Source organism: Alligator mississippiensis, chromosome 13 (genome assembly GCF_030867095.1).
Source record: "Alligator mississippiensis isolate rAllMis1 chromosome 13, rAllMis1, whole genome shotgun sequence".
Taxonomy (NCBI): domain Eukaryota; kingdom Metazoa; phylum Chordata; order Crocodylia; family Alligatoridae; genus Alligator; species Alligator mississippiensis.
Genome location: NC_081836.1, coordinates 31357609 through 31429697, shown reverse-complemented (window position 1 = coordinate 31429697; position 72089 = coordinate 31357609). Strand labels below are relative to the sequence as shown.

General features: G+C 42.3%; 1 long non-coding RNA gene and 1 other non-coding gene across 2 annotated transcripts; both read right to left on the bottom strand.

Annotated features, from left to right (window-relative positions):
* Positions 1 to 24923: 24923 nt before the first annotated feature.
* On the bottom strand, positions 24924 to 70544 carry LOC132244635 (uncharacterized). Its single transcript, XR_009456315.1, has 4 exons — positions 70418 to 70544; positions 34218 to 34281; positions 32259 to 32320; positions 24924 to 26649 (listed from the first exon to the last, which is right to left on the bottom strand). It is a non-coding gene; the product is annotated as an uncharacterized LOC132244635 (long non-coding RNA).
* LOC132244700 (U6 spliceosomal RNA) lies at positions 42503 to 42604 on the bottom strand. Its single transcript, XR_009456438.1, has one exon. It is a non-coding gene; the product is annotated as a U6 spliceosomal RNA (small nuclear RNA).
* Positions 70545 to 72089: the final 1545 nt, after the last annotated feature.

The following is a 72089-nucleotide window of genomic DNA, read 5'->3' as shown; positions in this document are numbered from 1 at the left end:
TCAGTCCCTGCTACCCTCACCCCCACCCCCCGCCAAAAAAAAAAAAAAGGTTACCCATTAGGCTGATATAACACACTTTATTCCTTTCCTTACACAAAAACATGCTTCATTCCTATGCCTTTTCAGAATTTTCATGGAATAACTATTTAAAAAAAAAAAACTTTAAAAAAATAAATCCTTAAAGACAAACACTGAATTCTGAAGAACTTGTCCTGAAAACCAGGTATGTTAAGCATAAGCAAAGAGATAATGATGTTTCCTGCACAAAAAGAGGGGTGCACTTTGAATAAAACATTTTAAGGACTGATGCAGAAAACAGAGATAAGCGCCTTCAGTGACCTTGGCTGGGGAAAGAGATTTTTAAATGTTTACAGAGCCCATCTCTTGGCAGAGCATCTTTCTGGTGGCAGCTACTAGAAGACTGCAGTGTAAACTCTTCAGACTTACAAATTATCATACAGTTAGTAGGTAAGTATTAGGAGAGGACCTTTCCCCAAGTGAAGTTTTGAAAATGAAGGCTAGGCTAGGTTCTTGGATGATATAAATAAGTATAGCTCCTATGCAATCAATGGCAACATACATTGTGCACCACTTGAGGAACAGACCAATAAACTAGTACCTTTATTTTGGAAAGAGGGGCATTTATAGACATGTTCCAGAAGGGGGGGATAGGTGCTTTAATTACTGCAACTCCAAGAGGCACACTAATTAAAAGTGCCTGAAGCATTACGTGTATCAGCATCCCCTGAAAAATGGCAATGGGGGGCTTTGAACGAAGGCTCATCAAACAAGCTTTAGTTTAAAGTACCCTGCCACCATTTTTCAGTGTGGGGATGCTGATACACGTGACGTTGGAGTCTGCTGGAGCACAGTAATTACCATGTTCCAGCAGATGCGATTAATAAAGTCTGCTCCAATGCGCTGTAATTACAATGCATCAGAGCAGCTTCACTGCACATGTATAGGAGCCCAGGGTGAGCTAAATTATGCCTATAAGTATGCATCTAGATGGAGTTAATCCCCATTTAGGCTAATGGAAAAGAGAGTTGGAGGTTTTTCAATACCATTCAACAGCATATAAACATTCACCATGAACTTGGGTAGGAAACAGGTAAAGCTTGCTACCTAGGCTTCAGGCTGGAATGCATTAAAAGAAAAGGTGACATTCAGAACTGCAAAGTGATTCAATACACTGCTTATGCACCATTAAAATCCTTGAAAATACAGCCCATTTTTGTTGCTGTTCCTTGATTAGAAGACTGAAATAGTTTACACGTGAACATGACGACTAAATGACTAATGCATTTTCCAGTACAAACTTCTGAATGAATAAAAGTACATGTAAACATTTGTTAAAAACTTTAGAGTTCTCAGACTTTTTCAAAAGTATCCACTACCCACTTGACTAGTCATGAAAAAGAAAATAAGCAGATGCCATGAAACACTAAACTAAAAAATTATTCTATTTGTGCAACTTGGTGGACTGGCTTTTAACAATATTTTCTTAACTGTCTGACAAACTCAGCTTCATAGAGCTTTCATCAGGATGGGGGGTATGTCTCAAATGCCTTTTTTCTCTGGGGCCCAAGAACCATCTACAATCTGTCACCTCCTTCATTCTTGCACAGTAGATTTATGCAAACCACAGGTTTCCATTGTAAGTATTCTCCCTGTAACTTAGGTTTACCTAAGTATCCAAGGCCTCCACTACTTTTTAGCTTTACCAAATCCTTAGTACAAGCACCAGTTTTCTTCAGACAGCTACTGAAGGGTAGCAAATCAGCTGATTGCTTCTATTTACTTATTATAGTTATTAGTAGCATTATTTATTCAACATATATTCTTATTTTTTTATCTTTTGTGAATCAATTTTTTCCCTTGCACAATTGCACAAGATGCTACTGCACAGTCATTACTACTGATTTATTTAGTACTTGTAAAAACAAGTACTAAATAAGTGCACAGTAACCGGAGGTACTGTGCAGTAGCACCAGCAAATGCCTTCTTTGTGAAGCTACTGAGCAGTAGCCTAATACTACTATGCAGTAGCATCACATCATGGTTTTTGCCATGCAACACTACAGTGCAGTAGGGCTGTGCAAAATTTCACCGGCAGTTTCATTTTGATGCTGCTTCAACTCGTTTTGAGCTTGGAACAGCAAAATCGAAATGAAACAGGGAGTTTTGAAGCAGCCTCAAAACAAAACGAGGCAAGTCAAAATGTTTCCAACGTTTTTAAACGTTTCAAGTTTTGAAGCTCAAGCTGGACTTGCCTGCAGGGAATCAGACACTAAACTAAGGAGAGGGAGGGGAAAGAGGGGGGAAGAAGTGCTCTCATTATTGACTGTGTAGCTGGCCAGTGACTATCATCCTTCCCTGAGGTCCCTTCCAATCCCAGTGCTCTGGGGGAGGGATGGAAAAACTGCATAAAAGGCAGCATTGTTTGAACTGGCCTGCTTTCTGCCTTGGTGTCAGTTGAGTGAGGGCTCATCTTAAGACACACACACACACACACACACACACACACACACACACACACACACACACACACACACACACACCACGAGTTTTGCCTGTCAGCAGCCAGAGGTGCAGGGCCCCAAAACCCAGAAGCACCTGCACCTATCTCCTTGAAAGCTGACAGGCTTTGTGGCCTCAGCAGGGGCTAGCATGCCTGCAGCTTTCACCCAGCTGCACCTTGACACACATACAGCGTCACCCATGTCACAAGTTTTGCTTATTCGCAGCTTGCGGTGCAGGTTCCCCCAAACCCCTGCACCTATCTCCTTGAAACTTGGCAAGTTTCATGGCCTCAGCAGGGGCTAGCAAGCCTGCAGTTTTGACCCTGCTGTGGCTTAACACATACACGTGACATGAGTTTTTTGCTTTCAAGACTTTGAGGTGCAGTTTCCCTGAAACCCCTGCACCCATCTCCTTGAAACTTGGCAGGCATCATGAACCCAGAAGGGGCTACCATTTCTGAAAGTTTCAGCCAAATCAGGCCAGAAATGACAAAGTTACAGGCTGTTTCAAGCTTCCCCATTATAGCCTCTGGGTGAAGCATCAAAACTGTTTCAGCAAAACAAAATGGATCAGCAGTTTCAAATTGAAATAAAATTCAAAATGAAACACTGTTCCATCAAAACACAAGTCAAAATGGAACGGTGCCATTTCGCACAGCCCTACTGTGCAGTAGTATCGGACTACCACACAGTCAGCATCTTGTGTAGGCATGCCCAATGTCAATAATCTTCATTTTAAGGGATTTTGATTATTTCATTCCCCTCTAATCTGAATATTTATTCTGTTCGTGTGATTTCTTTTTATTAGCGTGTCCAATAAGACATACTGACTCAAGCTGCCAAATTCAACCAACTAGAATACATCAAGATCCCATACATGCATATTGACTTACATCATAACTTATTTGGAATATTCAGCTGAAAACTGTATTTAGTTTCAAATAGGGAATTATGTAAGATAAAAATATAATCTTACATAAAACTTCTTCAAAATACTGATAATATTTTTCAGCATCAATGAGTAAAAGTTCACAGTTGGGGGCTTCAGTCTCAGTAAAAAGTGGTATTTCCAAAGTAGAAAATTCAGGATTCTTGAGAAAAGGGCTTGGGGAGGGTACCTTTCAAAAATACCAAATCTTATTGTTCCCTCATGTCTGCACCAGTACAAAATCTTGCTCATCTTCACTGTGAGCCAAGGCACACCAATTAAAATGAAATGCAGCTTATTCTTAAAAGAAGTTGTGTTCCTGGATAAACAACAAATTATCTTTGGACTCACTGGAAATTATTCTTCTACAAATGCAGCCAAAATAAGGCAACTGACAAAAAAATTCAGTGGTTTTTGGGCACTTAAATCTTTTAAGCTACATAAACACATTCAAATAACCCAAGACAATTCTCCCAGGTTTGTTTTCCTGAGAAAAAACTGAGCTGCAGAGACATCAAGACAGAGAAGCAAAGAGCCTGCAGTGTGAACAGTAGGCCACCATGCATCCTGAGAGTGTGCAGTCCAGGGAGCTTTGCATGTTTTTTGTGGGTTTTTTTTGTTAAGTGAATTTAGGCAGAAATCATAAGGGTCATGGGAGGTGGGAGAGGGATGCAGTGCATAGAAGAGTCGTCCAGCCTTTACCCTCCTGCAAGCTGTGTTGGAGCCCAGGTAAAGTTGGACTGGGCATATGCTTGTATACCTCCCTGCACCCAAGCGGTGCAGTGAGATTCAGGCAGAAAACAAACCAGGAACAGAGCACACCCCCTAACTGCTTCAGCACTGGGCTTTTCCAGCCCAAAGCACTCAGGGGACATGTTCTGCTCCTTGAGGACTATCCCTAGCTCCCTCCTCCTGTGGGAAGGAGGAAAGACAAGAAGCAAAGCACACTGGGATTGTGGAGGTCAGCTCTATGTCGGTTGTCTGTACAGAAGTTCTGTCTCCTGAGAGATATTCTCTGAGGAGCTGCTTCACTCAGGGTGTTCCCAAGTTATTTTTCTCCCCGAGTAGCCACTTTTACTCTGGGAGAAAAATGACAACCTGTACACTTGTGGTTTCTTCAGAGAGAGCAGGGACTCTCCCTGGAGGAACTGAATATCTGTCCAAGCTCCTAGTCCACCTTGGAAATCTCAGGTTCAGTGTACACTGATTCCATTTAGTAATCCGATTTTACAATGAGAAAAAAAGAGAATAGAAAAAATATACAATGAAAAGATGAAGAATGGAAAGAGTCTACAGAATGAAAGGGGCCGCCAATCCAAAATGATCCCATCTATTCAGATTACATACATTTTTGTTGAAGATGCTGACTAGCAACAAGGTACATTTCCTGGTTCCCCACAGCAAGGAAGGCCGCATCCTGGAAAAATGTATCTGCATGGTTAACTTTAAACATGAGTAATATTGACTTGAGTCCTAAAGTCCTTATGCATGTGAGCAAATGTTTTGAAGACTGTGCATAGGTGAAATTTATTCCTTTGCAGAGTGCAGAGGATAAAGAGATGCAAGGTCTTCAGGCATCTTAAGTACCAGCTGAAGTAGGTAAAGGGTTGAAGACAGTTTTCAGTAGCAAACCTTGTGCTAGTTATTTGCAAAGGAGTAATTTTCTCCCTAGTGGACAACCCTGTTCCCACAGAAGTCAATGGCAATTTTGCCATTGCCTTCAATGCAACTGAGCCTTAAATGCATGTTGTTTTTTTCAAAACACCATAAGATTAACCAAACAAAGCAAATTTTACCTCAGGTATTATTTCTAATAAAATATAGAATGTGGGAGAAAAATAGGAAAGTATTGCCTTGTGATTTTATATCCATGAAAACCTGCATTGCACAAGTACCCTGGGAACATTCAAAACTTTAGTAAAATGAGAATTTCATTACTTCAGGTGAAATCCAAAACAGTGATTCGAAAGAGGAGCATAAAGGCATTTCAGAGAAAAGAGCTTTGTGAAATTGGATTTCACAAGATTGGGGAATATTGTAGTGTGATGAATTGTGTTTACCTATATATGAGGAGTCACCTGTTTGGAAAGACAAGAGGCTTCCTCCCATCATGTTATTGAAAAACAAAAACAAAAAACTTAAAAAATGGCTTAGATATCTGCTTAGACTCTCTTTAATGGAATATAATGTTGATAATGTATTCTGCCTTCCAAGAGAACTCACAAGTTCAATTTATTCGGAAAATCCAGAAGAGAAAAAGAAAATAGTTATTTTTCTCTGCCCGTATCAAGAAAAATTGGATTACTGAGAGAATAAAAAAAAGCATTGGTTAATTTTGTACTTTATTTCAGTAATTATCATATCCAAATGATGACAATTTGAGTTTAAAAGACTCTAATCTTTTTCAAGTTCTAGGAAGAAATTAATTCCCATAGTAGTGTGTGTGTGTGTGTGTGTGTGTGCGCGCACACACACACACACACACACACACACACACACACACACACACACACAATTACTTTTTGAAGACGGCTAAAAGCTTCCGCAGGTCCTCTTTTCCTAGGAAATATTACTTTGTCTTTACTGACTCACGTAGGATGATAATAGTTTCTTCTTACTAGTTAATCCTTTTCTATTTCAGCCACTGAATATTACACATAAGAGAAAACTGATAGTTACTTTGATTTCTATAAAATGGCCAAGAGAGTAAGTATTTATTATTCTTAAGATAGCTTCACATCTTTTATTCATGGATACAGAACTTAAAAACCATCCTCTATTCATTAGGACTACATTACTGGAGGGGATACATTTTAGTTCCACTAAATTTTTTTAAGGCCACTGTTAATGTTCTATATAGGACCAATGCTGGAGGGATAGTGCAGGGGGAAAGTACAATTCAGCTTTAAAATTCAAAAATTATCAAATATAACTATGGAAGGCTCCTTACTTCCTCCATAGCATCTCCCTTTCCCCATTCTAAAAGTGTTACATTCACTAATGAATCAAGACTGAAAATACCATGAAATTGCTCAATGTTGTTACCAGCCATATTTAAAGATGGGTAATCTGAGCCCTGGAGAGGTTCTGAGTTGCAACCTAAGCTAGTGCAAATTGGTATAACTAAATGAAGTCAATGGAACAACACAGAGTGACCTCAGAGGAGGTTCTGGTCCTAAACATTTCATCTAAGGGGAGACTATAATCACCAATAACCAGGAAAAGAACTCAGATCTCCTTATTCTTACCTATATTCTTTCATCACCAGCCCAGTTTCACACATTTCTAAAGCCAATTCTAGTTATCATGGGCAGCCCAGCAGCTAGAAGTGATTATTTGTACCTTTGCTACTTGGAAGTTGGATGATCTTTTTTCCTATAACAGCCTTAAATCATTATGCTTTTCTTCAGGTGTCAGGTCATAAATGTTATTGATATTAATAACCACATACATTTTTGTGTACCTTTCATAGGTGTTGTCTAAATATGGAAGTTAGAAATATATTTCAAGTCGATGAAGAAAACTAAAACATATTCATTTTATTACAGCCAATATTTGAGTCACCTGTCTTAGCTTTAACCCCTTGCTCCTCTCTTCCATTGTGTCCCCTATTCAGGTCAGACAGAGCAGGCAGCACTGAAACTATATTTTTTCCAATACACCAGGTTTGTGTTGCTGCTTGAGCCTACCTGTTATGAATGAACAAATTAACATCCCTCAAGCAGATGACTCCCTGGAATTTTTTCCTGAAATCTCATGGGCTCTCCTCCTCCAAATACTTTCACCTGCTGATTTCAAGCACTGAAACTGGATCTTGACATTTTGCACTTGAGAGATCACTTGAAACAAGAGATATGTTGTTTTTCACTGAAAAATGCTATTAATATGACTAAGCATATAATTATAGATGGAAATCCTCATTTAAATGATAATGAACAGAGCTCTTATGTGCTCTTATCAAAGCTGCAGTAATCTACTGTACGTTAGCTCCATAACAACAAAACACACAATTTTTGGTATAGAGAAGAGCTTCACCAAATTAAATCTCTCACCTCAAAGTTTCTACTTTTCACACGGGATGATGGTACCTTCAAAACAACAATGTGCTAAGTTAGAATATGGAAAGAAATCCTTTCCAATACTAGGATATTCAACAGACATTAGTCTGTTACTAGGTAGGCATTCATAGGTACTAAGATGTCCATTATTGAAATAGTCTGCCAAAGGATTAGCCATTCTTTCTTGAAGAATTTATGAGGTGTGAATTGAAAGAAAATCCTAAAATACAGCTTAGACTTCTGAAGCAACACTAATTTTAAGAACCACATAATATCATATGCACAATTATTTACGTGTGGACAAAATTGAAATGCAAGATAATGCTGAAATATTGACCTTGAAACTTTGATAGCAATCGTAATTCTCAGTGCTGTTGTTTATTCTTATTAGGCCATAGCCAAAACTTTAATATCCCTGTACTAACTGAGATGGGAAGGAACAAAAAAAGTTTCAATTCTTTTGCATGGTCTTACTGGAATTTTTAAATACTTTTCTCATGCCCTTCCTCTGGCAGGGCAGTGTATTCTGCTCTTTTGATCCTGAAGACCCTGGGTATCTGTAACATGATTTCATATGTTCATAAATATTCCAATAGCAGAGCATTCTGTTTAGTCATACTGCTTCCCCAGTGTAATACTTGCAGGGAGCTAGATTCTGCCATTACACACAGTCCAGGATGGGGAGGTAGCCCTTGGGGCATCCTCTCTCAGGCACATCTCAAGCACAATTTCTCCCAAGCTACCTGGAGTTAGTAATTTACTGCTGGCCTCTAACAGCATCCAGTCCTGATTAAGAAATGGAAATTTATAGAGTGAAACAGCTCCTACAGTCATTTCATTCTAGTCAATTTTAAATTCTCACCAAGTGATAATAGATTATAACCTTCAATAATCTTGCCAGATTACTTTATTACATTATTTAGAGGACTTATTGCTCCAGGACTTGATAATGGAAGGTGTCACCTGACTCCTTTCCACACAGCCACTCCTTAGATCTATTATTCATGTTAAGAAGAACCAACTCTCAATTCACACATCAGTACTTAACTCTGCCTCCAGGCAGCTGTCCATCTCCACAGAGCCAGCCTAGGTGTGCAGTATTTTATGGCCATGGCCAGCTATAGAACTCCCTCCAATCTGGGCTCAGGCACCTTTTTCGCTTACACATAAAACAGCCTTCTTGTGACCCCAACACAGATCTCAGCAGTCCTCACTTCTCATCTGGTTCTCTCTAATCTTGTGACCACATTTTGGGGGATCAAGTAATTCAGCAGGGAGCCAAAGCACATTTTTCCAAGTGGAAGTAGTGCTACAGAATTCTAGTTTTTGGCAGGAGCTGCCTGCACTGAGATCAGGTAAGGGCATCTGGCTAAAAAATAGCCACACAAGTCAAAGATCATCCCCTCTTGGTGTAGGTAACAGCACAATACAGGAAAGAAATAGAATTGCCCATTTCAAGGCAATGGAAGGTAAGAAAAAGATATATGTTTGTCTTCTGCACGTTTGCCTTGGCTGTAAACCAGCAGCCCCCCCTTTGCAGTAGACTTTGAGAGTGATTAAACAACTCAGCTCCACTTTGGCATCCAATAAATCTCATCAGCAGTTTGCTGCTCCCCTACCACAAAGCAATAGATGTCAAACCTTAATTATGTGTGATTACATTTTCCTCTTCTAAGGCCTTACTTGTTATTTAGTAATTTATGTCACAGCAGCACCTAAAGGACCCAATCAGCATCAGAGCCCCATTGTTTTAGGCACTGCGCAGACACATCTGAAGACATGATTTCCCCACCAAAGAGCTGTTGCTTGCTACAGATTAAAGCTCAAGTATAAGGAAAAGATTGGTATAGAAAATAGATCTTTCTGCCTTGAACCACAGATATTACTGTATTTAGTTGAATATAAGACAACCCTGAATATAAGATCCCCAATAATTAGATTCTATGTATGGAAAAATTTTAACATGGAGGAACGGCCAGAGGCTGGGGTTCTGGCTGCCTGTCCCCTAGGCACCCTCACCTCATGGCCCCCCACTCTGGGACTCCACAAAAAACACACCTTTTACATGGTTTCCATGGGGAAGAGGGTTTATTATTGTTGATGGCTAGGGAGGGTGGTCTGGTTCATGTGAGGGAAATAAAGACTTATTCTTCTGACACGTGTCTGCAGTGAGCATGGTGCAGGGGGTGGGTGGGTCTGTGGGCAGCCGTGCAGGTCAGCTACAGCGGATAGTGCAGGAGGAGGTGGTCAGCCAGGGCCTCCCACACCCGGTACCCTGGCCCCCACTGGTGGGTACATGGCTGTCCTGGGGCCTGGGTGGGGGGTGCCTGCTGGAGCCATCATGGCCAGCAGGACCATGGGGCACTGGTCATTGCTGCCAGGGGCAGGGGCTGGAGCAGCCATGGTTCAGGGAGGAAGAGTGGGCAAGCAGGGAGCTGCTATGTGCTGCCTCTGCATGGGCACACAAGGGGCTGCCCAGAGAGCAGAGAGCAGGGCTGGCTTCTAAAGATGATTGCCAGGTGCTGGCAAAGGCAGCCAGAGCCTGGAGCTGCCCTCAGTGGTCACAGGGATGTATTGCAGGGCTGCAGGGATCTGGCAGCAAATCTGCTCCTTATTTCTTGCATGTGTAGATACATACCCAAAAACCCTTAGCTTACTGCACAGTAAATCTAGGCTGGAGTAAATGCATGTGTAGACATACCCAGTAAAATGTAAAATGAACAGATCTTGGGTAACAGTGAGAAAAGGTAGCAGAGCCGTTGTGAAAGGGATTTGGCCTGTTATTTTCAATACAAAAATGGTTTATGTACATGGAGATACCGCACTGTCAAAGAGAAAGATCAGTCACTGGGATGACAACAACATATACCAGTGGTAGAAATCCCTTCACATCCTTCTCCACATCCTAACCAAGCAAACAGGAATAAAAGTTAAGTAACTCTACTTATTACTATTATATTCCTCAGAGTTCAAATACCCTCAGATAAGGGATTACTACTAAATCCACTGATCTGCTTTCTCCCCAAAATTGACCAATATTTAGATCATTTGAATAGAATCAGAGATATTTAGCATATTGACTTCACTGCCTCCAAAATGCCAGTTATTTTGCTTTTCTCCTCCCTGCATTCAGTATCTTTGTGTTACATTACATAGTAGCCTTACTAAACAGATTGAAAAAGAGCAAGCATGCACTGTTATTAATGTTACTGTAGTGCCAACAGGCCCCAGATGAGACAATAATGTCACTATGCCAGGCACTTATCAGTTGCATAGTAGGAGAGAGTCGCTGCCCTAAAGAGGTTGCGTCTCTCCCGTCTAGTCTAAGACATGGAGAACTGATTTACCAAAGCATGCAACAGACTTACAGCAGAATAGCAAACAGAATCCAGGTTTCCTGACTCCTAGCTCCCATTGTCTCCAGCACTAACAAGTATTATGAATTAAGAGCTTATAATGACTCCCTTCCCATATGATCAAAGCTTTCCTTAAGCTAATTAATTATAAAGCAGAATTACCTCCCTCCTCCGCAAAGATGTGTTCTGACCAGAGACTAAAAAAGAGATCTCAGAACAAACAAAAGCCTTTTAGTTTTTAGAGTTGAGGGGAAAAACTACATTCACTACTTTACTTGGATACATTTGAACAGCATGAAAAATATTACCTTTTTCAACTTCTAACAAGTGCTCCATTATTTTCATGAATTTTTTATACAGTATGTACAAGCTGAACATAATTACTATATATAATTACTATTGATTGCTGATGCCAGTATTTGTTGCTATTTTAATGGATATAAAGCTTTTAAGTTTCTCATTTTAAGCAAGTATGATATATGCCTATTATTAAAATACTTAACCTGCTCTTAAAACTCAACTCTCCTGTAGTTGGCAAGGTGTTTAGCTCTCTTCTGAAAAGAAGAGGCCGGAGGAAGAAATGAAATTCATCTGAACCAAAATAGGCCCATGCATTCTCTTCTGTAACTGCCCTTATTATAAGATGGTTTGCAATACATATTTCTGATTATCTGATTCCTCTTTCTCTTTTAAAGGATGAAGCTTGGTTCCAGGGTTGATTAATTAACTGTGTTAGAATCACAGAATCATAGAAAATTAGGGCTGGAAGGGACCTCAGGAGGTCATCTAGTCCAACCTCCTGCTCAAAGCAGGACCATCCCCAACTAGATCATTCCAGACAGGGCTTTGTCACCTGGGCCTTAAAAACCTCCAAGGATGGAGATTGTACCACCTCTCTAGGTGTCCTGTTCCAGTGCTTTACCACCCTCCTAGTGTAAAAGTTTTTCCCAATATCTAATCTAAACTTCCCGTGCTGCAACTTGAACCCCTTGCTCCTTGTTCTGCTATCTGCCGCCACTGAGAACCATCCAGCTCCATCCTCTTTGTAATCACAATTCAGGTAGTGAAAGGCTGCTATCAAATCCCACCTCAGTCTTCTCTTCTGCAGACAAAATAAGCCTGGCTCCCTCAGCCTCTCCAGAGAAGTCATGTGAACCCGTCCCTGAACCATTTTTGTTGCTCTCCACTGGCTTCTCTCCAACTTATCCACACCTTGATCTGCTTGCAATGCTCCTACTAATATAGCCCAGTATGCTGTTAGCCTTCTTGGCAACAAGGGCGCACTGCTGACTCATATCCATTTTATTGTCCACTGTAGCTCCCAGGTCCTTTTTTAAGAGCTGCTGTATAGCCAGTTAGTCCCAAGCCTGTAGAACTATGGACTTGCTCTTGTAAACCTCATAAGATTTATTTTGCTCTAATCCTCCAATTTGTCTAGGTCTTTTTGAATCCCAGTTCATAGACATTAGGGCCGGAAGGGACCTCGGAAGATCATCGAGTCCAGCCCCCTACCCAAAGGCAGGAAGTCAGCTGGGGTCATAGGATCCCAGCAAGATAAGCATCCAATTTTTTCTTGAAGGTGTTCAATGTAGGTGCTTGAACCACCTGTGATGGCAGGCTATTCCAGACCTTGGGGGCTTGGACAGTAAAGAAATTCTTCCTTATGTCCAGCCTGAAACGGTCTTGCAGTAGTTTATAACCGTTTGACCTCATCATCCCTTGGGGCAATCTGGTGAACAAACGTTCCCCCAGATACTGGTGGTCACCCCTGATAAACTTATAGGTGGCCATCAGATCACCCCTGAGCCTGCGCTTTTCCAGGCTAAAGGGTCCCATAGCTCTCAGCCTGTTGTCATAAGGTCTGCTTTCCTGACCTCTGATCATGTGCGTGGCTCTTCTCTGGACTCTCTCAAGCTTCTCCACATCCTTTTTGAATTGAGGTCCCAAAACTGGAAGCAGTACTCCAGCTGCGGCCTCATCAAGGCCAAGTACAAGGGGAGAATGATGTCCCAGGATTTGCTTGAGAAGCATCTATGGATGCAAGCCAGCGTTTTGGTCACTTTACTAGCTGCAGCACCACATTGAATGCTCATGTTCATCTTGTGGTCAATGATGACCCCCAAGTCTCTTTCTTCCGTAGTGTTAGCCAGCGTAGTCCTACCCTCCAGTATATCTACGGCACCCCACAGCTTGGTGTCATCTACGAACTTGCTTAGGGTACAATCCATCCCATCTTCCAGATCATTAATGAAGATATTGAACAAAATCTGAGTCAGGACAAACCCCTGGATCATTCCACTTGATACTGGCTGCCAAGTAGACATTGGACTATTGATTGCTCCCCATTGAGCCCGATAATCCAGCCAGCTTTCTATCCACCTTACAGTCCATTCATCCAACCCATATTTTCTCAGCTTGCTTAAAAGAATTCTGTGAGAGATCATATCAAAAGGCTGTCAATGAATCACAGTTAACATGTGTGATTAACAGATTAATTGGTTCTTGCATTCATTTTTTTAACGTGTTAATTGTGTACATGATTTTGGAGTCTGCACCCAGGCTCTGCTCTGCTGCCATCACCACCACCTCTGGGCTGCTCAGCGGGGCAGTGGTGGCAGCACAGAGGACTGCAGGGCAGCCCAGTGTGGGCTCCAAGTGACTGCAGCAGGGGAGGAGGGAAGGGAGGTGGCATGGGCGCAGAGGCTCAGGCGCTGACACAGGTACAGGCACAGAGCAGCTGCCATAGCCTGCACACAGCCAGGAATGCAGCCCAGCCGCATGTAGAGCAGTGCCCTGAAGGTAAGTCTGTTGGGGGGGGAAAGAGGTGTAGAGAGGGGGAAGAGGTGGGTGGGAAGATCAAGGCCCCCACGGTGCAGGAGGGGCAGGGGCAGGGGCAGGAGCTGGGGTGAATGGGGATCCGGGGTGGATCATGAGCCGCAGGCGGCTTGTGCAGCCGGCATGGCTCCCTACTGCTACACACACCCCAAGGCGAGGCATGGGGAGCAGGTGCCCCCCAGATTTGTACTCATGGTGAAGACAGGATGCTTGCTGCAGACTCAGGCTCTGTGCCCTGCTGCTTTTTCCCCAGGAGCTGCACACTCGCTGCACCACATGTCCCATGCTCACCCAGCAGCAGGAAGCACAACATGGCATTATGTGGTTCCCAGGGCAAAGGCAGCAGAGTGCAGAGCCACAGCCTACAGTGGGCAGCCCGCCTGTGCCCATGTACAAATCCAGGGGGCACATGCCCCCCATGTCTGTCCCAGGGGTGCGTGCAGCAGTGGGGAGCCATGCCCACTGGATGAGCCACCCACAACCCCATCCCATGATCCACCCCAGGGCCCCGTTCAACCCAGCCCCTGTCCCTGCCTTTTTCCCCTCCCTCACCATGGGTACTCCTTCCCTCTCTCACCTGACCTCTTCCCTCCAAAAACTTACCTGCTGGGCAGTGTGTGTGTGTGTGTGTGTGTGTGTGTTCCTCACTCCCAAGCCACAGCCCCATCAGCCCTGCTGCTGCCCCTCACTCCTGACCCACAGTACCCCATATCCTGCCAGGGTGTGTGGGGACCCTCCTTCCCCAGACTCCAAACCCCACACACATACCCACAGCCCCCCACACTTTCACAAATGCCCCCACACTCACACACACCCCCCCCATATCCCATATCCACCCCCAATAATACAAAGTACCTGCATAATTTTGAGTTTTTCACTGTGCAATTAAAATTGCGATTAATTATTACTTTTTTTAATCACGCAACTATCACGGTCAATTTTTTAAATCATTTGACAGCCCTAAGATTCAAAAGCCTTGCTAAAGTCAAGGTATATCACATCCACTGCTTTTCCCACATTCACAAAGTCACATCTCATCACAGAAGGTAAATCAGGTTGATCAGGCATGACTTGCCCTTGGTGAATCCATGCGGACTGTTCCTGATCACTTTCTTCTCCTCTAAATGCTTAGAAATGGATTCTTTAAGAACCTGCTCCATTATTTTTCCAGAGACTGAGGTAAGGCTGACTGGTCTGTAGTCCCCTGGATCCTCCTCCTCTTCTGTCTTAAAGATGGGCGTTATCTTTGCCCTTTTCCAATCATCCAGGTCCTCCCCTGATCACCATGAGTTTTCAAAGATAATGGTCAGTCGCTCTGCAGTCATATCAGCCAACTCCCTAGGCACCCTTAGATGCATTGCATCTGGCCCAATGGATTTGTACATGTCCAGCTTTCCTAAATAGTCCCTAACCTGTTCTTTCACCTTCTCCCCAGACTGTGCTGCCCACTGCAGTATTTTGGGAGCTGACCTTGCCTGTGAAGACTGAAGTAACAAAGGCATCAAGGACTTGTCTTTTCCCCATCCTCTGTCACTAGGTTGCCTCCCCCTTTCAGTAAGGGACCCACACTTCCAGTGACTTCTTGTTGCTAACATACTTGTAGAAGCCCCTTTTTACCCTTCACATCCCTTGCTGGCTGCAACTCCGGTTGTGCTGTGGTCTTCCTGGTTTCATCCCTGCATGCCCAAGCAATATTCTTGTACTCCTCCCTAGTCATCTGTCCAAGCTTCCACTTCTTATAAGCTTCCTTTTTGTGTTTGAGTTCACTGAAGAGTTTCTCTGCTAAGCCAAGCTGGTCACCTGCCATATTTGCTATTCTTCCTGCATTCTGAGGTAAAAAATATTATTTGTCCCATTTGATAAAGACATCTCTATTGTTACTATTTCTAAATTGATCTTTTATAAGTCTTTGACCTAGTAAGTGGCAGATACCTTCTCTAACAGGTAGTGTCCAGATTAACAGCTGTATTTCATCAGGACCCTACTGTGGTGGGCACAGTGCAAGCATTTAAGAACAAGATAGATATTGCCCCATGTAAACCACATGAATTTAAAAAATTAAACTATAATGCTTATGGACTTAGTCCAGACAGAAGATTAAAATCCCTTCTGCATAAATAAAATACCTTTAGCATGAAAGAACATGGAAAGTTTCTGTTGCTGCTTGCACAACTTTGTTCATGATAAACCATTTCTAACCTGAAAGGTTCACACAGCCTGTGGGTGTATCTACATGTGAATATTAATGTGATGCGATAAACTCTGGTGCATATCAGCCTGGAGTTTATTGCTCCTAGGCGCAGCATTTACAGATGCACGCAGCACATTGCACACAGGGCAACACAGCCGCAGCTGGCACAAGGTCCAGGGGCTGCTCTTGCCTGGCTCAGCATGCAGCAGAGGGGCTGGATGGGGCAGGAGGGTGCTACAATACAGGACTAGCCAACCGGCAGCCCTGCATTGTAGCACCCACGTGCCCCAGCCAGCCCAGGTCACCATCTACAAGTGCGTTGCAGCAGACTAAATAACTCTGCCATAGAATACTTGTGTTGGGCAGTTTACTCTGGCCTAATAGCACTGCTCATGTAGACCAGTGATGCTTTACTGGGAAGCTAATGAGGCAACTCTGCAGTAAGCATCTCGTTAAGATGCACCCTGTTTGTCTGTTTAGTCCTTGCTCTTTCACTAATACAGCCAGCAAGAGGGTTTTCCCACTGCCAGTTCTCATGAGGCAACACAATTGCAATGGGATTTCACTCATTCTAATTTGTTAATATTAAATTCCACACCAGCATGTGCAAAATTCAAATACAGGTAGAGAAGATTGTCACCTGTGCTCTGCATAAAAGAGTTTAATTCTACATGCATTGGGAATGATCATTGAAGTAGTTGTGTGTTTATTCATCTGGATATTTAAAACAAAGAAATATACTGAAGGGCTCAATTCTGCTTTTCCATTACACTAATTTGCTTTCTGAATAACTTGCTTGAGAGCAGCGGGGTTCCTGATGATGTACCAGATCTCAAGGATTCCAATAACGAAAATTTAGTACCTCTTCCTTACTCCAAGTTTTGAATAGATTTCTCTCATAGAAAATGTAGTCAATCCTACCCTGATAAAACAAAGCATACATTTAATCCCCACTGAATTTGATTTAAACCTTCTTAACTGCTCTTCTCTTGGGGTGGCAGATTAGGAACATAGCAAGAGTCCTCCTGGGACACTGAGTCCATCCCTCCTCCTTTGTGAAGAGTCTCTCCTCCTTTATGAGGAGAGACTGAGGGACCTGGACCTCTTCAGCTTCTGCAGGAGAAGGCTGAGAGCTGATCTTGTGACTGCCTACAAATTCATTAGGGGGACACAGCAAGGGATCGGAGATGCTCTGTTCACCAGGGTGCCTCAAGAGGTAACAAAGAACAATGGTCACAAAATGACAGATAGCAGATTTAAGCTAGATATCAGGAAAAAACTTCTTCATGGTAAAGGTGGCCAAAATTTGGAATGGACTTCCAAGGGAGGTGATGCTCTCCCCTACCCTGGGGGTCTTTGAGAGAAGGCTGGACAGGCATCTGGCTGGGGTCATCTGACCACAGCACTCTTTCCTGCCTAGGCAGGGGGTCGGACTCAATGCTGAGGTCCCTTCCAAGCCTAGCATCTATTTCAAAATATTTATTTAAATCCCCTGTTTCCAGAGCAACCATTTACTCAAGGATTCCCCAAATAACCACTCAAGCCCTCTCACCCAACTACAAGATACAAAACCACAAAATACTGGAACATATCATAGGGGGAGATGGGAACAATGCCAATTCCATGGCATGGCAGTGACAGAAGTAATTGGTTCATATATGCTCAGATGATCATTGAAGGATCCCCGCGTTCTACACTACATGGAAGGCAAACCTCCCTGTAAGTCCTTGCCAACCTGACCTAGGCAAAAATCCTCTCTGAGTCCTACATGGGCAACCAGTATGAGCCTTAGCTGATGAGCAAGATGCTTTGGCCAGGAGCCACTGAACTTTCTAAATACTTTCAGATTGCAGCAACATAACCTAGCCATCACTATTATTAGTGTCCCAATTATTCAAAGGAAGGTGACACAGTCCCCAGAAGCCAACAGTATTTATGAGAGGAATGCTCTTTAGCCCTTGCAGGCTACCAGAAAAAACCCTGCAGCATAAGACTGCCAGGCAGTTACCATAATGAAAGGGTTCCTGCGTATCCCAACTGCAAAATCTTATAAATTCCATAAATTTACCAAATTCATTCTAAAGTGAGCATTTGCTTTCCTTACTAGCCAAACCAGAGCATGAAACATCTCTTTGATTCTATAAAATATTATGCTCCAGGGTTTCATTAAGAGATTTTTGTGATTTCTCACTTGTGTGATTTTATTGATATAAATGTTATTCTGTGGGTGTGTGTGGGTGTGTTCTCCATTAATCTCTGACAACAATCCAGGCAATGCATTAATATACCTGCTTACATATCTTGGACTGGATAAGATATAACTTTGAGAGGCATTACACATCATCAGCAAAATCAATGTAATTATTAAAAACACCTTTTCCTTGTTATAACAATAAAGATTCCTCAAATTAAATGCCCATTTTACTACTATCCCCATCAAAGCGTGAAAACCTCTGATTGTTGTAAAGGGTGCTTTAGTCTCAAAATGGTGTTCTTTGATTGTTTAAAAGCAATTTAGCACACAGGCAAGAATGTTTCATGTTAAATATCAGCCTAGAGAAATCAAGTGGAAATGCTGCAGGCTGACCAAATTAAACCAGTAAACACATTCCTTTTCTGGTTAACAATATACCTTTAGACAGAAAAGAATCATGCAGCAATTAGTACAAGAACTTAGTTATTTATAATGCCTGGGGGGGAGAGAGTGCGAATGCAAGTGTGAATGCACACTCATGCACTTGTGTATATATGCACATGCATTCATACACAGACACACACAAGGTGGAGGGAGAGGGATGCAGGAGAGAACAGGAGAACAATAAATAACCTACACTCACCCCCTGCCCCCCAGTGATCTTACTTTGCTGTCAAAAGGTGACTAGCTGGGGTAAAATGAACTGGAATGGATCAGAATGTTGGAAACATACATCTGACCCATACCCTGAAAACCTTCTTAACAAATACTGAAGCAAAGTGATATTCCTATAACCGGGATTCATTATAAAGCTGGACACAGCTAAGGGTTTTTTTCAAACCTACCTGTGATTGTGGGTTCCTTTATGAGTTAGCATGACAATGGATGAAGATCTTGACTTAGAAAAATAGTAGGCAAAACATATTTCTTTCTTTTAAATTTTTACTTTGAGTTGTTGGGCTTATTTTAATCCAGAATTCAAAGCACAACTGGGGTACAAGAGTCTGAAAAGCCAAAACAGATATCCTTAATTCTTAGCAAATGAAAACGCACCAAAGTGAAATTCGTAGTTTATGTGGGGCTTGAGTAAAAATCAATCTAATGTGCTAAAAGAAAGACTGATTCAAACCAAAGGAGAGGACAATTGATGGGAGATAATAGTGATAACAAACAAGACAATCAGCCTCAGCATTGGTCAGCTCCCAGGAGTGCTACTAGGGAAGATTAACTGCTGCATAAAATAAGATATTCAAATAAATGCTGACCCTACATTTTGCTGTCACTCCCATTGATCTCATTCTGCCATCATTACATTACAAACAGGGGTGCAGTGGCAGAGTGGTTAAAGCATCTTGCTATGGCTTTAGAGGTGCTCTACTATGGATCCATGCCAAAGGCTGCCCCCAGTTGACCCAGTTGTAAATGAGTACCTGGTCCTTTGGGCTCAGGAATCAAAGGCATCCAGCCAGACTGCATTATTACCCCCTACACCACTGACTGCAGAAATTGGTGTGCCTTAACTACAACAGAGGCAAGGATTTCTTAGGAACCTACACTTAAATACTCTAGCTTATTTGGCTTAGATGGGCCTTTGACTTTGATACCATTGTAATATTTTAACAGTTCCTTTCAAAGCAGAGAGACACACCTGACCATAAAGAGCTTACAGTCTGAACAGGCAAGGAAGACAAATGACAAGAGGAAAGGTTGCAACAACAGCCTTACAGAAGATTGGGTATAGAGGCACAGGGAAAAGGTTAATTGACTTGATTAAGGTCAAGCAGATTTTCCATAAAAGAACAGAGAACAAAGTTTCCTCCTTACCAGAAGTTCATGAAGGAGAAATTTGGGATTGTATTACTGTGTATTTCTTCAGATACCAATGCAACTTTTAAAAAGGCATTGTTTATAGCAGTTCTTGGGAATTTTCCAGTTAAATGTTTTTCCATCAGAAAATGTCAGTAAACTAAAGCTAATACAGGAATTGCAGGAAAGGATCATTTTCAAAGGAATTTGCTACTTCAAATAAGTTGAAAAAATTGAAATGTTTTCAAATTCTATTATGTTTGATATTTTTTCAAAACAGAAACAAAATACTATTATGGGGGATAAAATGATGTTGGGATAGTTTATAATAAAAATATAATTATTTTTAAAATGTTGCAGTTGAAGTGAAATAGTTCAAAACCGAAAAAATCTTTACATTAACCTGACTTTTAATCTAAAAAATCCTCACTTAATGGGAAAACTGTTTGCTGTCTGGACTCTAATTATTTATCATAATCTGCCCTCAAATCTTTTTCTCAGAATTTCTGTTCTTTCAATTGCACTCAACCACAATCGCTTAAGATAAGATCTGGCCTCTGGGTTACTATGAAAGATATGAAAGTCTTGTGAGAGAGGCAATGGGATCCAGTGATGGAAAGACTTGGGTTCTGCTATTGACCCTTTGTGTGATCCTGTGCCAATCAAAAAACTTTACATGCCTCAGTCTTCCCATCTCTAAAAAGAGAATGCTGCCCACCACCATAAACCAACTGAGAGATAAAGGTAAAAAATAGAAACTGTTGTTCAAATGAAGATTTAGTCAGTTCATATTTGCCTCCAGTAAAAAACTTCATGGAGAAATATAATTGTCTGTATTGGAACAAGCAGAGGAAGTTAAAACACAGCAGGACATCTTTCATAACCAAATGCAGCACTTAGTTGCAAATCACATGGATCAGTTACAGCATGTATTTACAGACAAAATCTCTCATCCACTATTCCAGAAATATGCCCTATGTATACTTTAAAATCGATCTAACAGATGTAGGCATACACACTTGCAGCCTCAGTGGGTGTAAATTGGCACAGGCTCATTTATGTAAATGGGGCTATGCTAGTCTACATCAGCAAAGGATGTGGCCCTTTGAATTCAATTTTGTCTTTATTTATTCCCAGAATCCTCCTGAGTTCAACATAAGAACCCAATTCTCCATTTTTTGTAGGCAAGTTATCTAATTAGCACTTTGTTAACTATATACCTGTAATACATTTATTCTGCTGAGCTACAGCTCTAAACACATTAAATGCACCTGAAACAGTTTAGGAATTATCAAATCCTATTAAAGGCAAGTGAAAATACCTCTACTTGCCCTCCCCTCAAAGACTTTTGGGTAAAACAGTGTTTGAAATACTATGGGGAGAAACCAAACATAAGTTTAATAATTTTTTGTTCGTTGTCTTAACAAAAACATCACTACTGTGCACATTGTCATTGCCAATTGGTATTTTCTAGTTGTTTAATTTAATGATAAATGAGTAGGAAATATCAAAACCTAAGCTCAGCCCTGATATAGATAGGCACAAAGGTAATAAAGTTAGTAGAGCTGTATATGGGATCAATTTAGTCCTAGATGTTATATAGTCTGGAATGTAACTGCACTGACAGTGATACGAATAAGCTGCACACTCATTTCAAGACTGATTGCGGTCCTGGGGCACATACTGTCCTCTGTAAATACTGTCTGCACTACTCTAACCCTTAGTACAACATGTTAATTACATCCTGTTATGAAATGATGGTGCAATTAACTGGGGGTCACCAATTTGCTATTCTGAATGACCCTCAGCTGACCTAAGAGGAACTAATTTATGATACATTTTAGCTTCTTAAATTTCCAGTCATGCACTACAAAGGTTGTTCCCTGCATTGCCGTGGTTTACGGCTTTTTCTTATATCTCAGAACCTGCAACCCCTGTAAATTACAAAACTTAAGGTTAGGTAAACTAGGGATCTTGCACTATTCTTGGGATCTTTTTCTTAAAATCAAAAGGTCACATAATTTGGGGACCATTTTGCACTTCTGCAGATTTAATTTCTGGTGCATTTTCCTAGCCCTTCATCTGATATAAATGACATTACCCTTCTTTGCTTTCAGTGAGTTTAGACCAGTGTATCTGGCCCTAATTTGCAGCCACACAGCCATTCATGACACTGAAGCTAATTCATTTGAAACTTAGCTTGCTTGCATTAAGGTGAATTTTGTGTTAAGTCTCTGACTCTGAGACCCTTAGTAAAATGCAGCCAACACCACACAGAAAAAAAAAAAATCAAGGAATCAAACAAACAGCACAATGCATCACTCTTCAACTTGGTACAAGAAGAGTGGTTATAAGGTAACTGTCACTTTGATTTTACAACATATGGGGAATTTCCTGTTGTTCAATAATGCATTGCACTTCTCTGTTGCTTTGCAGTCATTGAGCCTGATTTTGCCAGCCTTCAACACCCAGAATTCGAACTGACTTCATGTCTTATGGGAGGCTTTAAGCCCCAAACAGTGTGTTCCTACAGCTGAAAATTTCAAACCACATTAAAAATAACCTTGGTACCTCTCAACTCACTGACCTTCTAAAGCGTACATAAGGTAGAAAAGAAATTGAGTCATGAAGAGAACTCCTCATGGGAGGGGAGAAAAAGAATGGAAAAAACAGAACAGCATAAATTAGTATGTCTTCCATGACTGTTATGTTAGATCGGCAACTAGCAATTCCAGTCAAGAATCAGGGCCCCGCTGCAATACAAATATAATAGACAAATGGTCCAGCCCCAAAGTTCTTGGGCCCAGAGCAACAAAACTATTAGGCACTTAACTTTTTTGAGGCCTTACTGACCTTGACATCTTAAGCAGAGGTTAAGTAAGTGTCCAAATAACTGTGTGGATCTGGCTCTCAGGGTGTGTCCAGACAAGCGCATTTCCCCAGGGATAAACAGCAGTGGCTCATAGTTGGGCCGCTGCTACTTGTCCCCAGGGAATGTTCATGCACACGTGGTCTGGTGTGCGGCAAGTTACCCCGAGAGGGGTAGGGGAAGCTGCAGCCAGGGCTTGGGCTGGCCCCAGCAGCCTTACCTGGGATTCCTGGGGGCTTCCTGAGGCTCCAGTGTGTGGAGCCTGACCAACAGCCAAAGCGTGGTTCTGGTCAGCCGTGCTCTGGTTTTGGCAGCACACAGTGCCACTATGTGCACTGCCCTGCTTTTTTCAGATGCGTTTTTTTGACACTGAGATCTGCCAATGTGAAAGAAACCCCCACTGCACTGCAAATCAGCATGTGCAGCATTCCCCACATCACACGCTGCACATGTACACTCATCTGGATGCGCTCTCAGAGTCCAAGGGGCTCTTCATCCTGGAAAAAGAAACTGCTACAGCTATTCAGTTGTACTTATATCAAGGTGATTTAGATAAGCTATTCCCTTATGGGTAGTGGAATAACTATGCCAAGCAAAAATCATCTTTCCAAGGATATAACTGAATATACAAGAGGGCCTTTCCTGGTGTACTTGTTTTGGTAAAAAAAAAGAAAAAAAAATGAACGAAAGACTCAAACTCCTAAGCAAAATAGTTATACATCTTTTGGGTGTGGAGCTGAAAAGTTAGTCCTATTAAGGTCAATAGGAGTTACTGCCACCAGCAAAATGGGGATAATATTTGTCCATAAATATATATCCCCTCCGCGTTCATTTCTGTTCCACCTCTGAATTGCTCCTTCCCCAATTTTCTCCCGAATGGGTATTCTGCCTAGAGTGTTAAAAGCAAATGAGCTAACATATTTTAGTGTAATTTCTCTGATATTTCAGCACATACTGTTGGGGCCCAGGGAGTCCTCTCTAGCCTAGCTGCAGACAACACATTAGTCACAATTTTCTCACTAATACACCAACTCATTAGGGACATATTTCAGTTTGAATGGCTACCAGGCACAGTACATTCAAAGACGCAGAACAAAAATATGGAAACTTAAGTGACTGTTAGTTATTATAGAGCATTTTGGTAAACATTCATACAGCAGAGCACATTTCATTCTCTATTGTCTTCTGGCTGTCCCTTTAAATGAGGTATCATATGAAGATGTTACAGATCTGCCTTTGTGCTTCCAGTAGCATAAAGCACAAAAATGATATTCCCTGCACTGGTAGTCACTCAGAATGGCTCAATTCTGGATAATGTATTATGCACACAGCCAATAGAGCTTTGTGGCTTTCCACATCATGAGGTTTTTCTTTAATATTCAGAAGTGAATTATTCCTCAGTACTAACATCTCATTGCTGCAGCCTAACACATTCAAAACTCCATTGCCCTTAATAGAGATTTTCTATATTTTACCATGGGCAGATCGAGGATTTTTTTAAATGGGGGTGCAGGAACAATGACTGGGACTGCAGAGGTTTCTGCAACCCCACTCCCAGATTCCTGCCCCCACTGGAGTGGACAGACCATACCACTGGAGCAGCTGTTGGGGACTTAAATTCCCAAATCAGGTAAAAAAATCTCATCCTCTCCCCTACTTTTCCTCTCCTTGCTCAGCAGTTTGTCCCCTCCTGTTTCCCAAATCCCTGTCTACTGTTGCCACTGTCCCCAGCTGATACAGGGACAGAAAGAGCTCCAGATCTGTTTCTGCCCCACTCCAACCATATTTCATGGGAAGCCAGGATCAGCCAAAGACAGCAGCAGTGGTGGCAGGTAGGTTCCCTATCACCTAGCCTGCTTTCTGGGCTGGTGGGGACCAGTTGGAGCAGGACAGGAATAGACCAACCAGCGGCAGCAGCAGAGGGCAGCAGCAGTAACAGGCACAGGAGGGAGGAATGGGAAAGGTGCAAATTTTTATCTGCTTTGGAGATCGAAAAAAAAATCCCAGGCAGCCACATCTGCAACATGGTCCAAAAGGAGGGCATGACTGCACCAGTGCACCCCCTCACCCCCAGGTCTGCCCATTTATTTTACAGGTTGTGGATCAGGCCCTAAATGTGAAGAAGTGAGTATTTTCTGCAAATACTTTTGCCACCAACCCAATTTATTTCAGTGATAACAGTGCAGGACTAATGCACAAAAACATGCAGTTAAGTCCTACCAGCTGAAATAAACATAAAAACAGAGGAAATGAGAAAAAATAATGTTTGTGTGAATTGAAGGTTTCTTTTGTTTTCACTGGTTTTGCTACAGGCCAGTTTTTCATTTTACTATTTCCCCCGGATTTTTTTTTAATTCAATATTGTGACTTGGTTTCTAATAGAATTTTAGAAACTGATAGAAATTTCTTTTTTTTCATTAAAACTCCCAACCCCTGATTACCATGTACATAGGCCTTCCAACTAGGAACAAATCCAGCTACATAACTGCAAGGAAATGATAAACAAAAGGAAAAGAAACAGTAATCACCAGCAGCTAAAAAATAATTCTTTGCAAAATAGCTGTGTGGGATGAAAAAAAATCTCAAAAGATTTCATTTGGAAAAATGACAGCACTCATTACTAAATAGCAGGGACTGTCTTTACTGGATATAGTTAGAATTTTGGCCTCAAGAGTCATGAAATAAGTCATCCACTGGGGGCAGATCCAAGCAGACTTCTCTTAGTAAGGAGTCAATTGGAAGGCATAGCTGGAACAAATCAAATTTGCAAGAAGCAGCTGGATTTGAAAAACGGCTAGTGGATGTATTCACTCCCCTCTCAAACATATAAACATATTTGGCTGCATTTATGTGTGCCATTAATGCACACCAATAAACTCTGGAGCAGTTAGAGCCAGAGTCAACTGCTCCCAAGCACAGTGTCTACTAGGAATGTGAGAAGCTTCGGTCCCTAATTTGATTGGTTAGAGATTTGGCCCAATTTGGTGGCTGAGTCTCCAAATCCGAATTGAATCAGAAGGCCATTTAATCTCTCCAAATCAAATTGGAACCCTCCAAATCAATTCAGAGAGATTCGGAGAGATTTGGAGATTCAGACATAGAGACAGCTTTACATTTTTTTTCTACTTACCTCTAGGTAGCAGGGGCTCATGAGTGCTGCGATGCTGGGGCACATGGAATGTCCCACAGAAGCATGGGGGGCTCCCCAGTGCACTCAGCTGCAGGCCCATAAGTGGACCAGAAGCACTTCTGGTCCACTTCCGGGTCTGCTGGGGAGTGTACTACCCCCACCCCCACACCCTCTCGGCTTGGCGACTGGTGCCTCCTGGGTCTGGCGGGGGTTGGGGGGGCACCCAGGGTCGCCCTGCAGCTGATCGCCAAGCCAGGGGGGCACAGGGAGGGCTCCCCTGCATGCTCCCCAGCAAACCTGTAAATGGACCGGAAGTACTTCACCACCAAGCACATGGAGGGCCTCCCCCTGCCTGGACCCCTGGAAGGACTCCAGCACAGACCCGGCAGCCCTCTTGGGGGTGCGCATGAGCCCCCGATCTGCCTGCCAGCTGACAGGAGCTGGGTGCTGCCGGCTGGAACCAGCACTGAAGCCAGTAAGCCTGGCTTTGAAACTTGAAACATTTTGAATGGTTTGAAATGTTTCAAGCTCCCTTGTTTTGTTTTGAAGCTGTTTTGAAGGCTTTTGTTTTATTTTGATTTCATTGTTTCAAGCTTGAGACACTTCGAAACAGCTTTGAAATGAAACACCGGGCAAACTTTCACACAGCCCTAATATGCTTGTAGAAGATAGGGTTCTGAATGACGGCCAGCACAGCTTCATTGCAGGTAGGTCTCGTCTTACCAATCTCGTCTCCTTCTATGACCAGATAACTTGCCACCTGGATAAGAGAGAGAAGATCAACATTGTATACCTAGACTTCCAAAAGGCCTTTGATCTGGTATCCCATGATGTTCTCACAGGAAAATTGGAGGATTGTGGACTTAACTGCTCAACAGTTAAGTAGGTAGGAAACTGGCTGTGGGGTAGGACCCAGAGACTTCTAATGAATGGATCTGTGTCATCCTGGTGAGGAGTGGCCAGTATAAGACTAACCTCAGATCTACTAGGGCAAGGCCTTTTGGGAGAGGAATAGGGTCACGTGGTCCAATGTTCCAGAGTTCCTTATGTTGTCAGTCAGTCCCTACAAATGTAGGGAATATACTAAAACTACAGAAACTGTTCTATAAAGTAGTCTCAGAGCCCAGTGTCCTTGGAGGAAGAAGTTTTTCTTGTCTTCCCCAGACCTTTTCAGCATGAATTTTACTACCACACTGAAGCTGCTCTTCATCAAGATGGCAGGGTTAAATTTGGCACATAGTACATGAATGCATAGTGATCACTTCCAATAATCTGCTTTCTAGCCAACTAGTCCTGTGTCAATACATTTTGCACAACTAATGCTCTATTATTTGTTCTGAATGACATACCGAAGGCAGTTATGAAAATGGGCATCATCTTCTGCGATCAGCTATAGTATATCTAGAAAATGGCCTTGATTTCAGGCAAACTATGCAGACTTATCATGCCCCCTAAGTGCTGATTCTTGTCTGGCATAGACAAGGATTGCTTTTGCAATCATTCTCACATAAAAATGATTTTCTTCATGCCCTGTTTGTCTAGAGCTGTCAGTTATATCATTGACACCTAAAGCTACTTTGCATATTTAATCTACATGTACTACATGTTTGAGATGTAGCAGGAGGGGACTTGTTAAATCATGCAAAACAACTAATTAAGTCCATATTTTTAAACTGTATTATGCTGCCAGTCAGAATCTAAATGCTTGTATAAAGAAATCAAGCATAATGGCCTTTATAAGGCATAACAAATCACAATGCCCTTATAAAGTAAACAATCAATAGTTTAATCTGCTACCTAATTAAAAAGCAGAACTTGCATCACCTACACTAATTACTAGGACATAGAATTTTTTTCTGCTCTAATTTGAGGGTTTGCATTTAAGATAAAGCTCCCAGCACTCTGAGGCTATTATCAAGAATTGTTCAAATATCTGTCCCTGCTTTCTAATGTGTCAGATAATTTTACATTTATATGGTATGGAAACTGATAACTAGAACTTTTAAAGGAGACCAAGGGAGTTTAATGTCTAACCTTCCTTTGAACTGCCAGGTTAGTTGGAGGTCTGATCTACTTGGGTTTCTCTGAATATCTTACATATGGGCTTGATCCTGCACAAAGGAAATTAATGTTAGTCTTGTTACTGACTTCTGCCTGCCTCCCAGTGAGAGTCCCCTTAAAGGCATGCATTTTTCAAAGACTGAAAGCTTAGCATTGTATGGATATCTGCTCCCTTAAAAGTGTCTCAAGTTGAGCAACCAAAACTGATACACCTATATTCTCAGGCAAAGTAAAGTGCTATCTCAGTACATCCGGTAACCAGTTCTGATCACAGCATGCATTCTGAACTGTGGTCATCTCTATAACTGCTTCTATGAAAGGATTCATATGGAAAGTACTTGCAGACATTGCCAAAAACCTCTCTTTCCTATACAATACTCAAACTGAAAGATGTAAGAATGTTTATGGTTTGCTCAGGGGAAATTAGTCCTCAGAAAGCCTGCAGGTTTCAAATATCATAGTGAAGCATTATGCTCATGGGCCAAATCCTATTAAAGTCAATAAAAGTCTTTCTATTGACTTCAGTGGGCTCTAAGTTCAGTGGGGTCAGGAACTGTGCAAGCTTTCCTTGAGAGTCAGTCCTCTTCTGCAATACCTCAGCACTTTGTTTTTCAGGTTTTTGTATAAGAGGGACAGCCCTTTGGGTCAGTGGAATAAGGAACAGGATGAGACCACCAGATTGTTCTGGATGATTTAAGGTCTCTGGAAATGAAAAGATATAGCCACAACCAGTTATGACATGGATATAGTAAACTAATGTCACTTGCCACTGGGAAGTTCTAAATTATGCAAACAAGCTTAAAAAACTCATTGAATAAGGAAGTGGATCATTAAAACTGCCCAGGGAATACTAAGGCATCTTTGACATTTTATGGGTTTCCTAATTACTAGCCCTTGTTAGAGAGCATGCAGTCTGGCAAATTGCCTGGATTTTTGCCTGGTGAGGCAAAACTTATTAATTATGCTTAGCCAGGCAAAAATGCAGACCATTTACCAAACAGGTGAAGAGACCTATGTGGAAATCTGCACCTGCGGGGACACTGAAAGAAGGATGTGTCTGTGCTTATATTGAGAAAAGACTGACTAGGGAAGATGTATCTTAGATGGGGTGAATGCACCCCACCTTACTGAGGAGATGCATTCATTCTGGCCTGAGCTTATAGCAGAGCATCCTGCCTGTGATCTAGCCAGTTTTTAATAGGAAATGGAGGCTGCTTGATATGGAGTTACTAAGATTCAATAAAGAATATCATGCACTAACTGTAACAGCCACTGAGGGATTCAGCATGGGCCATACATCTAAAAATGTGAAGCACAAACTCTGAGCATGAATCCCATTATACATTATGAAATGGCCTTTAAGATAAGAAGACATGGTCTGGAACATTGGTGCAAACCAGAAAGTAATGGGCCCCACCCAAGCTCAGTCAAAGCTCTGGAAAGATTTGGCTCATAAGCTAAATGGAGTTTCAATTAATATTTTACCTTTAAGAGAAGTTGAGATTTTGTGAATAGCTGCTAAGCTGCAGTGTGTTAGGAGTGTCTGGTGCAGAATTTCCTGTTCAACAAGGTATTTGAGCATCTCAATAGTCCCATTGAATTCAAAGAGTCATATTCACAGGCTTAAAGTTAGGCAAGTGCTCAAGTACCTTGACACATCAAGTCAGAAAACACTGAGTCAGCGTGACAGACTAAGAATATCAGGATACCAGTTAATACAGATATTATCTGAAGCTACAACATTTTGTTTATTTCTTTATAGACCAGTTGTTCATATCTTTTAGTTTCTCTCTCTTATTTAGGATCTAATGTAAAATTCACTGAAATTAAGTATTTTCCACTGGCTCCAGTAGCTATGAATCAAACTCTACATATGTGTTTAAAAACTAAAATATCCAAAAAAAATTCTCAAAAAGAGTTGGAAAAAACTTTAACAGGAAAATGAAGCTATTTGATGTGAAGTTATTAAGACATGCTAAAGATGAAACCCCGCGGTGTTGTATTTTCATGAGTAACCATTTCAGAGTGGAACCAAACTTCAGAAGAGGGGGGAAGAAGCATAATAATTAAGGGCCCAAGCTGGAGAGCTGTGAAAAAAAATTGTAACTTCCAAGTTAATGATTTCAGAGTTCAGTGCAAGTTGTGGGTGTGCCACACATCTTTGAGAAACAGAAGCATGATATAAATCAGCACCACGGACAGTGCACACATGCAGAGCAGGAACGACTGGTGTATGTGTAACAGAGCACTGTCTCCAGAGATGCCCATAAAGCCCCTGGAGTCACCTTTTTTTTATCCTGTTCCATGGGCAGTCAGCCCATTTTTTCATGTGCCACACTTGATTTAACTGTTATTTAAATATGGGAAGCCGCCCTGGTCTTACTGTAATGACCCCAGGCATCAAGGGGGTAATGCCTTATGGGCTAATTGCATGGCTCTGTTTTGCCCCTACACCGTGCCCCAAGCATTGCAGGTATCATCACTCTCAGATGTACATTCTTTCATCCCCTTCTCTGGGCTTTCAGACCCCTTGATCTCTCAGTCAGCCTTTCTCTAGTCTTCTGGACCCTTTGGTTGCACCCTCGGCTCTCTCTAGGCCCCTGGGCCCTTTGGTCCCACCCTTGGTCTCTCTCTACGCTATTGGGTACTCTCTGGTCCCATTCTCACTCTCAGCCTCCTCTGGGCCATGGACCCTCTTGGCATCCTCCCTTTGTTCCCACTCTTCCCGAGTCCTTGGATCCCCTGATCCCACTCCCAGTCCCTCTCTGGACTCTGGGCTCATGGATCCTCTGATCCCTTTTCCTCTCTGGACCCTCGCAAGTGCTTCAGTGTTGGGGTGTGCTCCCCTAGTCTTCCTCCTCCCCAGGGTAACTCACAAGGCAGTAGGAACTGGAGTTTTAGGGTGTACCATACTCACCCTTCCCTGGAGTTTGGCACCAGTGGCACTTTGTAGGGGCTGCCCCACCCCAAATTGTCTCACCACTGTGACCCCAAGCCCCAGTACGGTACAATTTTCAATCCTAGCCAGGACCATCCCTTAGACCCTGGCCTGAGTCCCTATGGCCTAGCTGTCCTACCCAGGCACTTAATTTCCCTCCCACCCACCTTGGGTGCTCCTCGGTGTCATGGCCTTTGCCCCTAGGGACTATCTGTCCTGCCTAGGCACTTTGTCTCTCCTGGCTACTCCTAGGTGTCATAATCTCAGGCTCTGATGTCACATGGCCCTCCAGGGCCATGGGCTTCCAGCTCCATTCCTTGTCCCTCTTGGGCAGTAGACCTCTGGGCCCCTTGACCCTGACTTTCTTTCACTTGTTGGCCCCTCATCCTGGCTCATTCCAGTATCCTCTGGGCCCCCTGGCTCTGATCCTGCTTCAGGCCAGTGAGCTCCCCCCACCCCACCCCCCACCCTCAGTACCATCAGCCTTCTTTGACCTTTGGCCCCCTTTGGCTCTGGCCCCACTTTAGGCTGGTGAGATCCCTGGTCTCAGAAGTGGTCCTCTTGGATGTTTGTCCCCCACTTCATCCCTGGCCCTGCTTTAGGCCAGTGAGACATCCAGTCTCAACAGTGATCCTCTCAGACCTTTGGTTTCCTTTGGCCCTGGCGCCACTCACTGTAGCCTCACTGAGACCCCACAAAAGGTCCCCAAACTTAGCCCCACTCTCTGGGCCCCTCCCCTAGTCCCCCATACTCAGCCTCTCTTGGCCCAGTCTCACGCTCAGCCCTTCCCTGGGCTCTGGACCCTTCACTCATTGGGTCCTGAGAACTTCCTTCAGCCCTTCAGTTCCTTCCCAAACCTCCAAACTGCTGCAGGCTGTCCTGTCCTTGCCAGCATGCCAGAGATGCATTCATCCTGATCTGTAGATGCTTCCTTAGCCACCTCCAAGATGTTACTGCTGGTTCAACTCAGGGCCTGGGTTTATACCCCCACCCTCCTCCTGAGTCAAATGACTCCACAGTCAGTCCTGGCTACACCGTCAGGCTACTTCTGAGGCACAATCCTTAATTGCTATCCTGCTGCACCTGCAGCCTGCCTCAGCCAGAGGCCACCTGTTTTTAAAGTAGCAGGAGCTCCAAAACTCTTGCTACAGTATATAACCATAACAGTGTACATACACATTCCTCCCAAGTTTAACTGTTGTTATCAATGAAATTGTGCCTAGGACATTTTACTTGAGTTCAGTCAATGCAAAGCTGAGGACAAACCCATTGATCACAATTATTATTTGGTCATATTGTCAGCAGGAGTGTAGAGTATAGAATGCAGCTCAGATCTAGGAATGCCAATTTACACAGGGTGACAATCTTACCTCAATCCTCCAAAAGTTTTGCCTAAGGAGGCAGCAGCATTTTCTTCCAGTTCCACTTATTCCTAAATATAAAACTTATGTTTAAAATTTTTCCTACACTTAATCTTTGAAACAACAAACAAGGGAGTGAGAATAGCTACTGAGATGGAATCTCAAAATTTTCAGCAGGAGACCTAGACCCAATTGACCCAGTCTGTTTCTTTTTGCTTTGTTTCAAGCTATGAGGGAGACCTTTTTATGATGAGAGTAGCTGTGGGCAATCTGTATTCTTATTTTTATTTACCAGTAGAAAACAAACTAAAAGAGCCTAAAACATCACCAAAGGGCTCAGTTAATTGAATAAGTTGTGCAAGCACATTACACACAAGCAAGGAGAGCTTCAGGCAGGATACAAAAAGGTGATGAACAAAAATAGGTAGGTTGCTTTAAAATATGTTATGGAATCATAGCATGCCTGTCCTTTCTGTACAGGTCTTGCATGCTGCCATTCTTGTCAGCTGCATTAGGGCTTGGTCTGAAGCCTGTAGAGAGGGAATCTTTTCATTTGGATCAAGACCTAAACTTTTATAGCAAAGGCCCTTCCTAAAAGCAGATCTCAATAGAATATCTAGGGTTGGATGAGTAGGGCACCAAGGCTGAACTCTGATTTAGAGAGGCTGCTGGACTGGTGGCCTCTGAGCAGCCTGTGCTGTGGGGCTGCTGCAGCCAGTGTATGACAGACCTCTCTCCCATCTGCAGCAACCTGAGCTTGCACTGCTACAGGAGTAGCAGCTGCTGGTAGAGTCTGGAAACCCCTGGCCATGACAGATAAGGCTACACCCATCCTCCATCCCTTTGCCCTCTTGCCCCACTCTGCCTAGGGTGCTGAAGGAGCTTGCTACACCTCTGGTTGGTACAATTCTTAATTAGTCCAGTTCAATCTCTACCTGTTTTTCTGCTCAATACAAACAAATCTATGTTCTGCATCTTGATTCTAGAAAAGGACTTGAAAAGTGGAGCCAGGGTACGTGAAGGTGGGATTTTATGGTCATTAAGTTAAAGGCACCTCACAGTGCAAGACTTTTAAAGTATATTTATTTCCTTCATTTAATATGAAAAAATAATCAATTTATATGAAGTGTACATGTTTCATCATTGTTTTCCTGTACAAGCCATCAGTATTAGGTTTTGACATACAACATGTGGTGTCACCATACAACACATTTATTCCATCGTGATTAGTCTTTACACTGATATAAAACAAGCAGCAGGCAAATGCCATAAATCCTATACTGGGCTAACTTCACCCAATATGGCACAGAGTGGATCCTAAAAGAATCAGGAGTAAAACCCCAGCAAAATAAGAAACACCAGTGGAGATGCCAAAGTGCCCAGAGCTAAGCACAAGGAAGCTGTTTGCTACCAACTATTACCAATTCTGTACCCCCTAGTGATAAAACACAGTAATAGCAGACTACCAATTGCTATCCTGGGATAAACTGCTCATTTTTCAGCTCCAGATCTGGTGTAATTTAGACCAGTATAAAAAATTGATGTAGCTCACGTAAGGGCAAATGTGTCATGTGTCTAGTCCTTAAGTTATATTCTAGAAGTGTGAGGGGAAAAAAACTGATTCCACTGAATCTTCAGATGAAATGTATTAATTTAGCAGTATGATAATGAATTCCTTATTGACCTAAACTTGCACTCCCTAAAGTCAGTAGAAATTGACCTAGCATATAGCCAGCCAGACACAAAGCAAGGCTGTGTATTGCTGGCCAAGGAGCAGGTAGAACCAAGACAGCCATGGGGTGCCATGGTAGTAGGAATCATATGGAGCCTTCACCCCATGTTAAAACTGCATTCTTTAGGTGAAGTCCTAAGGCGAGGGCAATGGCACTCCCAACCCTATTCATGGGTTCAGTTCAGTATGTGTTACTCCATTCTATTCTACTCTGGTTCTTATACTGTGCTCATTACCTATGAATGATGTTTAATTAGCATGGCCTCTTCTATGTTCCACTGTGTCCACTTAAGATGAGACCTGCAAAAGAACAAAATTATAAAGAACCCTGCTTGCAGTCACAAGTAACAAAGATTTTCCTGCACTGGGTGCTCTGGAAAATACCATTCTGAATTTATTTTCTGAATTATCAGTAAGAAAACTAGATTGATCTATGTAAAGGGAATTTTCCTATTTCCTAGGTAATGACCCACGTATATGGTACTGCTAATAATATCAAATATTTCTCTCTCCAACAATATGTTAATATGACTGGGATAAAAACTGTATCCCAAAAAGAAGAAAGAAATCAACTGTAATTGGATTAGTCAAAACAAAGCAGCGTTAGGCTTCTTGCCTTTGAGTTTTTTGTTAATAGAAACCATTGTCCCTCTTTGCCTTGGGAGGTGTACCAGTTATACTATTTGTCATTTGCTGACATGTTATTGGGCATTACAAGGTTACCTTTTTATTTTATATATTTATTTATGTACAGGAAAGTGAATGAATCCAATAAATCAAACTAGGCAAAGTCATTATTTTAAATGCCTTCAATTTGAAGGACCAGTCATCGCTAGATTGTATTAAAGGCATATCAAAGCACTGAAGTCCAAAAAATATTCTCTAAATTACAAAGGAATACAGCAGCCAATACTGTAAGGGCAGTAATGTTTAGTACTTTAAGCAAAGGACATGGAGACAAAAGAGTTAAATTCAATACTTGTCTTTTGTCAGTTACCTCTAATACTAATGTGGCCCACATTAGTGTAAATTTATAATCTCAGAGTCATTAAAGTATTTATCTCAATGACATCCCAGGGAAGATCTATTAGCTCTAGTTCAGAGCCATACTGCTAAGGCACAGAGACACAGGCCCAGACACTTCAAGTTACATAGGTGCCTAACTCCTATCAGAATCAATTATACAAATGGAAATTAAGCATCTCCATACTTTTAATAATCTAGACATAAGAGAAGTGGGGAACCAAATCTAAGTTTCCAAGCTCCATGCTATCACTCTAATCACTGCACAATCCCTCCTCTAGTTGCCTATCTTGGATCCAAGTCATCTCATCTCTTAGGCTACAGTTTTCCTATGGGAAAACACTTTAACTCCTATGGAGTCTGCATGAGTTGGTATTTGTCACTACTTTACAAAATAGAAAAATGTCAAATATAGTTATTATTTAAAGAGCATTTCATATGGGCAAGGGATTTTATGCACAAATAGGCAGATCAGATCCCTGCTCCCATAAGCATACCTTCTGAACCAGTGATGAACAGGCTGCAGAGAAGTAAGTTGTGATTTAACAGTCTCAATAATTCTACCATTTTCATGTAGCAGTTCATTGTATTATTTGTATCATGGCCACACCTAAAAGCCATCACTTATAATAGAGCCCTGTTGGGCTGGGAGTGATAGCTTATCTGAACAGACAAGACAGGAAAAGATGAGAGGAATAGAGTATTATCATCTCTATTTCAAAAGCAGGCAACTATGGCACAGGGAAACAAAGTGACTTTTCCTGCAGACCTAAGAATTATGTGGAGCGCTTCTGAGTCTTGGACCTGGAACCTAAATCACAAGACAGACTATCTTTCCTCCTAACACAGGTGCCAATTCATTTATAAATGCTTATTTGAGGAGAACACTAGATTTCATAAAACTCTTTACATAGTTTTCTAATAATCCCTGTGCCCACCGCTGGCAGAATTATAGACTGACACTTACATGGATCTAGATTAAAAGGAGCAATGCACAGAGAAAGGAAGAAGTCTGGAGAGAGGAAAGACTTCTGGAGGGTGTCTTCCTGCCACTCCCTATGGTAAAATGTTCAGGTAAAATACTGGCAGTTAAAGCTTCATCAAAAACAAGGACAGTGGGTTGAAAGCAAGATGTTTCAGATTAAAGAGAGACTGCACAGAGTACACAAAAAAGGGAGAGAAGGCCGAGGACTACTAGGAAACAGTTAAACAGATATGGAGGCTAGATGGTAAGAAAAAAAAGCAGAAGTTTGCTCAAGCCCTAAATAAATATGCTACCATAGGACTGAGGATCTTAAGCAACTGTTTTTAGTACTTACTTGCTGCTTAAAATTGTATTGAGTGGTAGTTCTGTCCTATCGTGCTCATCCCAGAACAATAAGTTGTACAACTTGTCTTGTATTTGCAAAGGGAACTTCAGTTAAAGCCCACAGGACCCTTTATGGTACTAGTTCTACACCATGAACTAAAAAAAATCATTGGGGTTACTTGCAGTGTGTGGTGCTGTTATAGCTATTATTTAATGCCAGTGCAAGTGATCGAATCAGAATGAAATTGGTATTTAATTCTGAAGCTGAAAATGGCATCACAATAAAAAATGTTAATTTTGCAAGTTCTCCTTTCAGATGGCATCAGAGGGTATAAATCAATAAAACATTTTCGATGATCAAACTTATTAAGAGTCCTAATCATGTGTAGTGAGGATGTATCCCCTGACACAGTAAAGCATTTAAGGTGAAATTTTCCAAAGTGCCTCCGTGAGCAAGGAACCCCTGTCCCTTCACACGCATTGTTGTAATGCATGGGAGACTGGGTTATAGACAAGGACCCTGTACAACAAAACACAGTCACTGCAATGTGCTTGGAGTTAAGCATATCAGAGCCAAGGAGTTTCTTAGGGAACAGTAAAACTATGATCTGTGCCAGGTTCTTGTGATATTAAACATCAGTTCTGGAAAAATACCATCCCAAAAGATGTTTTTATTTATCAAAATTGGTTGCAGGTTATTAAGGGGTAACAATTTACTCGTCTAATAATTTCAATTGAAGGAATAACGATGTGTCTTTTGGGTTTTGTCTCTCTTAGGATTTAAAGGTGTGGTAGTAGAATGTATTATCTTGGTAATATTAATTAATGCATTATTAAAACTTCAGCACTGATGAGGCACGTTCTTACCTCATATGCTATGGTAACTGGGTTGAAGCCCAGGGGTGAGTGTAAGCCTATAGCTCTGGACCTTATAACTCTTCCTCATGTGAGTAGTCCCAAGGGAATTACTCATTGGGATTTTGAGTAGGATTTACAGGATTAGATTTCAGCAATCAAACATAAAAGGTTTGCATGGATGGTTTGGATTTGCAAACCAATGTAAACTTCCTGAATTCACAAAGTTGATCTGGAAAAGAATTGAAGTCAGACATATTGCAAGACAATATCTCCCCATATATTCAGAAATGTTAGAGACTATAAGCATGAAATATCCTTTGGAAAGAAAACAGCCAAAATATTCTCTCTCCACAAAGTTCTGTTTCCTGTTGTGGCTGATGATTTTGATTGTTTTTCAGGTATCAGAGGCTCAACCTCAGTGTAAATTTGAGTCAGACACAGCAAATTCCTCCATTTTTATAAATAAAGTTAATTAAAAAATCTCTTAATTTTCAAGAGCAGGCAATTCCCTACGTTACAGCTAGACAGTAACCCTGCTGTCAGCACTACTGCTTGGAAATCTGAGCAGCACACCAGTCATGTGCTTCTTTCTAAAGGACACTTGCAAAGAGGTTTTGGTTTGTTTGTTTGTTTTAATAGAATTTCCTCTGGTCTGGAGTATTTCTACCATTAGCTTCATAATTTAATAGGCACCAATGTTCTCTTTTGCTTTATTTCTTTAGTAGCCCCCATGGATTAGGATTGTAATGTTCTTGGAGGGGAAAAAATCAATATAATGTTATAAAGTAGCACAAATGTAATAACATTATGGGATGAACAATGAGCTTTATCCTACCCAAAACTGCTGCAGAACTTTTTTTTTTAATATCTCCCTACCCATCCCAATAATATGTTTTTCTAACTCTACAATGGTCTGTCTATGTAACAAAAGTACAGCACTGGAGCGGTAATTGACCCATTAGCTGGCTACCCTAAGAAAACTACCAAAAACTGATGTTAGCTCCCACCATGAAAAAAAAAATCAATCTTCTAATGTGATTTTTTATAGTCAATTATCACTAAAATATATTTTTCAGTGCTCCCATCTAATGTATATTACTGGCTACATTCAGGGGGGAAAAGCCAACACAGAGAAATTACATCATTCACTGCTGTTGCCCTGACTTATTGCCATCATTTGTATTGAAGTCTCATCTAATAGATCCGAAAGGAAACATGACCCTGTAGTGTTAGGCACTGTACAAAGAGATCTTCGGATATAGTTTACTCCCAGAATAGACCAAACAGACAAGGAAAGGGGGTGGAAACAAAGGCACAAAAAGCAAAAAGGAATTTCCGAAGAGTCATATCAACAGGAGCACTACAAACAGAAGCCAGAAGCCTTATTTCCAGCGTCTTGTGCCCTATCCATTGCACCCTACTAACTTTCCTAAATTGGTTGTCAGTTCTCATATGCATAAATAAAAACTCCCATATTTCAGTTTTATGATCCCAAATCTTTATCACCTTGCAACTAGCATAGCTATTGTTCTGGGGGTAAATACATTCCTGATTATATGCAGCATATATGGGGTGATATTTCAGATAGCTTTAATAAACCAGTAAGTTATTTTCAAAACCAGGCATCTGAAACAATAGAGGCCACCACTCCAAACACAGGCATGTGTCACCTTTCAGAGCAAAGGCACATGTAATTTGTGTGTCAGCCCCAAAATCTGTTTATCCCTTGTCTAATCTAGGTGCTGTTGGAATGAGAATAACTAGTTGCAATTAAGCAGGGCTGAATCAAGAGAAACAACTGATCCACATCATCAATTCTCCTAAAGAAACAGTTCTCAGCGTCCCAAATTTAGCTAACTGCTTGGGTTGAAAAGGAGTCTTAGCTCCCCTAATGATTTGCCACCTTGGTATTCTCTCACATGGTGGAATATTCCTCTCATGTGTAGTCAATACTTTGGTGGGGAACACTTTCTCAGGACATGGCAAAAAAGATTAGTCAAAGACAGCTACTGATAGAGAGTTTCTCATATCTCTTTTATATTAATTTTTAAATGACAATACAGTGATTTGATATTAGGGCATCCAAGGATCCTTTGAAATCTACACGTTTATATTAGTGTTTATAATAAAATAGTCTCAGCTTCCTTTTAAAATGCTTCTGAAATGACTAAGTTCCGTGTTTCTGCACACTCATCCCTGAGTAATACTAAGACTTCTTTTAAGATGTAGTATTTTAAAAAGGAAAGATAAAAATCCAACCTTCACCCAGAACATATATGATATTCAGGCCTCTAGCAACAGTGATATTAATGTTCAGACTATATACCTACCCATGAAAAAGTGATTTTAATGAAATGTTGGACATAATTATATGAACAGAATTCCTATAAGAATATGGTTTCTGGATTTAATTCCAAAAAGTTGCTGGGATTAATATTTTCTGTATTAAATGTAAAAAGAAATCAAGCCAAAACTGGCCATAGTTTCAATTCCTTACTATACACTATAGATGGAATTTACAAAGAGTCATAGATTCAATTGACTTTAATAGGTTTTGGATTAAGTCCTTTTTCATTATTCGCGAAAGCCACAGAGGAATTTAGACATCCAGTTCCCATCAATTTACATGAGAACTGAGCATCAAGTCCGTTAAAAAAACTTTGAAAATCCTAACAGCCAGCCACAGGCAGCATAGATTCACACACAGGCAAGTGAGGCCCAGGCCCAAGGACTCCTGCCAAACAAGGGCCCCCAGATGCCTAGCCCTTTTTGTTGTTGTTGTTGTTTTTGGGTTTTTTTTAAACTTGTAGCCAAGGCCAAACTAGCCAAAACTAATTCCATATCCAAGAGTCCACAACCATAAGTGGTCCTACTACAGGCAAACATCTTCCACCCACCTCTGGGGCCTCAGATGTTTCCAAAACCTTTGACAGGCATCCTACGTGCAGGCCCAAGCCCAGAAGCTTGGGTTCAAATGCCCCCGAGTTTTGCTTTTCCTTAGCCATAAGGCCCTCAGAGCAAGCAAAAGATTTTTTTTTTCTTTTGGTAAAAATATACATCTATATACAGTAAAAGCTCTGTCATCTGCCATTCCCCAGGAATGGGGGATGCTGGTTAATTGAGCAGCTCGAACAGGCATCCTTGCCTGTTCAGGCCGCCACTTCTCCTGCCGCGTCTGGGGCATCGCCACCCCTCCCGCAGCATCACCACCCCTCCCGCGGGCCCTGTGGGCCTTGCACAGCCTGTCATGCCCCCAGGCCGTGGGGGCTTGGCAGCACAGGCTGCTTTGCCCCGGGCCATGGGGCATTGGCAAAACCTTTGCCTTACAAGCCAGCATGCCGGTTAATAGAGTATGCCAGCCTGTAAGGTGCTGGTTAATGGAACTTCTACTGTATATATATCTACACTCCTAGTATCACACAACATATTGTAATGAACCCGTTACAACATCCGTATCATGCACAACACACACTAAACAAATAAGGAACTCCTGGCCCCTCAGACCAGGCAACCCTTCCTTTCCATCCCACCTAGCTTGTGGGGTCACATACTCAGCTCAAGTGTCCTCTCCATCATTGTTGCTCCAGCTCCTGCTGGAAGGCCCACTACTGTTGTCACTGTCACTATCCTCAGTTCCACTTGTCCCTTCCTCTTCTTCGCTGCCAACGCCCCCCTCTCCACTCAGGGAACATTGGATGATTCTGTGCCACATGTCTTTGTGCCAAAGCAAGCAAGGAAGATTTTCCCTCTGGATGCCCAAGTTCAACATTAGCAAGTATATAATAATTAGTCTTCAATTTTGACCCAGTTCTTATTCACTCACTGGCCAGTTATGGTCAGCAATATAAAGCAAATAAGATGTCTTATTTGCATATTTATTGGCATACTGCATAACAGAAAATACACAAAAAAAGTATGCAAATAAGCCCTCTTCTTCTTTACTTTATATTGCTTACCATATCTTGCCAATGAGTGAGGAAGAACTGGATCTCACACTTCCCCAGCAGCAGCATAGAAAGAGATTAATAGGCTCTTTTCCCTGCTAGATCCCAACGCCTGTGGGTTGAATTCCTTGTATCTCCACATACTCACTGGGAGAACTTGGCATAATATCAACCACCTCAAGTCCTTATGATACTTGCAGAGGTCCTTGTGGAAAATCTGGTTCCAAATGACTTGGCAGTCCTTAATGAGGAGTGTCTTCATGGTTGATAGCCTGTTTCTGTCTCTGACTGCCTTCTGCATCTTTTTGTGGTTGGACATAGTCACCGATCTTTCCTTCCATAGCACATACTTGCTCTGGAACTTGTTCAGGACCCTGTACAACCACGGTTGCTCCATGGTCTACAGTCTCCCATTGGTTGGTGGATACACCCACCCACTGTCTCAGGAGGCGACTTGCAAAAATTTTTGCTAAGCAGGCTGTTTTGGTCTCTGGTCTGGCCACCAGCTTGCAAATCTGGCTGATGTACCATGCCCACAAGAACAGTTAGATGTCTGGCATCTCCCTGCCCGCACCCCATTTCTTTTTGTATAGGTTCTTGCTTGCCACCTTCTCCATTTGGGATCCCCAGAAGGAGAGACTCACAGCTCTCTGGATTCTGTGGATGATACAATTTGTGGGAGGGAAGACCAGTGCAGTGTTCAGAAGCACTGGTAGCAACACCGCTTTTATGAGTGCCATTTGCCCACCCATGGAGACGTGATGCCTGTGCCACATACCCAACCTCTGCTTCACCTTGGCCTCCTTCTCCCAAGCCCTCCTTCCACTCCGCTCCAGGTCAAATTCCACCCCAAGGATCTTGACCCCCTTATGGGGGACCAATACCCCTGGGGACTCCAGGACCCTGAGCTTGCCGACAGCTAGGCAGGTGCTTTTGCTTACATTGAGCTTGGCCCCCATGGCCACATCGTAAATCCATGTGTGCCACAGGACATTTTCTACTGCACACTTATTCCTGCACAGGATGTTCAAATCTTCTGTGTAGACCAGGACCATGGCTTGCTCCTTACTTCTCCTGGGGATCTGGACTCCATGGATCTCAGGGTCCTGCCTGATATGCTGAGCCAGGGGTTCAGTCGCACAGATGAAGAGGATCAGGGAGAGTGGGCAGCCCTGGCGGACCCCCCACTCTATTGCAATCCGCTCATTCAGGAAACCGTTTACCAGCACATCACTACATACATCCATGAACAGTGCCCTTATCTAGCTGGTGAAAGTTTGAGGGATGCCCATCCACTGCAGGGTCTTGAAGAGGAACCGGTGTGACACTGTCGTAGGTTTTTTCCAGGTTCAGGTTCAGCACTTCCATCTTCTGTCTGCTGTCTTGTAAAAATACAGAACGCTTCATGAATTTGCATGTTACCCTTGCACAGGGGCCATGCTAATCTTCTCTGTATCGTTCTAATTTTAGTATATGTGCCCAATTGCCCTAGGGAAACCTGTCAAGAAGAAGCAGAGATTATTGACTACCTCCTATGGCACTGCCCATATGACAAGGGTGTGTGGGAAAAGGTAAGCCGGCTCCTTGAAAGAGTGACAGGAGTCAAGTTGATGACAAGGAAAGTGGAGATGTACAGACACCTGACTGAGCAGGAGGGGTCCCAGACAATGTGTTTTGACCAGTTTGTGTCCTGTATCAGGAATGAAGAGGACAGAAATGCAATTGGACCTGGAGTCGGCAAAAAGGACTACAATAGAATCAGCAACAGAAGTGACAGAGACAGACATTGACACCAACAAGGACAGTGAATGAACTGAGAGTGTAAACCCCAAATCAGGGCTTGGGACTAAAGGACTGCAATTGGGGTAGGTGAGGGTGGAGGATGGGTATGCAGGGGAGTGGGTGCATTTATTTTAATGGGAAGCATGAGCTTCTTAATGTGGTTTTAAGGTATGTGATGGAAAGTTTATGCTACAGGACGTATATATATATATATATATATATATATATATATATATATATATATAAAACTCTCTCTCTCTCTCTCTATATATATATATTTTAATAATAATTTTAAAAAACAGCTCAACTCCTGTGGGAAGGAACCACCCCCCTCACCCCCCTTATGTGATGGAAAGTTTATGCTACAGGATGTATATTATATAGATATAGATATATAAAACTCTCTCTCTCTCTCTCTCTATATATATATATATATATATATATATTTTAATAATAATTTTAAAAAACAGCTCAACTCCTGTGGGAAGGAACTCACCCCCACCAAGAGGGCCCCCAACAGCATTAATCTGCCTCTGATAGGCAACCTTTCTATACCAAAAAAAAGCAAACGGTAGTCAATAAGGTGCTGACACTATTGCTATATGAAAGTTAATTAGTAGTGCAAAAAAGCTAGTTTTAAGGAAAAACAACTTCCTTTCAGTTTTGCTACTGTTCTGAATACTATCCCAATCTATGGATAATTTGCTTGACAAGACTTTCTTTTCAACCTGAAGATTGACAATTCTATTAGCCTTTTGTGCATGTATGTGTGCTTGCAAAGGGAAGGAAGCGCACTTAAGAAACAAAGCACTGAATAAGCATCTTTGTGCTTAACTAGCAGAAGAAGAATGGGAGAAAAAAATACTACAAGAAAAAGCAGGGGAAGGACAGACATAGGGCTTCCATAACAGCAAAACGGTTATTTACTCAATAATGGTTTTGCAGTTCTTAAGGGAACTGTTTGAAGAATAGAAACCTTGACTTAGTGCGTTGTTGTAAATCACATAATTGGCAAAACATTCCATTAAGTGGTGTGAATTATACTGTAACTGCCTGGTAACCAAGCATTCATTCCCTCTTTACAGCACGTGGACTGGCACAGCATCTTCAGTGCTTTTGTGAGAGTGACTATAATTATATATTTGTCCTTGACTCTGGTGCAGATATGAATTTGCAGTTACATAATTCTCAAACAATTACACTGAAGTTACACAAATATCATGAACCAAACACTCCTCCCAGTTTCACCACAGTAAATCTGATATAACTCTGAGGAAGTCTTTGGAATAGCTCTGGACAAAAAGGCTGCATCCAAACAAGCGTAGCCATGCAGTATGCGGTGCCATAGACATGCCTGCAGCGCCACATACCACACATTCAGCTGTTCTCCGCAGTGACCCCTGCATATCCAGGGGTCAAAAAAACCTGCGCAAAAAAAAAGTGAAGTGGTTCACACTGGAGCAGCACACATCACTCAAAATTGGAGCCTGTCTACCCAGAGCCACGCTCTGTCTGCCAGCCAGACTCTGAGCAATAGGATTGCCACTGCTGCCATCCCAGGAAGCACCTAGGACTCCAGGTAAAGCTGCTAGGGCTACCCCAGTGCTGGCCCCGGCCTCCCCTACCCCATCCAGGGTAACCTGCTGCACACCAGAGGGCACGTGGTACAGGCATTGACCAGGCACAACTAGTAGCAGCACAAGGTATGCCACTGCTAGTTGTCCCCAGGGAACTAAAGGTCCACATTCATGTGGATGCAGCCAAAGTCTTCAGAAAGCAGAAGCTGGTCCAGGTCTGTAATAAAAAATCTCTTTTAGTTCCCTTTCCACAGAGAGCAGTGACAAAGTAATTAGTGTCACTTAATGCAAAACATCACTAGTCAGTAAATTACTTCACAGAAACCATTGTCCTTAATTGTTCAGCTTTATCAAATGAACCATCTTTAGTAGTCAAAATATGTCCTTGAAGTTGCGTTCGAAATTTCTCTTTAATTCATGATTCAGGAAAGTTTTCTCTCCTACACCCCCACTCTTACCCAGTCCCTGCCCTCTGCCTGGGCTTGTTGCATTTAAAAACAGATCTGTCAAGGAACCTCATAGAAATAAGTTACATAGAATGAAGTTTTCCCACTCCAATATCCCCTTTTTTGCGTGGCTTCTTTCCCCAAGACCTAGAGGAATTGTGGAAAAATATACTGATGAACATGTTCACTAAATCTTATACCTTAGACCTATTATATTCCTGTTGATTTTTAATCTGTTTGTAGTGAACATTTATGAAGCTGCTCATCTATGTCAGGTAGTCTTGAATTGTGAAAACCCAGATTCAAGACCTTGTCTTGTAATCCTCTCATATCCCAGGCAAGTGCCCTAACCACTAAACTGCACAAATAGTTTTGCTTTCCCTTAGGCTCTTCAGCCTAATTGAAGTACTTACAGAAAAAGGAGCAATTCCAAAAGGAGAGACAGGGGATGCATACAGAGGGTGCATACAAGTGTTACATTTACATCCCCCTAACCAAGCTTATTGTGATCTAAGTGGCTGGGTGAGCAAGCATTTGCTGGGCTTAGGCTGCTCTAAAAATGGTGCACCATAGATGAGAACTAATTTTAGACTGGCATGGGTTAACACAACCTAAAATGGGTTAACCTGACCTACCCAATGCTTGCACACATTCCCAGCACAACCCCGGGGCTAGGAAAGCCCAGCCACTCTCCACATCCCTGGAAAAGTGTTGTATTTGCTCCCTGACTCTGACCACGCAATCTTTACCATCTCCTCCGAAAAAAATTCTCTCCCCCTTTCCCCCTCCCCAAACAGGCAGCCCCCTCCCTCCCCCTCCCCCACGGACCTGCCAAGCCCTGTGTGGACCCACCAAAGCCCCGCTCTCCAACTTACTTGCCTCCAGTTGCCTGTGCCTCCCCCTGGCAAGCAGCAACCTGCCTAAAGCCACCTGAACCTGAGTCAGGTCATGTAAAAAGTTGTTCACACCCTGAGGGACTCATCCTAAAATGACCTGGTAGCTGGAGCACTCTCCAGAAGTGGAAAATCCAAGTTCTAGTCTCTGGTCTGAATTGTACAGAATAGAGATTTCCATGAGTGCCTTAATCAATGGATTATTCTTGGATGGGTATCTCTGGGTTTTTTGGAGGGGGCTGTTTGTTTTTGTCAAGAATTTCTACATTTCTCAATTTTGTCTCAATGCAGAATGGAATGTTTGGGAAATTTTAACAGAGTGGGGCAAGATTTTCCTTCCCAGTTCCAATATACAGTAATAAAGTATACACAAATACCCTTAATCTGTAAAGGAGGCCTGATTATGGATATTTTGTAAAAATTAATTGACCCAAACATGTGAAGAAAAATGTTTCATTAATCAATTCAGACTAATGAACCACAGCCTGATCCAAAACTCAATGAGGTCAACGGAAGTCCAGCTCCAAATTTGTAGAAATATTGTCAGTTGGCAGCCAAGTTATAAAAAGCAGAAAAAAGGGCAAAAAATCCAATAATGAAAGAGTTTGAAACCAATAGATCGACCAGCCACCCCAACTGAATATCAAACACCATGCATCACTGATTTATATCTCCAGGGCCATTCTACATTTGTATCAAAGGCAAAGCTATAACATGACTCAAGTAATTTCACCAAAAATAAATCTCTCTATTCTTGGTTCTTATGCAAGCTATTAGAGTCATTGTATTTGCAAGTATATTGGTCTGAAACTACCTCAGGAAGCAGAGAGAGGGAGAGAGAGAGACAGAGAGGGAGACGGTAACTGATTCAAGGCTTTTTCCTTTGGTAACACCAGAAACTTTCTACCCTAAGAGCACGATGCTGGGCCCAGTAGGAAGAATGTAATACGTTATGTAAATAAGATGTCTCACAAAGGCAGGGTTCATTATTTTATACTGTGTCCCTCTTCCCACTTTTTTTCACAATAAACAGCAGAGAGGATCAATAAGATAATGAAAAAGATTGATTCTTTTAAACCCAGTAAATAGCAGGGGAAAGCTAACTTAATACTGTTTACATGGGTATGCCCTTAAAAAGCATGGGGTTAATGCCTTCTTTAGGCTGATCCAGAGTGCTCTTCCAAAGTCCTTTTAAACATTGCTGATGTAATCACTGGTGTCTGGAGGGCAGTGGAAGATGTAAAGCCACCATAATGGCTTCCACACCATGACTGACCAAATGTGTTACCTTGCACTGAAGAGTTCATTTCATCTTGATAAGTTTACAGACTTCTGCTTCCCTGCTCTCCTCCACAATGCTAGTGACAAAAGACTTGCTTCTCTAAGGTAGAATTTCCCCACATAAAACTGAAATCAGGTGACAGTTCAAAGGGTGGGTTGATAAGTCTAACAATGCCTGGAAGCAAAAGTAAGCCAGGCCCTGGGGCCAGGATATGATACCAAAGTATAGATTCCTTACAACCTTCGTTCCAGGGTAAAGGCAAATGCAATCCTTCTCCACCTCCTATGAATCCCATCCATAATCTATCCTCACCAGCATTGTCCACACAAACGTTGTAAGGGCCAAAAATGAGATGCTCACTGTGGTATATTACAAGGGAAGCAGTTTCCCTGCATGGCCGATCCCACAACACACACACCATTCAGCCACATTTCAGGTCATAAATGGCATTGGCAGTTTTGTACAAGCCTCCATTTGAGACAAGATGCTTCTATTTGTCACAGAATTAATGAGCCTTTGGGAAATTCAAAAACACAGCAGAATAAGAGCTAGTATTTCAACTCATGGCCTAACAGGACAGAAGAGCACCTGTGCAATTGAAAACTGTTTCCAGTTTTGTTCTAAATGTCTCTAGAAGCACAAGGCAGACAAGGTTCCTTGGGTGAATTTGATATCTTTTATTAGACCAACCCAAATAATTGGAGAAAAGTTATTAAGCAAGCTTTCGGGTTCAAAAACCCTTCGTCAGGCTAAGGAAGTTTCAGCAGTTGGTGTGTGCTCTTCCTGGATGGAATGAAAAGAAGACACAGCACACCCCAAAGCCATTTGATGCCACTAGCAATAATGTAAAATCAGAAACAACCTTTTCTGGTATCTGTGAAGTTACTCCAGCATAAACCCTGTCTACATGAGATCGCACTTATGCCTTTAGATTCTGATTTGCATAATTGTCTGATACCCATAACTATTGCTCTAATGAAAGGAGACCACGTGTGTCCTGCATTCATGAAAATCAGTTCCTTAGTGTTACTCTAGAAAATATTACATCAGAGAAATCCTTGAGCCACAAGCTATAAGCCAATGCAGATGCATTTTCTCCTAAGGCTAATATGTCTACTCAGCTTCTAAACTGAATTTTCAACCAGCCTTCATTATGCTGTACAGCAGTGGTTCTCAACCTTTCTGACCCTGCTGCTCATTGTAACAACTACAAAATATGCCACATCCAGAACTGAAAGTAGTGCAGACAGCCCTGGAAACAGTATTGCATAGCTGCATTCATTGGCACTATATGAGGGCAAGGAAGCACTGTGAGGAGTTACTCAAGCTAGCTAAGCATGCACAAACTCTTGAACTGGAACTGGCACAAACAAATTATCATGCCATTAGGCCTGGGCTAATTAGGTATGTGACTCAACTGAGCTCATCAGCTCTCCCACAGTGACATTAATGCTTTCTGTTATGGAAGCAATGCATGTATGTCTGGCTTAGGTATTTGTCCCTGGCTCTGCTTAGTAATGTGGGAATACTCAGGGGACACAAGTCAGCCAAATCCCTCCCCCTGTCCATACTGTTTCCTATATCTGCATTTCTGTGGGCCGTAAAACATTGATTAAAAAACATATTCTACTGTGACAAAACGCTAAGAACTATCCAACTGGTCTCATATCATAGGCAACCTGCTGGTTCAAAGAGCTTTAGAGGAACATGAAGAGCTTTTCTTGGAGACAATAGCATCAGCTCACACTACCATGTATACAGACTGCACAAAGAAAACAAGAAATGCAAAGATCTATGAATGCTTATCTCTCTAGATGGCAATCCTGAACCAGCTGGGCACTGGCATGCTTTGGAATTTGCACAATATTTATTTAAAGTCCTGGATATTATTTGAAATGCACATTTGAACAGAAACAATGACATCTTATGATTCCCAGGTCATTACAAAATTAGAGCATGTTAGCATTTGGAACGATATAGAAAAAAACAGACTGGTTCAAAAGGATGTTAACCCATAAAATGAATATACTGAAGACTGGGAACTATAGTTAGTCTATTATAACATACAGTGGGCATGTCTACCCAAGACACTACATCACCATAGCGATGAGCTATAATGACGTAGCTGCGATGGCCAGAACCAAAGGGGTTAATAAGCAACTTATAGCAAAAAAAGATCTGCTACTTGAAAGTATCTGGTAAAGGCATATAGTTAATATTGGCTAGGGCAAAGCTTGCAAAATTGTTTCCCGCAGACATATCCTGTCTGTCAGAAGCATAACCATAATGTTAAAATTAACTGTCTGTACCAATCATAAGACTAACTTGGGCCCCATGAAGTGGAACTAGAACTGCAAATGTAACTGCTAAACAAAACTGCAAACTTAGCTGATCGAATAATTTTTGCTTAAAGGTCAGTAAAATTGACAAACCTAACCACAAGGTATAATTAACACATTTCAAAAAATTCCAAGTGGGTTGAACTTAGGCGGGAAAAAATGCTAATCTCAGACCCCAAAGTGATGTGTTGTGATTTGCTTATTGGGTAAACCAAAGTTTAGGCAGTAACCTATTATAATAATTTCTAATACCTTTTAAACCCATAGGGTAACAGCTGTAGGGCAAGGTTGTGAGTGGCTCTAAAGCCAACAGATTAGCATAGGACAGGATATAAAGGAACACACACATCAGGTAGCTAGTAGGAAGGGTGGAACAGAATGGTCATTGCTATTTCAAGCCTGGACTCCAGACTCCCAGTGTGAGCAAGGACCAGATCCTGACTCAGCGACCTTTCCCAGTGCTCCCTCTGACAGCATGGATCGGGGATGCCTGACTTTGCTGGATCAACTTGACATGTACCTGGCACTGAGGGACTATCGATAAGTTGCTAACCAAGTGAGAACTCTTTGTTAATTTGTCTGTCTGTTTTTATTATCACTTTCAATTTTTAACTTTTATTGTTATATTGTCTGCTTATTAGCTTAACCTTTTTATCAACTGTTATATGTTTAAACCATATTTTGCTGCTTAAACATATAGCAGCAAAATAGCAACAAAAATAAGTAAAATTTAACTGTATTGTTATAAGTGAAACTTGTCTTCGCTTCACTCCCAACTCTGCCTCCTCGATCCTGAACCAAACAGCCTAGTGGCTGATATAGTTGCAGCACCCAGTCAACCTGCAACTAAATTGATACACTCACAGTGCCCAGCTGGCCTGTGACACATAGCTCAACATGTAGTATGAATGTTTGCTTTATTTATTATATTTAAATGATAATAGTATTGAACTGATAAACTTCTATGATTGTATGAACAACTAAAACTCTATTTTGTGCTTGTTCCCTCCTTGACATGAGTAGATGAACTTCATATGCCCTGTGTACATGAGTATCTGTGTGAGAGGGTGGGTGGTAAAAGAATGGTAACTATTTGTATGAAAACAGAAGAAGATTTAACTGATTGTATAAGCAACAAGGCACCAATGTATAAGTTACCAGACAGTAAACTAATTAAGCTAATTAATGGATGGCTGAAGAACTCATCTGCAATCAAGTTCAAAGAAGATAGTGAGAAGAAGGAATTCTGCATATCTTGCCTGCCATTTGAACTACACAATGCTTCAAGGACATAATCCTTCAAGGCAAAGATACCAACTACACAATGACTGGATTGACCTCACTGAAGATACACTAGAATGACCTAAAGACTGAGCATGAAAAAACCCCAATGCTGAACAAAGACTTGAAATCCCTATAAAAGTGGGATGCAGACAAGCCAAGATAGGGAATCCACTCTCTGCAACCTCATGGAGCACAGGCATGCATGCCTGTATACCTCTGCTCATATCCTCAATAAGCCTGGACCTGGCCATCCAGTGCTAATATTGAGTAACATCTGCTGGTAACTGTAACATCTTACTGGAGTGGTTTTGTCTGTATGTATGCTTCTGTATATCTGTTTGTATGACTGGTGTGTCCAACCTTATGTATCTACTTCATGCAACCAATATACATGGCATTTTGCCTTATCCCCCTTTTTAAGGTCTCACTCTTAATTTGAGCTATTGGCAATTTTAAGTAACAATCACTGTGGGGACATAGCATCGGTGTGCATGAACTCTGACACCAATGCTACTGCCCAGTAGCAATGCTACTGCCCAGTAGCATCGGAAGTGACCCATGCAGTGCAGGGATTGTGCAGAAATAACTGAACAGTCCAGCACATGTGTACACATACCCAGTTTAATGGGTAGTACAGACCTGATGCAACATATAAATCCTATCTATATAGGAATAGATATATAATGGAGTGTATCAACCACACACAAGACTTACAGCCCAGTTCTGGTACCCCAATGCAGACAAGCAAGGCCTGAAACACAGATTTGGGAGTAAATGGGGGTACTGTGAAGAACCCACAAACCTACACACAGTAAAGTAAAAAGACTGTTACCGGGAAGGAGCTGTGCTAGACACTATAGAAGTGGGACATACACTACACTGGGAGTATCTACACATTCATTAATGCGCAGTAGTTACTGGGCATTTAGTTTAGTACTTGCTTAATGAAGTACTAACTAAATGCTCAGTAACTACAGTTACTGTACACTAGCACTGGTGCATGGTCTCTTTTGAGACACTTATTGCACAGTAGCCTGACAACACTATGCAGTAGCATATTAGCACAGTTTTTTACTGGCACACTACTGTGCAATGTTATTAAGCTACTGCGCAGTAGGTGTCTTGTGTAGATGTGCCCACTGTGTGTTATTTGTTCCCTTCTCATGATTAGCTCATGTAAGAGGATAAGAGTTTATAGCACCTATCAGTTAGTGAATTTTTTGCTTTTCTCATCATTGTTTCATGGTGGGAAGTTAGTAGAAGCTGAGCCTCTGAAATTGCAGCTGGGATGTGAAATCTAAACACAACAGGCATTGCAACACATGTTAAAAAGGCAAGGAAAAAAACTAATCAAAAGCAATGACTAGCTCAAAGGCATTTATAACATCACCTTCCATTTTTCACTGTCTCATAAGAAAGATAATAGAAGGTGTTACAAAGTTTGACCAGCATAATTCTAGGCTTTAAACGATTTTGATAGTGAGGCAAGACTGGAGAGAAAATGGCTTGGGTTGCCTAAAAATATTATTCAAAACAGCAAGAGAGTTATGGAGATGTACACTGACAATTTACTTGAGATTTACATGTGGTAAGGGGGAAAAATCTGAGGAAGCCAACTAATTCAGGTAATGAAAATTTCAGCCTGGGATTATGGGACAAAAATTCTAGCACTTAATTTTGTAAACATTGTATCCATTTTTTCTGCAGGACTGAGACTTGACAGACCCAGCTCCTATGCTCAGATTCCCTTCTGGATGGTTGAGTGACCTTAGACAGCTACCCTGCACCTCAGTTTTCCACTTGATAAAATGGTGTTCTTGATACTGATAAGGTGCTTTTGGTTTGTTGTGGTAGCACTATGGACCCCAAATTGAAGCAAGACCCCACCCAGTGCTCAGTGTTGTAAATTCGCACAATGAGGGTGCATCCATCTGTGATGTTTACTGCAGAGTTGACTAATTTGCTCCACAGTAAACGTCTTGGCGTCTAAATGTGCAGGTCTATTAGACTGGAGTAAACTAATTATTTTTAGTCTCCAACATTGCATATGTAGACACCATCATGGTTGACTGGGACAGGAGAGTGTTTCAATGTGTGGGCTGCCTGCTGGCTAGCCCCACACTGGAGCAGTGTTGTGCCCCAACCAGCCCCTCTGTAGCATGATGAACTGGGTTGGAGCATCCCCAGGCTGGCAGGCTCACCCCATGGTCCTCTGCCAGCCTGAGCTGCTTTGACCTGGCTTCAATGTGCTGCAGCCCCAGGTGCATGTTCAAAAGGTGTGCCTGGGAGCAATAAACTCCAGTGAAATAAGTGCCGGAGTTTATTGCTCCGCATTAAGTGCACATGTAGATGCATCCTGAGAGTAGGTTCTGCTCACAGTAGCTTACAATCTAAAAAGAAATGACAGAAAGAGGGTGGGAAAGTGTTTTATACATGGAGAATGATGGTTCACAATGACTACATAATTTGCTAAGTGACAGAGAGCTTGCATAGCAAAACTGGGAGCAGAGCCTTGATTTTCTTCATCCAACCTAGTGCCTTAGCCACAAAAATATCTTTATTTTCAATGTATTTTTTTTCTCACACACAGTTAATAAATTCTACAAAGTTTCCAAATGTTATAAAATACTCCTGAGAGTGCTATTACTGAGAAATAACCACACTTCTTGGGTGCTGGAAGCACAAGACATTTGGCACTATGCCTGCTACATATCTAAAGAGAGCAGTACTCGTAATAACCACACACTTTGGAATGTTTTATTTCTCACATGGTTACCACATATCAATTCTGTTATGCTTGCTTGTCGGAGCACAATAAATAAAGACAAAAGGACTAAACTCATCCCTGGCATAATTCCACTGAAGCCAAAAAAGCAACACTGGGAATGAATCTGGATCAAAGGATCCAGGGATTCAAAGGAATCCAAGGGACTTTTTGAAAGTCCTGTTAACAGCTTAGAGTTAACTTGGATTCTCATCCTGTTCCTGTCAAGGTGAACTTCATTTCCTACTAGATAAAGATCCAAGCCTATCTTTTGTGAAGACCATTTAATGGGGGAAAAGAAATAAAGATCAACAGCCTGGTTTTCCATTCAATCCCATAAGTTAAGAATAATTCCACTGAAGCCTTTGGAATCACACAGGTGTAAATCTCATGGTTGCAGTAAGAAGAGTTTGTCTACATAGGAGAGTTGAAAGGGGAAGTTATCAAAAGTAAAAAGTAAAAAGTAATCAAAATTTATGACATATAACTTAATGAAAACTTGTCTTCTTAGTCAGACATCTGTACCAGAGAACTGTAGTGAATTTTAATTTTACAGGTGAGGAAAAGTATGCTTTGTAGGATTGCAGGCTTACGCCATCATGCTGCTAAGCAGGCTTATGAAACTATTTTTCTGGAAAACGTTTGAGGCAAGGGAAGACCGTAGCCTTTGTGTATGATAGTTGCACAAAAGTCATTCAGGCATAATTGTTTGGGTTCCTCTTTGCAGCAACTGAGAACCAAAAATCTAAAGTAAAAACCTTTTTTGCCAAAGTGGACAGCTATCAGAAAAGTCTGCTGTTTGCTAACATGGGGTGTATCCCCATATGCAGGGGCATGCATTTGCTGCAGCAAAAATAGGAGCAACCCAAATTTATGCCACTGCTTTTTGCCACTGCACACACCCCTGAAAATGGGGTTTGCTACAAGGCAAAATGCCCTGTTGCCCCATTCCTCCCAGCATGCTAAAGGAATTGAGGGACACAAACTAATGGAGATGCTCTGGTCAACAGCCAGAATGTCTCCCTGGAGGATCCAGTTTCCAGTTGCTCCTAAAGCACGTGCTGCGCTGCTTCTTTTTTTGTTTTTCTTTTTTTTTTTTTTTCATACCAGACGTTCCTGGTATCAAATTGTGGCTCCATGCTGCAAATTTGCAGCATAGTGAACAGTTGCACATGTGCTACATGTGGTCTGTAGCCAGGGGTGTCTGGTGCCTCCTAAGTCGGGGGTGGGGGAGGGGGGCACAATTTGTGGCCAGGTCCAGGGGCGGGCCAAAAGCCCCATATCTACTCCTATACTTCTATGCTATGGCTTAGTGCCCCTCCGCCCCCCCTTCCCCCCCCAACACACCACCAACCTACAGAGCAAAAAAACTGCCCTGTCCTGAGCAGTGCAGAGTCAAGGTCCAATCTCAGGGAGGACATGTGCCCCCCATGCCCTCCTTACCAGTCCCCTGTGTCTGCAGCACCTCAACCAGTTTTGAGGCTCTGCAAACTGCATGTGCATACTCATTTGAATGTACCCGTAGAGTGATATGATGACATTTTATTTGGCGAGTAGAAAATAATAATGGAAAAAATCTTATTTCCCTTGTCAGAGAATCCCGCCAGAGTTGTTTGTTTTTTTTTAAGATTTGCACAACAGCTTAAGCTAGGGCCTTATCCAAAATCCACTGAAGTCAATGGCAAGATTTTCATGATTTCAAAGGATGTTTGGTGAAATTTCCACTGAACAAGGGTCAAATTCACAACAGTTCAGCTACAGCCTCAACAGACTGCTAACACTGAGGTACTGTATTTTGTTATTGGCTTGGCAGGGCAGAGTAGGGAACTGAATTAATTCCAACCATGACAGCCAGGTCGATGAATTGAGCCCATATTGCTTGCATTCAGAAATAATGCATGGTTTAGCTAGGTAGATACCTTAATTTTCTATAGGTATTTTAAGGAATTTTCTATCCCATAGTATTAGAACTGCTTTAGTGCTTTCAGACATAGCGCCTGCAGTTAATTTTAACAGCTTCAAAAAACAAACAAAACCTGTGCTCATCTCTTGACATTTGAAGTTGTTTGTTCCCTTCCAAACTCAGTAGCAATTGCGGTTATTAGTGTGTTTAATCACATCAGGAAAATATGGATTAGGTGAGCTCCCATAAAGCTATAGTTGCTGAATAAATCTCATGAACTTACCAGGGCCTGGCTCTAGGTTGAATCAAACTCCAGGCCAAATGTGCTTTGAGACTAAATTGTTGGAGAATGAATTTAGTAGTGTGTCATCCATTAAAGGAGATTAACTTCACAGAAAACTCATTCTCAAGTTTGAATTTCACTTGACTGTTCAATCAACCTTAAATACACAGCTTATGAGATTTCCTTTTTGCTTAAAAAAAGGAAAAAAAAAGGATTTCATTTTTACCCATCTCAAAACTCAGGCAATTAATTTCCCTACGTTACTCCGTATGCTCTCATTAGCATATTATTAAAAGAAGTAGCAGTATTGTTTTAATCCAATATATTGCTTTTCACTCATACAACTAAAGTAGAGCATTTGTTTCCTGGATGTTGATTCTTGACTCAAGGATTACCTCTGCTTCTGCCACTGATTTACTGTGCAACTTTCATTTAAAGCTCTCTGAACCTTATTTTGCCATCTATGACACAGGGACATTACAATTTCCCCTACAATAAGTATTTGTCAAGGTCAGATTGCATTTGGATGAAGACTTATGTATGGGTCAGGTTCATCAGTCATATACACAACTGTGTGGTTCTTCTGTGGTAATGGGATTAGTGGTTGGATGCTTATAGTTATACAGGTGCTTCAATGTGTTGTCAGACTAGGTTTAATCAATGTAAGATATTATGGTGAAATTGATGTAAAATATGCAGAAAATAAGTCATCACTCCATCTTTAGTCAACAAAACACGTAAATATGCATTTAATGTTTTAGTGAATCAGGGCCTTAATTCTAAATATTCTCCATTTCCAAAAAAAACACAGCAAATTTCATAGTTCTTCATAATATATGTTATTAATAATAACTAATATATTATATATCTATTAAAGGTACATCTATACATCAGTCTAATATTGGATCAGTACCAATATAAAAAAATTGGCTGTATCGGAAATTGGCCTGAGTTGGCTGATAAATTGGCCTGATTTGGCTGATAAATTGGCCAATAAATGCCTGTCCATGCATGCAGCCACAGTGCAGCATGCAGGCAGCAAAGAGGAGAACCCAGCAGCGTGCAGCTGGTAAGTCTGTTGTGGTGGAAGGGGAGGGGGGAGCAGCAGTGGCCCTGGGAGGGGTGCTACAGAGTGGACTGCAGCCACCCCAAATTTCACCATAGCCCTATTCGCAGTGCTGCTGCTGCCCACCCGACACAGCCCTGGCTCAACCCCTACCTCCCCCCATGCACTGGGAAGAGCCAGGGCTGCACCAGGCAGGCGGCAGCGATGCTGGGAGCAGGGCTATGGCAAAATTTGGGGTGGCTGTAGCCCCCTCCGTAGCCCCACTCCCAGCACCACCACCACTCGCCCCAAACCCAACCCCCACCAAGAAGAGCCCAGCGTAGTCCTGGCTCCAGCCCACAGCTGCAGCCTGTCCACCCTGCTCTGATCTGGGGGCACGTGCCCACCCACCCGCATGCCCTCCCAGCATGCATGCAGTGGCAGGAGCCACCCCCCTCTATGAGCTGTGGCTTCTTCCTGTGCCTGTCCCACCCCAGCTGGGCAGCGCCTGCCCCTGCCCCCTCCCTCCCTCACCACAGGGGGCACTGATCTACCCTCCCCACTCCTTCCCTCCCCCCTCCCCTTCCACCACAACAGACTTACCAGCTGCATACAGTTGTACTGGAAATCAGATTGGTATCGGTCAATATGCCTCCTTAAATATTGGCTATCGGTATCAGCCACCAAAATGTATATCGATGCACCCCTAATATCTATCTATCTATCTATCGAGATAAATAGATAATATATATATATATATATTGTAACTACTTATTCATAAACTATATATAAGTAAGTAGTTACAATATATAACTAATAACTACTTACAAGTCAGGCCTTTTATTTAAGGTGCTAATCTAGTTGAATATAACCTAGCAACCTTGCCATTGGAGGAGTTTCAATATTCACTTTGATTTCTCCTATAACCCTTCTTCAAAATCTTTCTACCAATTGGAACACTCAACTTCATTCAGCATATTAAATTTACCACTACATAGCAAAGGACACAATTTGGGTGTTGTTTCCATGAGATAATCATCATTCACCTGAGATCCTATTTTATCACTTTTAAGCCTGTCATTTGTTGTGTCTATATTTGAATGGATTTCTAAATTTTCTCACCCGCATAATTTACAGAATCCATTTACAGGAAACATTCAAGAATATGTCTATACCCAAATGACTGATTTAAGTTTATTTGTGTTGAGAACTATGAATCAATACTGCACAGTTCTCACTAATATAAATAGATTTGCTCTTAAAAACATCTTGAGCTGTAAAATCCAAGTTTGACTACTGTCACCAAGCCCCGCTCTTCAGTGACATTTAGCTCCCCACCTGAGCCTACACTGGTACCAAGCAGTTTCTGGGATCCTACAATACCTTTTTTCTTCACAATCTGATTTTCCCTTGGCACAGCACACAAACAGTTTATTCTATACCTCCAAGCCTTGTCTGAGGTCAACGTTCAGTTTCCGTCTGTCCAAGGTGCCCAATACCAGGTGTCTACAACCAAAACTCCAATTTCAGTCATCTTAAGTAAATGCTGAGTTTATGTGGCAAAGGGTAGAAACTACAGAGAAAACTCCCGAAGTAAAAGTTAAGTAAAACACAGACACTATAGTTTAAGCATTGCAAAATGTGCAGAGTATATGCTTAGTTATATGGTTGGCTTACATACCAGGAATTTCTTTTTTTTAATGTCACTGCTTAATCCAGATTGCCTTTTTAGGTCTCCAGTCTTCCTCACTGGAAATGCCATACATTATGTCTTAGCAATAAGGGTCACCTCTTTTCTTCTTCCTATATTGCCCCATAAGACAGGCTATATGTATGTTGGGTATAGTGGGACCTAGGCCAAAAGGTCACACCAGAATGGGGTCTAGGAGCTGCACTCTTTGGGTATTTAGTCACCTTATTTATATCCTTTCTGCCATGACTTGCTGTTAATGAAAAAGATACCAGGAGGTGGTACACCTGACTGGAGTGGGGTATGTAAGTGCAGGTCTTGGTGTTCTCTGGGGCTCCACCTCCCCTACAACCCACCCCTTTCCAGGTGTTCCTGTGTTCACTCAGGTGTTCCTGTGATCAGGGTAGGTTCCTGGTCCCCCAGGCACCTTCCTTCATGTGACGGGAGAAAAGTCCAATGTGGGGGAAAAAAGCAGGACAAATGTGTGTTGGCTGAGCCCTGTTACTCTAGCAAGGGTCTACCACCAATGATGTCTGTACCACATAGAAATTAATAAAGCAATATAACATAAATACTCATACCTGTCATTTATTCAGGTGCCTAGCTTCGGCCTTGCAACGTATTTCCACCTTCTCCTCGGGCAGCTAAGCCTCTTTAGGGTTCCCCCTAGTCATGAGACTGATTCACAGGGTAGGCCTGTATCGGGCCAACCCCTGCGGGTAACTTGTGGCCACAGGCACTATGAACCCCTCTGAGGCCTTCACATTCTACCTGGCATCCAGCGTCCACAAGGTAGCCATGTTCCCGTTATGGGAGCCAGGGCTAGTCTCCGATTAGACATCCTCAGCTCCAGTGGAGGAAAGCAGCATAGTCCAGTGTCTAAGTCAGTGTCTCATCCTTCCTGGTACTGGTGCTGCTCTACAAGGGATGTTTTGGGTTGACCTGAGCCAACCCAGACCCCTGCAGATCCCTATGTGCTTTGCAGCTATCACCAGGTGATAAGAGCAGCAATGTTAGTTGCATCCTAAATGTGGAATCTTTATTAGCAGCAGCAATGCATGAGATTGAAATAACATGGACTGCCTTGGTTTCATCCTTTGGTGAACAGACAAAGGATAAAGGGCAGTTAAAAAATCTTTTAATTTGTAAACTGGGCAAATGTGATCTGGAAGTCACTGAGATACAAAAATACAAAGCCCACGATGCTGTTTTAACTGAGACTCTGTTCAGAGGATAACCACAGCTTAAAGAAAGATGTAACTCAGTAGAAATATGAGGCAATAAGGTAAAGAGGACAAGAGATTAGTCACTTTGAGCAAAAGTAACAAGACAAAAAGTAACATGCTAAAGAAAATAAAGGATATATTTACCAAGATTTAGTAAAGGGTAAAATATTGTATAATAAGGATGATCAAATAGTAGAGCAGTCTGACTGATGGCATAATAATTAGATGGGTTTGAGGAAATACTGGACATGATTATGAAAACAAGATAATGCAGAAATTGATTCTGTGGGGCTAAATGAAATGGGCATGGTGACCTGAGGTATGTCTTTCAAGTCTTATAATCTATAGGATCCCAAAGTTAAATATTTTCCATTCATTTTTTCCTCTCTTCCCCCATTACTGTTACAGTCACAATCTGAGCTCTGCCCACTGGGTTACAAATTCACCATCATCTTAAGAACTTAGACTGCTCTTAAAAAATTAAACCAGGTAGCTGGAATAATAAAAAAGTAATACTCTAATGTAGCATCATATTTCACATCTGTAGGGTATGATCCAAACCCTACTAATGTCAACTGAAAGACTCATGTTGAATTTACAGGGTTTGGGATCATCTCCGAGTTCAAAAGTAATGTGAGAAAGGCCTTGAAATACATACCAGAGGGTTATATTCTGCTTTATATATTCATGTGAAAATACCCAGGTGTCAGGAGTGGATTTGGGGGGTGGAGGAAGAGGGTATGGGGGAGGTGCAGTGGTATAGTTGCATTCCCTTTGATTCCTGCTCTATCCAAATTTTAAAACTTTAAGGCCTGGGAGGGTCAGCAACATTTCTATTCAGGCAGTGCCAAAAGAGTCATTGACTTCATGGCTCATTATCCTCTCCCTGATTCCTGCTGATCTCTCTCCATTCCAGAAATGCTAACAACCCTCTACTCCTTTTAATGGTCTTGATGTTCCACTATTCAGACTATTTTTTCTCCTGCAATTCTGCTGTCTCTCCTCTATTTCATAGCTATACCTAAAAACCTTAACTCAGGTATGGTAATAGTAACTCAGGTATAGAAATGACTAACAGTGACATATTGGAGGCCTTGTCAAAATGCTCAAGAAGGCTAGGTTTTGTTTTATGAATTTGAATAAAGATGTACATTTAACTATAATGACTACAGAATTAATGACACAATATCTTTTGTTTTGCCTAAGTTATATTTTTAAACTTAGTGGATGTTTCAATAGTTATATTTATTCTTGCTTTGATCTTCAACTGAATAATATAGTGCTAATCCACTAGCATATTAATAAAGCTTCTCAAATCTCTTTGATTGGAGAAAAATGTGTTGTGCTTTATGTGATAATATGCCACACTACCAGCACCCCGCTTTTCAAAATCCAAGGTTTGACCATGCCTACTGTATTCATTTTTGGGTCAGATTTAAACATAACCACATAATTAGAAATCTGCCTATAGAATTCATGCTGGAAATAACATGGGATAGGCAAGTATACGCTAAGAAATCAAAACAGGACTTCTTAAAATTGGAATTCACTCCATGTCTACACCAGATAGCAGTCTGGCCACAGCAACACAGAGTACAACATGGGCTACAAAACCCACGTGAGAACCAGGGTAAATAAGCCTTCACTGAGCTGCCATGGCTTGATTGCTATGAATAGCTGAGCGAACTACTTTAATTCTGCCTTGGTTGTGTCTACATTACATTGCAAAACCTACTGTGACCGCAAGGTCAAAAGCATTCTCAGAGGCAGAATCAAAATGAAAAGTCATATACAACAGATCATACAACGGATCAGTGAAAAGGTGAATCACTAGGAATGAAAGCAAAGCAGAGGCACTAGATACAAAGGCAGAAATTTTAACAATAAGCAGTAATTTCCGCATGATAAAGCTGAAAGGTAAAGATGCAGGATGTGGGCCCAATTCTGATACCATTCTAGAAGGAGAATTTTATTCCATGACTAGCCTTGGAGTAAGGCACTAAATAGCAAGACAGTGGCCACATCTACACATGCGCTTGAGTAGACTAATTAGCTGCAAAATAAAGTTACACCACTGACATGTGAAACACTATTGGGCCTCAGTAAACTGCTTAACACTGCCATACGATAGTACTGTTGGGAACAGTACTATCTTACTGTGTGGTAATTAACTGTAATTAAGCACACATGTAGACACTGACCATGGGTAAATTTCACTTAGTTAGCCCAGCCAGCAGGGGGCCAGACTCTTGCCTGCCGCCTAGTCACATAGCTCTGCACTTTCAGCACCCTTGTGCCCCAGCCAGCCCCTCCACTGCCAGATGCCACCACTGACAGTGGTGGGGCAGAACAGGGCAAGAGCTCTGGCATAAACTGCTCTGCCCCAGCTCAAATTGCTACTGTCCTGGGCACACATGTAAATACTGTGCCCAGGGGTAGTTTACTCCAGCTCAAACTGCTCTGAGTTTATTGCTTCAAATTAATTAATTATTGCACATGTAGATACACCCACTGACCATGTCCACACAAGAGTGGACATTTGTTTCCCCATGGACAACTAGCAGTGGGACACCTTGTGCTGCTGCTAATTGTCCCCGGGGAATGCCTGTGCCATGCGCTTCCTGGTTTGTGGCAAGTTACCCCGGGTAGATAGAAGAGGCTGTCTGGGGGCCCTCTGGGACTGCAGCAGTGGCAATCCTGCCACTTGGAGGCTCCAGTATCGTGGGGCATGCATTGTCCCTGCATGTACAGCCCCAGGGTTTTGTTGTTTTTTTTAAGCAGGACTTTTGAACCCAGGATCTACTGGAGTCAAAAAAGTCCCTTGCACTGCTACCTCACAGTGCAGGGAACACCTGAATGTGCAGTGAGTGTCACTGCAGATGTGGCCTTAGGGTATGAACAAGCATTCAGATCCATCTGCAGCACCACATACTGGACAGCCGCACTCATCTGGACATGGCCACTGTGTCATAATTTGTAGAAAATAATTTTTAAACATACAACAGAATTCTTCAAAAATCCAGAGCTCTCTGTACTTACCCTCAGTACAGAAATCACTACAAGACAGAAAATCATGTCTGAAAGCCCTTCACACAGATAGAAAGTGCTATATATTATCTTCAAGCCTACTTTCAACCGCTCTTACTCTTGAACAAGGACAATTTAACTACTTTAATAGGATGAAAGAGATTTGAGAGTACTTCAGCAGGATTAGAACAATTATACTGCTTTAGATCACTATAGGAGCTCTTAAAGCACTTTTTAATAAGATAAAGGGAGAATTAAACTGTGCTACACCCTATAGGTGGGGGGGTGTTAAAAAAAGAAAGAAAGATCATTTGACAAAGACTTAAAGTAAGTTAATGGATACAGTAGTAATTATCTCAAAACAAGAGATTGTTAGAACCAGATTTAAAAATGAATCCCCCTTTGCATGAATTAATAGAAAGGCATTTTTGACTGCTGTAGGACTTTGCATAGCACGCTGCATATGTTTAACTTTGCAGTGGAGATTTCTTTTTTCTCCTTTCCACAAAGAAAATAGAATCAGCACAAACCCATCTCATCCACTACCTCACTGCCTTCTGAAGTTTCTTATCCCCTCCCGAGTTACAGGGCTGAGCTAGTGTTTGTAAAATGACATAATTACCACACAGTTAGCCAATGTTCTTTCTCAGTCCAATTTGGGGAGAGGAGGGGAATTAGTTCAAAGGCCTGCTTTCTGCTTGTACAGGCATACATTAAATTTAGTTCAAACATAGCTAAGAAAGCATAGGAGAAAAGGTTCTCTCTTCAGTTTTGCCTTTTAGGATTCAGACATCACTCTAAGCAGTGATATCTCCTCCTTCACCTCTTCTTTCACTATTTCCCCTCCCTCCTCGTTATCTCCCCATTTTATGCTCAGTGGAGCATACTGCAGCATCCAGAATGGAAGTACAGAATGTTACAGTGGGATGAAGAACTGTGTCACCAAACAATCATCTGAAGAGTCAGAAGAAGAAAGTCTGCTGCTGAAGTTCATCCTCACCAAAATTGGTGAATCTGCCCAAGTGACTTCCAATTAGGAATTGACAAAAACATTTGCTGCTGAATGTTACCTCCCTCTGCCCTCACCTGGTTCCATCATTTCTTCTTGTGCCACTTCTTGCTAGAAGAGAAAAGGTCAAATGCCCAAGATCCTTCTGAAAAAACATGTCTCTGAAACATGTACTGGGGTAATGGGGAGATTGGATAGGAAGTTTAGTGGTGTAAAAGCTGCGCTTCCATGGTTTTACAAAATGATTAGTAACTATGATACCTTCATTATTGGATGGAAACACAGAGATTTCAAGGCACCTGCATTTCAAAAACTACTAAGTACTTCTTTTTTCTTTAAATGTAGTCCCATTAAGATATCTCCAACTGGGTACCAAGAAAGTAAGGTTGCTAATATAACTAGTCCTTTTTGGAAATCTCAGCCTGGGATTTCAATTAGCACCAACAATTTTTTAAAGATACTCAATATATGATATCAAATAAAAGAAACTCTGATTAATAGCAAAGCTAACCTATTTAACAAATTTCTTTGCCTCCATTTTCCTGAGCAGGGATTGGGTCATCCCCACCACCGGGACTCTGTAGGCCCCAGGGGAGGTGCACCCAGGCCTAGGGTCAGTGAGGACCAAGTCAAGGAACTTCTGGAGGGACTGGATGTATTTAAGTCAGCAAGTCCTGACGATCTCCACCCAAGAGTGCTGAGAAAATTAGCAGAGGTCATTGCGGGACCCCTGGCACGGTTTTACAACACTCATGACACTCTGGCATGGTGCCAGAGGACTGGAAAAGGGCCAATGTGGTTCTCATTTTCAAAAAAGGGAGGAAGGAGGATCCAGGAAACTATAGGCCAGTTAGTCTTACCTTGGTCCTGGGTAAGCTTTTTGAGAAAATTATCCTGGCACATGTCTGCGAGGGGCCAGCAGAAGAGATTATGCTTAGGGGCAACCAACATGGGTTCATTAGAGGTAGGTCCTGTCAGACCAACCTGGTGGCCTTCTATGACCAGGTCACAAAATCCCTGAATGCAGGTGTCACAGTGGATATAGTCTTTCTGGGCTTTAGGAAGGCCTTCGACATGGTCTCTCACCCCATTCTCATTAAAAAACTAGGGGACTGTGGTGTCGACACCTACACAGTCAGATGGGTCACTAACTAGCTGAAGGGACGCACCCAGAGAGTGGTGGTGGACAGGTCTTATTTAACCTGGAGGGATGTGGGCAGTGGGGTCCCCCAGGGCTCGGTCCTCGGGCCTGCACTGTTCAACATCTTCATCAGCGACTTGGACAAGGGTGTAAAAAGCACCCTGTTCAAATTTGCAGATGACACTAAGATGTGGGGAAAAGTGGGCATGCTAGAAGGGAGGAATAGGCTGCAATTGGACCTGGACAGGTTGCAGGGGTGGGCGGATGAGAACAGGATGGGTTTCAACACTAACACGTGCAGGGTACTGCGCCTGGGGAGGAAGAACAAGCAGCATACCTACAGGCTGGGGAACTCCCCTCTCGTCAGTGCAGAGGCAGAAAAGGATCTTGGAGTCATTATTGATGCCAAAATGAACATGGGCCGACCAGTGTGAGGATGCGGTCAGGAAGGCCAGCCGTACCTTGTCATGCATCCACAGATGCATCTAAAGCAGGCCCAAGGAGGTGATCCTCCCCCTCTATGCAACACTGGTCAGGCCGCAGCTGGAGTACTGCGTCCAGTTCTGGGCGCTGCACTTCAGGAGGGATGTGAACAACATGGAGAAGGTCCAGAGGAGGGCCACCAGCATGATCAGGGGGCAGCAGGGCAGGCCCTACGAGGAGAGGCTAAGGGACCTGAACATGTTCAGCCTGCACAAGAGAAGGCTGAGGGGGGACCTAGTGGCCTGTTACAAACTAGTCAGGGGGGACCAGCAGGCATTGGGGGAGTCCCTGTTCCCCCGAGCACTACCGTGAGTGACTAGAAATAATGGTCACAAGCTGGCAGAGGGTAGATTCAGACTAGACATCAGGAGGCACTACTTCACACAGTCAGGGCAGCTAGGATCTGGGACCAACTTCCAAGAGAAGTGGTGCTGGCTCCTACCCTGGGGGTCTTTAAAAGGAGGCTAGATGAGCACCTTGCCAGGGTCGTTTGACCCCAGTACTCTTTCCTGCCATGGCAGGAGGTCGGACTTGATGATCTGCTCAGGTCCCTTCCGACCCTACCCTACCAACACTGCACAGCAACAGGTTTTTGTTTAATACAGTACATCTAACACTTACTGCTACATTGATGTTGAACGTAAAATGCATTGTTACAATTTGACTGATGGTAAGAGCAATGCAATGCTAAGAGCAATGCAATCATACATCCACAGAACAATAGGAACATGTTCATTCTTGAGCATTTTCTTGAATTTATATGTTGTTATTACATTCCAAATAGTGACTTAAATGTCCATTTGCTGCAATGCTACAATCAGGGCACAATTCAGCAAAGCACGTGTTTAAGCGCAACCCTATTCATCAACAGCTTGAGCCTGTACTGAATGTTAAGCACACTCTACACCACTGGTCTCCAGCCTTTTTAAGTAGGAGATCGCCTTTGGCATTTAAAGCAACCCAAGATCTCCCGTGTGCCACCACCACTCCCCCCACCCCCACCCAGCAGGTAAGTCTGTGGGGAGGGAGGGCGGGGGGCAGATTGAGGCAGAGGGAAAAAAAATTATTTGGGGGTGTGCCTCCACAGCATGTAAATCCCACCCAGCCAGGGCCCCACTCAACTTATCCCTGCTCCTGCTTCTGTGGCACTGTCCCTCACCGCAGGGGCCTTGATCTGGCCCCTGACACTTTCCTCCCCCAAGGACTGACCTGCTGGGCTGGAGCACATGTGTGCAGAACACGGGCACTCAGTCCCCCACCCCAGCCTTGGATCAACTCCAAGTGTCTCCAAAATCTACCACAAGAAGCTCTGAGATCTATCTGTGGATCAAGATCCACTGGTTGGTGACCACTGCTCTACCCATTTAAACCTTTTAGGCAAGTAAGGGTACAGACAGGTGTTACATTTAGATCACCCTAACCAGGCATTACATTTAGATAACCAAGGTTAGGGTGATCTAAATGCCTGGGAAAGTAAGCATTCATAGGGCTTAGGTCACCCTAAAAATGGCATGCCCAATCTAAAGTTCACCTCAGAGGTGAACTAACTTTAGATCAGCAAAGGGTTAACCCAGCCTAGTAAATGCCTTCACCTCTTCACAGCACAGTCCCAGGGGTCTGGGAAAGCCAAGTCTCTCACCACAGCCCTAGGACTAAGCTGTTTTAACCCCCCTGATCCTGACCAGGCTATTTTTCACCCTAACTACCCTCCCAAGAGCAGGCAGCCCCCCCATCACAAACCCATCAACCCCCCCTCCACCCCACAAACCCACTAGCCCTCTGTCAACCTGCCAGAGACCCCATTCCCATCTGACTTAGCTGTGGTTGCCTGCACCTCCTCCTGGCAAGTGCTGAATGCTTACACACATGAGATCCCATCTCAAGTTTAGGTATTTTACGCAAAGTTGTCTAAACCCCATGAATGCTTGTTCACACCCTAAGGCCATGTCCATGTGGTATGTGGCACCGCAGATGGGTCTGACTGCTTGTTCACACCTTAAGGGTGCATCCAGACAAGGCCTAGGATGCCACACACCACACGTCCTGGTGTTCGTTGCACTGCAAGGTAGCAGCACAGGGCGGGTTTGACCCTGAGGTCAAAAAAACCTGCACAAAAAAAACCCAAAAAACAGGGCAGCACATGTGGGGACAGTGCATGCTGCCCAAAACTGGAGCCTGGTTGGCTGGAGCCACGCTCCGACTGCCAGCTGGGCTCCGAGCAGCAGGGATGTCGCTGCTGCAGCACCAGAAGGCCCCCAGGAGCCCAGGTAAGGTTGTTGGGGCTAGCTCAGTGCTGGCCCCAGCCTCCCTTACCCACCCAGGGTAGCTTTCCCAGGCCATAGGACGCATGGCACAGGCATTCCCCCGGGACAAGTACCAAGTAGTTGTCCCTGGGAAACAAACATCCACGCTTGTGTGGATGTGGCCTAAGTGTTTACATGTTCTCTTGTATAGATTAGTTTTACTTGTAGAACCAAAACCAAAGTCCCATAACTTGCATGGGATGGGATGATACACTAACCCATTCTTAAATATACACTTTTAAAGACAATAAAAATGGTAATTTCCCAATTAGGGATCTCAGGGCAGGACTGAACTGGTGGGCAACCTGTATCCTGTGTATTTTAGAACTATTGACATGCAAAAGCTATGGCCTGCTTGTTTTCACACTTCTACCAGTTGAAAACAAGTAAATGAATTCAAAGGCAAATCAAAACTCTAAGGTTTAATGCTTAGTGGACTGCAAAGCTGAGAAGTCAAAGCCAAATTCCTTCCCTTTTCTCCAGCCTAATTATGTCAGTTATACTAGTGCAACTCCATTACCTTTCTGTGAAGCAGCACTGTCCCTGGGGGCATAACTTTAATATGCTCAGCTAGCGTTCAGCTGATGTTATTTGGGATCAAGTCTGACCTGCAGAATCTTTATGACTCTCAAATTTCAGTTTGCATTGCTGACAGAAAAAAATAATCACTTTTCATTTAAGCTAAATTTTACATGAAATCATAGAAAAAACATATATCTGGAATCCTAGATCCATGTTTCAGAGTAGAACCATACATTTATTACCAATAGAGAAGCTGTGTGCATACTGAATAAAGCAGACAGTGACTGGGTGCCTGTTAAATCAGAATGCATGGAGGGGAAAGGGAGGATTGTGGAGGAGATGGTGAGGCTGCAGAGAAAGCAGATCAGAAATCACAAATTCACTGGGGATGGATAGATGAAAGATCCTTACAGGATGTGGGAGACACAGTGTTACCAACTCTCACAGCTTACAGTGTTTTCTTGAAGCATGAAGGTATGTTATTATCTATAAACATCTTTCAGTTTTTAATAACTAAGTAAGTTTCTAGCCCTTATAGCTGCAGAAAAAAAGGCTTGAAAATGTGGTCTGGGGGTCACAAAACGGCAATTTCCTAGTTCTTTAAAATCTTGTGATTGTTAAGCCAGTCTAATGATTGTTAATGCCTGGCCCATAAGTCCTTGGATTTGGAAACACTGGGAGTAAATGTAGAGGGCCAGAAATATAGAACACAAACACATAGGAGATACCCAGAGAGAGAAGGATCAGTAATCTCACTGCACTCATGACCTAATGCCACCCTTGCCATTTTGACACAGATTTTCCACCAGGTTAAAATCCACATATCTTTTAAAAGTTACTACTGTGCATGTTCCTATTATATTATTATATAATAATAATAATAATAATCCAGAGTAGGCACAAAGCAGCATATACTTTGCTATATCTTTCCTCTCCTGTGAAAAAAAGAGAAATAATACAAGAGAAGGATTGATTGTAAAATACTTCTGCAAACTGCTTCACTTTGAATTCCTAGATAGACTAAACTAGACAGATCATGGACTGGAAAGAAATTTCCTGGGGCAAGACATCTGTGAATTCTCCTGCACAAGTTTTGTCCTGTATTCAAAAAACTCAAATTTCTGTAACATCTCAGGAAAAATATGACTGTGCCAACACGCACTGCCACCTCAGCCCTGGGCATCTTACTACATTTAGTACAGCCATCAAATCCTATGTAGTAGCTTTTGGGGTCTTACATGTATTCATTCCTTTTATCAAAATAATCGTGTGGGAACATATAGGGCATTTAACAGCAGTGGGACAGATGGAGAAATGCAAGAATGTTTTGTGCGCTCTACCATTCAAAAATGTTTGCTAAACAATACTAATCCTGGCCTGGTAATACTCCTAAGCCAACCCAATATTCTCCCCCATCCTCTCAGATTTTTAAGTACTGCACTCAGGGGACTTGATATTCAAAAGAGTTTCCTATGGACTTTGTCAGGTCTTGGAGGAAGGCCATAGGCACAAGCCTGTTTTTAAAACTTACATCCTACTTTATTTCACTGTATATCTCATAAGAGCCTCCAAAGTCTTTCCTATGTGGCTCAAGGATTGTATGTTCTGCCTTGCTGATGTCTAAAATATGCATCACATACTGACATCTATGAGATCTTAAACCTAGGATCCATTTTCTGTGACACTATATCATAAGTATAGCCATATGGGAACAAAGCAATGGCCTGTTTAACCCAGTGTCTTTAGTGGGCAATGCCAGATGCTTAAGTACAAGAAGTAAGACTTTTATAAGATATAATTATACAATACTATACCAAAAGAAAAAAAATCTTCCTTACCTCAGCTTTTGTCTAGGACACATTTGTAGGAATGCTATTGTTTCTCCCAATCAAAGCACAAATCTCATGAGTTGCTACTCTGCACCCAATAAATACATGCAACAACTATCTGTCTTGCAACAGGCTACATGTAGTCTCCATGGCCATAATAGTGAAACAGATAATTACCTACTGGATTATTTGCAAGTGCTCATTACCTCAAAAGACCAGCCTGTAAAAGGTCAAAGTATTACTTTTAAAGAATTCAATCCTCTTGAAGTCAAGGGTCAAACCTTTTGTATAGTTCTTGACTGCTGGCTCTGTGGTTACTTTCAAATATCTGATCCTCACACACATTTCAGGCCTTTCCTTTTGCAGGGTTTCAACTATGTATATACAGAATAAGGCAAAATGACTACATTTTTACTTTAAAATCTATAACTGATGATACCTGAAGAATTTGTAAATAGGTAAAAAACATCATACCTGAATTTTCTACTAACTTACTACAGTACTTCACTCCTCAACTTCTCCCTCTAGAGAATGATGCTCAGCTTCATTTAGAAAATTCCCTGAGATCTGCAAAAGCCACAGATGATATATACAGCTGGTACATTTATAATGACCTAACCAGGGCTAGGTCATTCTAAATGCCCAATCAATAAGGTGTTAAGCAGGGTTAAATCAGGCCACACCAGGTGTACCTGGTCTAAGTTAGCTCACCTGAGGAGGTGCACTAACTCAGATTGACCTAGGCTAGCGCAATTTCATGAATGCCTGTGGGTGATCACAGCACAGCCCAAAGGGTAGGAGAGCCCGGCCCCAAGGCTGTGCTAATCCCACCCCTTACCCTGAATAGGTTTTTTTTATCCCCAGAGCCCTCTTCTGCAACCAGACAACATCCCCTGAAGATCTACCAGCACCCCCCACCCTGATCCTGCCAAACCCCGCTGCAGACCTGCCAGCCTACCTCCACCCTGATCCCACCTACCCCTCCCCAAGTTACTTACATCAGTTTCCACACAGATCCCCAGAACTGGCAAACACCTGTATACGCTGCTTCTAGGAGCAGTGAACTACTGCACACACACACACACACACACACACTCATAGTCTAGGTATAGGAAGCTTCAAGAAAGCCAATGCTTGGTCAGGGCCCTAACAGGCAACTTAAAGTGATATTGTTCATTTTCATTCTTACATGGCAACACTGAACTTATTCAATTTTGCTCTGCCTAACTTTTCAGGCTATAGTTTTCACTAAAAATAATCCTGCTGCAATTTAGCCCCTTATTTTAATCTTGCTCACTTCTGGGAAAAAAAAGTGCCCTCCTTAACAAAAGAAAGAGCACTGAACAGCATAGCCAAATAGAAGAGAAATTAAGGTCCCAATTCAGCAAGGTATTTAGCCACATACCTACACTCTGTGTAAGAGAACAGTCTCATTGATTTGCAGTAGGATGGCTAAAATTAAGCATGCACCCATTGACTGTCACAAGGGCTAGGGACAGAAGTTACACAAACTGGTTTAAGTAATCAGAAACCAGTTTAAACCTGTAACAGAACAGAAGTTGAGTGCAAATAAGACAGTTTCAAAATGGCTGAAACTGGTTTAAGATAAACTTGGTTGAATGTAGTATCAGACTTAACAGGTTTAGGTAGAACCAGTTTATGAAACTCTTGTCCCAGACCCCTTCCTGGTTCAAGTTAAATCAGAATCCCCCAGCATGCTTTGCATCCCTGGGCTGGAGTGGGCTGTGCTGTTTGCTCCAAAGAGCAGGGCTCGCCCTGCCCCTCTGCTGCTCAGCTGGAATAGTGAGGGCTGGCTCACTGGCCTCACTAGCTGGTTCAGTGTCCCGCCAGGCAAACCCTGGCTGGGGTGTGGGGCCAAGGAGCAGTGTTAAACTCACTTCCCCCTGAATACAGAACTGCCCCAATCTGCTGGCTTACTTACTGTTGGATGTGACTGTGGACTATGAATCCCAGAAGCACCTGGGAGCAGGAAGAGGAAGTGATCAACAATCTTGCAGAGTCCTACTACTGTGATTGCGGACTGCAAATCCCCAGAGACCTTAGAGACAGCAGGAAGAGGAAATAAACATGCAGCCCATGCTGGCTATATACCAGAGTGTCATGTTCTAGCATGCCTCCAGCTTCT